At 44.4% G+C, this 72,089-nt stretch overlaps 2 protein-coding genes across 2 annotated transcripts; one reads left to right on the top strand and one right to left on the bottom strand.

Moving 5' to 3' along the window:
- Positions 1 to 31,207: 31,207 nt before the first annotated feature.
- LOC120018907 (F-box only protein 40) lies at positions 31,208 to 63,340 on the top strand. Its single transcript, XM_038962127.1, has 7 exons — positions 31,208 to 31,530; positions 31,634 to 31,698; positions 35,822 to 35,958; positions 36,070 to 37,572; positions 47,740 to 47,926; positions 50,373 to 50,596; positions 63,125 to 63,340. The coding sequence occupies exons 1-7, from the start codon at positions 31,208 to 31,210 to the stop codon at positions 63,338 to 63,340; spliced, it is 2,655 nt and encodes an 884-aa protein (XP_038818055.1).
- Positions 63,341 to 63,896: 556 nt separating this feature from the next.
- ttc36 (tetratricopeptide repeat domain 36) lies at positions 63,897 to 69,096 on the bottom strand. Its single transcript, XM_038961913.1, has 3 exons — positions 68,941 to 69,096; positions 66,686 to 66,874; positions 63,897 to 64,288 (listed from the first exon to the last, which is right to left on the bottom strand). Exons 1-3 carry the CDS (start codon positions 69,044 to 69,046, stop codon positions 64,020 to 64,022), a joined length of 564 nt encoding a protein of 187 aa, XP_038817841.1. The 5' UTR covers positions 69,047 to 69,096; the 3' UTR covers positions 63,897 to 64,019.
- Between the last annotated feature and the right edge of the window lie 2,993 nt (positions 69,097 to 72,089).

Here is a 72,089-nt window from a genome sequence, read left to right as displayed (position 1 = left end):
GTGCTGCAAGTCCTGCCTCTCCCATCTCCTCATTGGTTTATAGAAGACGTCCCATCTCCTCATTGGTTTATAAAAGACGTCCCATCTCCTCATTGGTTTATAGAAGACGTCCCATCTCCTCATTGGTTTATAGAAGCAGATACACACGTGCCATCTCCTAATTTTTTTATACCCACGTGGGTGATTGAAAGATGAACTGAGTTCGGTCGGTGTAGTAATACTATGAAAGTGTAGATGCCAATCACTATATAAACTCCAAGGAAGAAAAAGCCTGGAAGGAGGAGAGATGACTAGAAACGATTCGGTTGACCGTTTTATGTGTGGATTAATTGTCAGAGTAGAGGACCTTGTGCATTTCAGGTGAAATAACAACTCAACATTTATATCCCAGGACAAATTAGCTAGCAACAGCATGCTAGCTAAATAGGACAAATTAGCGAGCAACTGCAAGCTAGCTAAATAGCTAAATGGCTAAATTGCCATAAATGTTTAATGCTTTTCGACCATTTTCCAAATTAAAATAAATTGGTTCAGAGCTTGTTTTGAAATTTCAACCTGCATGTTGTGATGGCGTTTGGTGCGGGGGGACAAAATCAATTTGCGCACGATGGCGCGTGCCCAGTCTGGATACCGTGTCAGGTGGCAGGGCAGGTGGTTAGAGTGTTGGGCCAGGAACCGAAAAGTTGCTAGATCAATTCCCCAAGCTGATGTAACAGTATAACTGTAGTCCGTCCCCTCGCCCCGATCCAGGCGAGAACCAGGGACCCTCTGCACACAACCACTACTTCAAGGTCTCAAAGCGAGTTACTTCACCGATTGAAACGCTATTAGCGCGCACCACCGCAAACTAGCTAGACATTTCACATCGGTTACACAAGGTAATTGAGGTAGATACACTATATATACAAGGCAAAAATCTGTCATTCTGCCCCTGAACAAGGCAGTTAACCCACTGTTCCTAGACTGTCATTGAAAATAAGAATTTGTTCTTAACTGACTTGCCTAGTTAAATAAAGGTTAAATAAAAAACATAGGTGGCTTTCAAACACTCTCTTTCCACTCCTTGCCTCTTTTGGCCTAACCGTTTCCCAGTTCCCTCCCACTCACAATGCAGGGAATAGGTTTGACCTGTTTTTCTACTAATCTCACTGTAACCCCCCTCCAGGTCTCTGTTCTCCTACTAATCTCACTGTAACCCTCATCCAGGTCTCTGTTCTCCTACTAATCTCACTGTAACCCCCTCCAGGTCTCTGTTCTCCTACTAATCTCACTGTAACCCCTCCAGGTCTCGTTCTCTACTAATCTCACTGTAACCCCCTTCAGGTCTCTGTTCTCCTACTATATCACTGTAACCCTCCTCCAGGTCTCTGTTTTCCTACAATCTCACTGTAAACCCTCCAGGTCTCTGTTCTCCTACTAATCTCACTGTAACCCCCCTCCAGGTCTCTGTTCTCCTAATAATCTCACTGAACCTCCCTCCAGGTCTCTGTTCTCCTACTAATCTCACTGTAACCCCTCCAGGTCTCTGTTTCTACTAATCTCTCACTGTAACCCCCTCCAGGGCCTGTTCTCCTACTATCTCACTGTAACCCCTCCAGTCTCTGTTCTCCTACTAATCTCACTGTAACCCCCCTCCAGGTCTCTGTTCTCCTACTAATCTCACTGTAACCCCCTCCAGGTCTCGTTCTCCTACTAATCTCACTGTAACCCCCTCCAGGTCTCTGTTCTCCTACTAATCTCACTGTAACCCCCCTCCAGGTCTCTGTTCTCTACTAATCTCACTGTAACCCCTCCAGGTCTCTGTTCTCCTACTAATCTCACTGAACCCCCTCCAGTCTCTGTCTCTACTAATCTCACTGTAACCCCCTCCAGGTCTCTGTTCTCCTACTATCTCACTGTAACCTCCTCCAGGTCTCTGTTCTCTACTAATCTCACTGTAACCCTCCAGGTCCTCGTTCTCCACTAATCTCACTGAACCCCCTCAGGTCTCTGTTCTCCTACTAATCTCACTGTAACCCTCCTCCAGGTCTCTGTTCTCCTACTAATCTCACTGTAACCCTCCAGGTCTCTGTTCTGCTACTAATCTCACTTTAACCCCCTCCAGGTCTCTGTTCTCCTATTAATCTCTCAGTAACCCCATCTAGGTCTCTGTTCTCCTACTAATCTCACTGTAACCCCCTTCCAGGTCTCTGTTCTCCTACTAATCTCACTTTAACCCCCTCCAGGTCTCTGTTCTCCTACTAATCTCACTGTAACCCCCTCCAGGTCTCTGTTCTCCTACTAATCTCCTGTAACCCCCTCCAGGTCTCTGTTCTCCTACTAATCTCACTGTAACCCCCTCCAGGTCTCTGTTCTTCCTACTAATCTCACTGTAACCCCCTCCAGGTCTCTGTTCTCCTACTAATCTCACTGTAATCACCCCTCCAGGTCTCGTCTCTACTAATCTCACTGTAACCCCCCTCCAGGTCTCTGTTCTCCTACTATCTCACTGTAACCCCCTCCAGGTCTCTGTTCTCCTACTAATCTCACTGTAACCCCCAATCAACATCACATGGTTTACCACACTATAGAATAGCAATAACATGAATCAACATCACATGGTTTACCACACTATAGAATAGCAATAACATGAATCAACACCACATGGTTTACCACACTATAGAATAGCAATAACATGAATCAACACCACATGGTTTACCACACTATAGAATAGCAATAACATGAATCAACATCACATGGTTTACCACACTATAGAATAGCAATAACATGAATCAACACCACATGGTTTACCACACTATAGAATAGCAATAACATGAATCAACACCACATGGTTTACCACACTATAGAATAGCAATAACATGAATCAACATCACATGGTTTACCACACTATAGAATAGCAATAACATGAATCAACACCACATGGTTTACCACACTATAGAATAGCAATAACATGAATCAACATCACATGGTTTACCACACTATAGAATAGCAATAACATGAATCAACACCACATGGTTTACCACACTATAGAATAGCAATAACATGAATCAACACCACATGGTTTACCACACTATAGAATAGCAATAACATGAATCAACACCACATGGTTTACCACACTATAGAATAGCAATAACATGAATCAACACCACATGGTTTACCACACTATAGAATAGCAATAACATGAATCAACACCACATGGTTTACCACACTATAGAATAGCAATAACATGAATCAACACCACATGGTTTACCACACTATAGAATAGCAATAACATGAATCAACACCACATGGTTTACCACACTATAGAATAGCAATAACATGAATCAACACCACATGGTTTACCACACTATAGAATAGCAATAACATGAATCAACACCACATGGTTTACCACACTATAGAATAGCAATAACATGAATCAACACCACATGGTTTACCACACTATAGAATAGCAATAACATGAATCAACACCACATGGTTTACCACACTATAGAATAGCAATAACATGAATCAACACCACATGGTTTACCACACTATAGAATAGCAATAACATGAATCAACATCACATGGTTTACCACACTATAGAATAGCAATAACATGAATCAACACCACATGGTTTACCACACTATAGAATAGCAATAACATGAATCAACACCACATGGTTCGCCTGGTTCACTAACTACTTCTCAGACAGGCTTCAGTGTGTCAAATCGGAGGGCCTGTTGTCCGGACCTCAGGGTTCAAGGGCCACAGGGTTCAATTCTCGGGCCAACTCTCTTCTCTATATATATCAGTGATGTTGCTCTTGCTGCGGGTGATTCTCTGATCCACCTATACACAGACGACACCATTCTGTATGCTTCTGGCCCTTCTTTGGACACTGTGTTAAATAACCTCCAGACCTGCTTCAATGCCATACAACTCTCCTTCCGTGGCCTTCAACTGCTCTTAAACGCAAGAAAAACTAAATGCATGCTCTTCAACCGATCGCTGCCCACACCTGCCCGCCAGTCTAGCATCACTACTCTGGACAGTTCTGACTTAGAATATGTGGACAACTACAAATACCTAGGTGTCTGGTTAGACTGTAAACTCTCCTTCCAGACTCACACTAAGCATCTCCAATCCAAAATGTTATCTTGAATCGGCTCCCTATTTCGCAACAAAGCATCCTTCACTCATGCTGCCAAACATACCCTCGTAAAACTGACTATCCTACCGATCCTGGACTTCGGCGATGTCATTTACAAAATAGCCTCCAATACTCTACTCAGCAAATTGGATGCAGTCTATCACAGTGCCATCCGTTTTGTCACCAAAGCCCCATATACTACCCACCACTGCGACCTGTATGCCCTCGGTGGCTGGCCCTCGAATAATATTCGTCCCCAGACCTACTGGCTCCAGGTCATCTATAAGACTTTGCTAGGTAAAGCCCCGCCTTATCTCAGCTCACTGGTCACCATAGCAGCACCCACCCGCAGCACGTGCTCCAGCAGGTATATCTCACTGGTCGTCCCCAAAGCCAACACCTCCTTTGGCCGCCTTTCCTTCCAGTTCTCTACTGCCAATGACTGGAACGAACCGCAAAAATCACTGAAGCTGGAGACTCATATCTCCCTGACTAACTTTAAGCACCAGCTGTCAGAGCAGCTCACAGATCACTGCATCTGTACATTGCCCATCTGTAAATAGCCCATCCAAGCTACCTCATCCCCATACTGTTATTTATTTATTTTGCTCCTTTACACCCCAGTATCTCTACTTGCACATTCATCTTCTGCACATCTATCACTCCAGTGTTGAATTGGTATATTGTAATTATTTCGCCACTATGGCCTATTTATTGTCTTATCTTACCTCATTTGCACACACTGTATATAGATTTTTTCTTTTGTATTATTGACTGTATGTTTGTTTTCCTCCATGTGTAACTCTGTGTTGTTGTCTGTGTCGCACTGCTTTGCTTTATCTTGGCCAGGTCGCAGTTGTAAATGAGAACTTGTTCTCAACTAGCCTACCTGGTTAAATAAGAATAAATAAATAAATTGTTTACCACACTATAGAATAGCTATAACATTAATCATATAATGTTTTACTACACTGTAGAATAGCTATAATATTAATCATATAATGTTGTACTACACTGTAGAATAGCTATAATATTAATCATATAATGTTGTACTACACTGTATAATAGCTATAATATTAATCATATAATGTTGTACTACACTGTAGAATAGCTATAATATTAATCATATAATGTTGTACTACACTGTAGAATAGCTATAATATTAATCATATAATGTTGTACTACACTGTAGAATAGCTATAATATTAATCATATAATGTTGTACTACACTGTAGAATAGCTATAATATTAATCATATAATGTTGTACTACACTGTAGAATAGCTATAATATTAATCATATAATGTTGTACTACACTGTATGTCACGTTCGACCTTAGTTTCTTTCTATGTCTTTGTGTTAGGTTGGTCAGGGCGTGAGTTGGGGTGGGTAGTCTATGTTCTGTTTTCTATGTTGTATTTCTATGTCTGGCCTGATATGGTTCTCAATCAGAGGCAGCTGTCGATCGTTGTCTCTGATTGAGAATCATATTTAGGTAGCCTGTTTTTCCCCATTTCTGTTGTTGTTGGTTGTTTCCTGGGTTTGTGTTTGTGTTTCGGTTTTTCGTTTTCATTCACTTTGTTATTTTTGTATTTTGTAGTGTTCAGTTTATTATTAAAATATGACGAACACTTACCACGCTGCATATTGGTCCGATCCTTGCTACTCCTCCTCAGACGAAGAGGAAATCCGTTACACTGTAGAATAGATATAATATTAATCATATAATGGCATACCACAACACTACATGGTTTAACATATACACATGTAAAATAAGTTATATAAAATAAGAGATAAGTAATGTGCCCCTAATCATAACCTATTCTCTATATAGTGCTCTACTTTTGACCAGGGCCCACTATAGGGTAGGGTTATTTAACTCCGAAGCTGGTTTTCTGTTTTACTTGATAATGCCATTTGAGACACAGCCATATAAAAGAAGGGAAGATGTCTAGACATTTGTCCTTCTGGGATTTGGTCCTCCAACCACCAAGTAGACTGTTGAAGAGCACTGGAAGAGCATTTGCTGCCCACAGTATAATGACCTCCATCCTCCATCAATAACCCTGATGGTCAAACAGACATTTATGTTACACTTACTGGGATGATGGATGAGGAGCATTTGACAGAGGACACTCTAACTATAGCATGTTTACCATATGGTATGCTTAGATATGTTTAGGATTTTACAGTCATTAAAATATTTACTGTTTACACATTCATTTTAAGAATCATTATAAAATCATTATAAAAATCATATTAGAATTTATAGGAATATTAATTGTATTATAAAAAATGTTATTTATATTCTTACCACTGAGCTTTCAATAACTTTGTTTGAATAAAATATGGTGTTTAAAAATGTGCTGTTCAGAGAGAGAGAGAGCTAGCTGTTCTGAATCAGAGAGGCTTCAAACACCTTTTAATGGGTCTGTTGCGTTCAAGTTCTCTACAGAGTATTATCTAGTGCTTTCATTACGTTTTATTCTGGTGAGAACATTGTGCTCTGAACATCTTTCAAGTTCTCTACAAACAATAATTTACTGGTTTCATTACATTGTTTTCTGGTTAGGACATCATGCTCTTTCATGCCATTTTATTCTGGTTAGGACATTGTGCTCCGAACATCTTTCAAGATCTCTACAGAGAATAATTTACCGGTTTCATGCCATTTAATTCTGGTTTGGACATTGTGCTCTGAATATATTTTCTTTGTGTAAACTTAGGGTGCTTCCTGCCTGCATCCCAAATGGCACCCTATTCTCTAGGTAGTGCACTATAAAGGGAATAGGGTGCCATTTGAGACACAACTGTAATGCTTGTTGTTGAGGATCCAGGAGACTAATAAAAAATCATTCTAGACACTTGTTTTCCTAGATTTATAAGATTGTGGCGTTAGAAAAACACAGGTAAATATTAAAGTAGTTGAAACAAAGTAATTAACCAGTCAGAGGTTCACATTATATCAAAATATAGTATTCTGCTGGGTATAGATTTAACATTATTTTAACAGTCAATATTTAGGTTATTCCTTCCCACGTAGGACAAATGTCTGGCCCACATCTGGCTTGATTCTGATCTAAAACTGCTGGTCCTGGCAGCCGGATCCGTCCCGAGTCTGAAAATAATGGCCCAGACTAGGCCAGAGTCATTCGTATCATGACACTAGGCGAGACCCAAATGCAGACACAGGAGGCAGATGGTTGGAGTTTAAGATGTTTAATAATCCAAAGGGAATAGGCAAGAGAATGGTTGTGGACAGGCAAAAGGTCAAAACCAGATCAGAGTTCAGGAGGTACAGAGGGGCAGGCAGGCTCGAGGTCAGGGCAGGCAGGATGGTCAGGCAGGCGGGTACAGAGTCCAGAAACAGGCAAGGGTCAAAACCAGGAGGACTAGAAAAAGGAGAAAAGGCAAAGCAGGAAAACGCTGGTAGTCTTGGACATACAAGACAAACTGGCCCAGAGAGACAGGAAACACAGGGATGAATACACTGGTACAGAAAGACAGGAAACACAGGGATAAATACACTGGCCCAGAGAGACAGGAAACACAGGGATAAATACACTGGCACAGAGAGACAGGAAACACAGGGATAAATACACTGGCACAGAGAGACAGGAAACACAGGGATAAATACACTGGTACAGAGAGACAGGAAACACAGGGATAAATACACTGGTACAGAGAGACAGGAAACACAGGGATAAATACACTTATACAGAGAGACAGGAAACACAGGGATAAATACACTGGTACAGAGAGACAGGAAACACAGGGATATATACACTGGTACAGAGAGACAGGAAACACAGGGATAAATACACTGGGAAGGAGAGACAGGGATAAATACACTGGGACAGAGAGACAGGAAACACAGGTATAAATACACTGGGACAGAGAGACAGGAAACACAGGGATAAATACACTGGGAAGGAGAGACAGGGATAAATACACTGGTACAGAGAGACAGGAAACACAGGGATAAATACACTGGGACAGAGAGACAGGAAACACAGGGATAAATACACTGGTACAGAGAGACAGGAAACACAGGGATAAATACACTGGTACAGAGAGACAGGGATAAATACACTGGGACAGAGAGACAGGAAACACAGGGATAAATACACTGGTACAGAGAGACAGGAAACACAGGGATAAATACACTGGGACAGAGAGACAGGAAACACAGGGATAAATACACTGGTACAGAGAGACAGGAAACACAGGGATAAATACACTGGTACAGAGAAACAGGAAACACAGGGATAAATAGACTGGTACAGAGAGACAGTTTAAAACACAGGGATAAATACACTGGTACAGAGAGACAGGAAACACAGGGACAAATATACTGGTACAGAGAGACAGGAAACACTGGGATAAATACACTGGGACAGAGAGACAGGAAACACAGGGATAAATACACTGGTACAGAGAGACAGGAAACACAGGGATAAATACACTGGCATAGAGAGACAGGAAACACAGGGATAAATACACTGGTACAGAGAGACAGGAAACACAGGGATAAATACACTGGCCCAGAGAGACAGGAAACACAGGGATAAATACACTGGTACAGAGAGACAGGAAACACAGGGATAAATACACTGGTACAGAGAGACAGGAAACACAGGGATAAATACACTGGTACAGAGAGACAGGAAACACAGGGATAAATACACTGGCACAGAGAGACAGGAAACATAGGGATAAATACACTGGTACAGAGAGACAGGAAACACAGGGATAAATACACTGGTACAGAGAGACAGGAAACACAGGGATAAATACACTGGCAGAGAGAGACAGGAAACACAGGGATAAATACACTGGCAGAGAGAGACAGGAAACACAGGGATAAATACACTGGCACAGAGAGACAGGGAACACAGGGATAAATACACTGGCACAGAGAGACAGGAAACACAGGGATAAATACACTGGCACAGAGAGACAGGAAACACAGGGATAAATACACTGGTACAGAGAGACAGGAAACACAGGGATAAATACACTGGGACAGAGAGACAGGAAACACAGGGATAAATACACTGGTACAGAGAGACAGGAAACACAGGGATAAATACACTGGTACAGAGAGACAGGAAACACAGGGATAAATACACTGGTACAGAGAGACAGGAAACACAGGGATAAATACACTGGTACAGAGAGACAGGAAACACAGGGATAAATACACTGGTACAGAGAGACAGGAAACACAGGGATAAATACACTGGTACAGAGAGACAGGAAACACAGGGATAAATACACTGGTACAGAGAGACAGGAAACACAGGGATAAATACACTGGTACAGAGAGACAGGAAACACAGGGATAAATAGACTGGTACAGAGAGACAGTTTAAACACAGGGATAAATACACTGGTACAGAGAGACAGGAAACACAGGGATAATTACACTGGTATAGAGAGACAGGAAACACAGGGATAAATACACTGGTACAGAGAGACAGGGATAAATACACAGGGACAGAGAGACAGGAAACACAGGGACAAATATACTGGTACAGAGAGACAGGAAACACTGGGATAAATACACTGGGACAGAGAGACAGGAAACACAGGGATAAATACACTGGTACAGAGAGACAGGAAACACAGGGATAAATACACTGGCATAGAGAGACAGGAAACACAGGGATAAATACACTGGTACAGAGAGACAGGAAACACAGGGATAAATACACTGGCCCAGAGAGACAGGAAACACAGGGATAAATACACTGGCACAGAGAGACAGGAAACACAGGGATAAATACACTGGTACAGAGAGACAGGAAACACAGGGATAAATACACTGGTACAGAGAGACAGGAAACACAGGGATAAATACACTGGTACAGAGAGACAGGAAACACAGGGGTAAATACACTGGGACTGATCGGTTGAGTGCTGCCGAGATGGTTGTCCTTCTGGAAGGTTCTCCCATCTCCACAGAGGAACTCTGGAGCTGTGTCAGAGTGACCATCGGGTTCTTGGTCACATTCCAGACCAAGGCCCTTCACCCCTGATTGCTCAGTTTGGCCAGCTCTAGGAAGAGTATTGGTGGTTCCAAACTTCTTCCATTTAAGAATGATGGAGGCCACTGTGTTCTTGGGGACCTTCAAATGCTGCAGACATTTTTTGGTACACTTCCCAAGATCTGTGCCTTGACACAATCCTGTCTCAGAGCTATTCTGACAATTCCTTTGACCTCATGTCTTGGTTTTTGCTCTGACATGTACTGTCAAATGTAGGAAGTTATATAGACAGGTGTGTGCATTTTCAAATCATGTCCAACCAATTGAATTTACCACACGTGGCTTCAATCAAGTTGTAGAAACATCTCAAGTATTATCAATGGAAACAGGTTGCAGGATTTCTAAAAACCTGTTTTTGATTTATCATTATGGGATATTGTGTGTTGATTGATGAGGGGGAAAAAATGAATGTTATCCATTTTAAAATTCGGCTGTAACATAACAGAATGTGGAAAAAGTCAAGAGGTCTGAATAGTTTCTGAATGCACTGTATATTTACAAAAACATATATATGGGTGATTGGAAATGATGCAGACAATTAAATTGATGGAAGCCACAATCTATCCGCAGCATTAAATCTGATCTACCCCCTCCACCCCAAAAAATCTACCATAAACATTATGCTCTGATACACAACTATTCCAAACTAGCTGGAACAGTGTGGAAGGGTTCCAGAGGTCAGAGTTAAAGATGTGAGACCAGGCGGTCAACCAGCTCCAGCCCAAAGGCCAGCCAGAGCCAGACTACATCTGGTTGAGGAGGAGGATGGCTGGGCTGCTCCTACTCAAGTTGATGGATGTCATGGAGCTCAGTTCCTCACACTGCCTTTCACACCTGCTGCCCGGAGGCTTGGCTTATTGAGCTTATAAATCAATTTAATGAGAGGAGAACGGGTTCAGGACTTCAATAAACACCCCACCGTGTTTTGCCCGCAACAGCGCCAAGCCCCCAAAATACAGGCCTCATAAATGAGGGTTGAGACGGGCAAATTAGATAACCTCTGCTTTGGTTCAACTCTATTGCTATGTGGTTGCTATGTGGTTGTTTTTATATAATGAGAGAGTCAGCAAAGAACATGTCATTTAGAGTAATTTAATGAGAGTCATTTAAATATGTATTTGTTCATCTGTATTATGGGGCAAAATAAGCATGCTGAAAACATACCAGGCTAGCCAATAAGTAACCTGCCCGTGTGCTACTATGTTGATAACATGCTAGGCTAGCCAATAAGTAACCTGCCCGTGTGCTACTATGTTGATAACATGCTAGGCTAGCCAATAAGTAACCTGCCCGTGTGCTACTATGTTGATAACATGCTAGGCTAGCCAACCATTAACCTGCCCATGTGCTACTATGTTGATAACATGCTAGGCTAGCCAACCATTAACCTGCCCATGTGCTACTATGTTGATAACATGCTAGGCTAGCCAACTGTTAACCTGCCTATGTGCTACTATGTTGATAACATGCTAGGCTAGCCAACTATTAACCTGCCTATGTGCTACTATGTTGATAACATGCTAGGCTAGCCAACTATTAACCTGCCTATGTGCTACTATATTGATAACATGCTAGGCTAGCCAACCATTAACCTGCCCATGTGCTACTGCATGCTGACTGCTTGTCAGCTTTGTGTGTGTGTGTGTGTGTGTGTGTGTGTGTGTGTGTGTGTGTGTGTGTGTGTGTGTGTGTGTGTGTGTGTGTGTGTGTGTGTGTGTGTGTGTGTGTGCGTGCGTGTGAAAAAGAGAAGGACAGAGAGAGAGAGAGAAAGAGAGAGAGAGACAGAGAAAGGGAAGGAAGGAGGGATATAAAGAATGAAAGTGAGTGGTCTGGTCTTCCATTGGTAATCAATACTGCAGCAGTGACCTGAGTGTCTGCTCTCTGATTCAACCCATTTGGAAGACCAGACCCTGCTGTCTGATGGAGAGTCAACAGCATGATTTCCCACAGGACTCACAAAGTGAGCATCCCAAATGGCACCCTATTTAGTGCACTACTTCTGGTCAAAAGTAGTGCACTATATAGGGAATAGGGTGCGATATGAGACACGGGCACAGTGATCCGCAGGGTTTTACTGTACTGGGCTCTTCCTCCCCCACTCTCTCCACATCTAAATGGACATTGATATCATAGTTAACAAATCAAATCAAATTATATTTGTCACATGTGCCAAATACAACAGGTGTAGACCTGACAGTGAAATGCTTACTTACAAGCTTAACCAACAATGCAGTTTTAAGAAAATACCAACAAAAAAAAAGTAAGAGATAAGAAAAACAAATAATTATAGAGCAGCAGTAAATAACAATAGCGGGGCTATATATATATGGGGTACCGGTACAGAGTCAATGTGTCAATGTCCTGGGGCACCGGTGTCGAGGTAATTGAGGTAAATATTTACATGTAGGTAGAGTTATTATAGTGACTATGAATAGATAACAGAGAGTAGCAGCAGCATAGAAGAGGGGGGGGGGTGGGCAATGCAAATAGTCTGGGTAGCCATTTGATTAGATGTTCAGGAGTCTTATGGCTTGGGGGTAGAAGCTGTTTAGAAGCCTCTTGGACCTAGACTTGGTGCTCCGGTACCGCTTGCCGTGCGGTAGCAGAGAGAAAAGTCTATGACTAGGGTGGCTGGAGTCGTTGACAATTTTTTAGGGCCTTCCTCTGACACCGCCTGGTATAGAGGTCCTGGAGGGCAGGAAGCTTGGCCATGGTGATGTACTGGGCCGTTCGCACTACCCTCTGCAGTGTCTTGCAGTCGGAAGCCGAGCAGCTGCCATATCAGGCAGTGAGGCAACCCGTCAGGATGCTCTCGATGTTGCAGCTGTAGAACCTTTTGAGGATCTGAGGACCCATGCCAAATCTTTTCAGCCTTCTGAGGGGGAATACGTTTTGTCGTGCCCTCTTCACGATTGTCTTGGTGTGCTTTGACCATGTTAGTTTGTTGTAATGTGGACGCCAAGGCACTTGAAGCTCTCAACCTGCTCCACTACAGCCCCATCATTGAGAATGGGGGCGTGCTCGGTCCTCCTTTTCCTGTAGTCCACAATCATCTCCATTGTCTTGATCACATTGAGGGAGAGGTTGTTGTCCTGGCACCACACGGCCAGGTCTCTGACCTCCTGCCAATAGGCTGTCTCGCTGTTGTTGGTGATCAGGCCTACCACTGTTGTGTCATTAGCAAACTTAATGATGGTGTTGGAGTCATGCTTGGCCATGCAGTCATGAGTGAAGAGGGAGTACAAAAGGGGACTGACCACATAGTCCTGAGGGGCCACTGTGTTGAGGATCAGCGTGGCAAGTATGGTGTTACCTACCTTTACCACTTGGGGGCGACCAGTCAGGAAGTCCAGGATCCAGTTGCAGAGGGAGGTGTTTAGTCCCAGGGTCCTTAGTTTAGTGATGAGCTTTGAGAGCACTATGGTGTTGAACGCTGAGCTGTAGTCAATGAATAGCATTCTCACATAGGTGTTCCTTAACACCAGCCAGCCTCCTGCTGATATCATAGTTAACACCAGCCAGCCTCCTGGCTGCAAAAGGATTGTCTGAGTGCACCTGAGTGGCGCAGCGGTCTAAGGCACTGCATCTCAGTGCTAGAGGCGTCACTACAGACACCCTGGTTCGATTACAGGCTATATCACAACCGGCCGTGAAGTCCCATAGGGCGGCGCACAATTGGCCCAGTGTTTTCCGGGTTTAGCCAGTGTAGGCTGTCATAGTGGGGTGGCAGGGTCGCCTAGTCGTTAGAGCATTGGACTAGTAACCAAAAGGTTGCAAGTTCAAATCCCCGAGCTGACAAAGTACAAATCTGTTGTTCTGCCCCTGAACAAGGCAGTTAACCCACTGTTCCCAGGCCGTCATTGAAAATAAGAATTTGTTCTTAACTGACTTGCCTAGTTAAATAAATAAAAAATAAATTGTAAATAAGAATTTGTTCTTAACTGACTTGCCTAGTTAAATAAAATATAAAGAATGTATTGAAGTCTAATGACTGTACATTTAAGTCATTTAGCAGACGCTCTTATCCAGAGCGACTTACAAGTACATACATTCATACTTTTTTTTTTTTTTTTTTGTACTGGCCCCCCGTGGGAATCGAACCCACAACCCTGGCGTTGCAAGCGCCATGCGCTACCAACTGAGCCACACGGGGCCTGTAGCATTTTACATTACTCTCGACACGACACATCAGCTGTCTTTCTATTGAGCTCTACGGTTTCATAATCATCTACTTATTCATCACCTAGCACATCATTTCTTCCAACGTTTTTCAGCTGAAGGAGTTTTCTAATTTCTCTTTGAATCGAGCATCTGACCAAATTACTCAAGATTTAATTTTGGGTTAACGGAGATTAAGGGGTGACTAGCTAGAACAACTACAGTTTAGGTCCTTGAGAACAATGATAGCTACGTTATTCAGACATCTGATACAGAAACAACTGTTACAGTGGTTAGCTAGCTAGGACAATGTTTTTTATGCAAGTAAAGTCATACCGTGCGACAGCTGTGATGGAAACCGGAAGTTTCGGTACAGTTGTGTAAATGCCAATAGATCATTTGTTCATTCGACATGGTGGGCTCTTTTTGTTTTGGTAAAATTAATTATGCAAGCAATGGCAGTGGAAACGCCTTTATGCGCAAATATTGATTTAATAACCATCATATCAGCGTAAACTTGAGGTCATGCCATATGTAGTATGGACCTCCCACTACGACTCAATGCAGTTTATTAGGCTACAGATTAAATATATTATGATGAACTTCACAGGGTGGTGAAAGTGCAACGTGATCTTGATGCTCCTTTACAATAAATATTGAGGCTCTTATTCTGGTGATATGATGGTCGATGATTGACTGCTGTTTGACAAATACAAATATTCTCGCTCTTATCCATAATAATCTCACTGCTGTTGGCTAGAGCACACGTACTAAGACTAGAGTGGGCTCATTAGCTATTTTTTTACTCAACAGTTTTTGTGACAAAACTATCGGTAGAGTTCAAAATGCAATGGAAACACATTGACACACTTTTAACACACTTTCGATTTTCATTCGATACATAAAAAACTGAAGTGGTCTTTTGACCAATCAGATAAGCTCTGACAAAATGTCTGATGTGAGAAGATATGATGTGATTGCTGAAAAGATCAATTAGTAGACAACAGATCAGAATTGGGCTGCTTGTCTGAATGTGGCCTTAGTCAATCCCAGACAACAGATCAGAATTGGGCTGCTTGTCTGAATGTGGCCTTAGTCAATCCCAGACAACAGATCAGAATTGGGCTGCTTGTCTAAATGTGGCCTTAGTCAATCCCAGACAACAGATCAGAATTGGGCTGCTTGTCTGAATGCTGCCTTAGTCAATCCCAGACAACAGATCAGAATTGGGCTGCTTGTCTGAATGCTGCCTTAGTCAATCCCAGACAACAGATCAGAATTGGGCTGCTTGTCTGAATGCTGCCTTAGTCAATCCCAGACAACAGATCAGAATTGGGCTGCTTGTCTAAATGTGGCCTTAGTCAATCCCAGACAAAAGATCAGAATTGGGCTGCTTGTCTGAATGTGGCCTTAGTCAATCCCAGACAACAGATCAGAATTGGGCTGCTTGTCTGAATGTGGCCTTAGTCAATCCCAGACAAAAGATCAGAATTGGGCTGCTTGTCTAAATGTGGCCTTAGTCAATCCCAGACAAAAGATCAGAATTGGGCTGCTTGTCTAAATGTGGCCTTAGTCAATCCCAGACAACAGATCAGAATTGGGCTGCTTGTCTGAATGCTGCCTTAGTCAATCCCAGACAACAGATCAGAATTGGGCTGCTTGTCTAAATGTGGCCTTAGTCAATCCCAGACAAAAGATCAGAATTGGGCTGCTTGTCTGAATGTGGCCTTAGTCAATCCCAGACAACAGATCAGAATTGGGCTGCTTGTCTGAATGTGGCCTTAGTCAATCCCAGACAAAAGATCAGAATTGGGCTGCTTGTCTAAATGTGGCCTTAGTCAATCCCAGACAACAGAAGAAAGAATAACAGAGGAGCTTCACTGCAGTTTTAGAATCATAAATGAGTGTCTCACGTCATATGAACGACTACTTGAACATTTGGGACACTCTTATGAACAAAAGAACATTGATAGATATGCTTATTTGGGAGAGTTGAATTCTGTACATGACAATACAAATAATAAAATATTTCAAAAACAAGTGTCTCAAGCCAAATGAAAAGAAACTTGAAAAATGCTCAGCATGCAAATTTGCACCTAGATGTTTATTAGAGTTAACCAGACAGGACAGGAGGAGATTGTAATGGCTAGTGATTTCAACTAAAGTATTATAAACCAGACAGGACGGGAGGAGATTGTATTGGCTAGTGATTTCAACTAGTGTATTATAAACCAGACAGGACAGACAGGAGGAGATTGTATTGGCTAATGATTTCAACTAGTGTATTATAAACCAGACAGGACAGACAGGAGGAGATTGTATTGGCTAATGATTTCAACTAAAATATTATAAACCAGACAGGACAGGAGGAGATTGTAATGGCTAGTGATTTCAACTAAAGTATTATAAACCAGACAGGACAGGAGGAGATTGTAATGGCTAGTGATTTCAACTAAAGTATTATAAACCAGACAGGACAGGAGGAGATTGTAATGGCTAGTGATTTCAACTAGTGTATTATAAACCAGACAGGACAGGAGGAGATTGTAATGCTAGTGATTTCAACTAGTGTATTATAAACCAGACAGGACAGGAGGAGATTGTAATGGCTAGTGATTTCAACTAAAGTATTATAAACCAGACAGGACGGGAGGAGATTGTAATGGCTAGTGATTTCAACTAGTGTATTATAAACCAGACAGGACAGGAGGAGATTGTAATGGCTAGTGATTTCAACCAGTGTATTATAAACCAGACAGGACAGACAGGAGGAGATTGTATTGGCTAATGATTTCAACTAGTGTATTATAAACCAGACAGGACAGACAAGAGGAGATTGTATTGGCTAGTGATTTCAAAGATAGGGACAATTTTCACTGAATACACATATTGTGTTTTCTGCCGTGGTGCTATCAATTACTGTTTGATTGTGGAAATGCGTTTTTGAACCCTCGTAAGCCAGCAAAACACCAGACAATACACTATGACATGCAAGTTCACATGATTCAGCATCTAGACTTTCAATGTTTGTCCTGATATGACGCGTAACACAATGCTGACACATAATCTTCCTGTGGCTCGACAGGCCTTTCAGCTACATTAGCCACTGTAAAAACAAGTTCAGTCAAATGCCAATATTCACAATATTCCAGATTCTGTCCCGCTTCAGTGTATTTCTGTATCAATGTGGCAGAATTAGACAAAGTTCTCTGCCTCAGAGAAAACCTATAAACCCCCCATACTAATTAAGTTGTAATAGCTGTAAGGCATCAGTACAAGGTGGTTTTAATTAGCTGTTTAAATTAAAATGCTGAAGAAATGTAGATTACGTGCAGAGCGGTTGCCAGGTAAACACACAAGTCCATAAACCTCTGCATGTTGCCAGGTAAACACACAAGTCCATAAACCTCTGCATGTTGCCAGGTAAACACACAAGTCCATAAACCTCTGCATGTTGCCAGGTAAACACACAAGTCCATAAACCTCTGCATGTTGCCAGGTAAACACACAATGTTGCCTGATAAAATGAAGACGTCCATTAACATGTTGCCTGGTAAATGAAGACGTCCATTAACATGTTGCCTGATAAATGAAGACGTCCATTAACATGTTGCCTGATAAATGAAGACGTCCATTAACATGTTGCCTGATAAATGAAGACGTCCATTAACATGTTGCCTGATAAATGAAGACGTCCATTAACATGTTGCCTGATAAATGAAGACGTCCATTAACATGTTGCCTGATAAATGAAGACGTCCATTAACATGTTGCCTGATAAATGAAGACGTCCATTAACATGTTGCCTGATAAATGAAGACGTCCATTAACATGTTGCCTGATAAATGAAGATGTCCATTAACATGTTGCCTGATAAATGAAGACGTCCATTAACATCTGCATGTTGCCTGATAAATGAAGACGTCCATTAACATGTTGCCTGATAAATGAAGACGTCCATTAACATGTTGCCTGATAAATGAAGACGTCCATTAACATGTTGCCTGATAAATGAAGACGTCCATTAACATGTTGCCTGATAAATGAAGACGTCCATTAACATCTGCATGTTGCCTGATAAATGAAGACGTCCATTAACATGTTGCCTGATAAATGAAGACGTCCATTAACATGTTGCCTGATAAATGAAGACGTCCATTAACATGTTGCCTGATAAATGAAGACGTCCATTAACATCTGCATGTTGCCTGATAAATGAAGACGTCCATTAACATGTTGCCTGATAAATGAAGACGTCCATTAACATGTTGCCTGATAAATGAAGATGTCCATTAACATGTTGCCTGATAAATGAAGACGTCCATTAACATGTTGCCTGATAAATGAAGACGTCCATTAACATGTTGCCTGATAAATGAAGACGTCCATTAACATCTGCATGTTGCCTGATAAATGAAGACGTCCATTAACATGTTGCCTGATAAATGAAGACGTCCATTAACATGTTGCCTGATAAATGAAGACGTCCATTAACATGTTGCCTGATAAATGAAGACGTCCATTAACATGTTGCCTGATAAATGAAGACGTCCATTAACATGTTGCCTGATAAATGAAGACGTCCATTAACATCTGCATGCAGGCAACAGCATATTTTCTCCCTCATCAGCTCCATTTTAACAAGCCGTTACAGGATTTCTCTGTAGAGGTGAGAGGGACATGGAGCCTAGTGGGAAGGTGTGTGCTGCAGATTATATGCTTCCTACTGTGACTGACTGGACCTACCAGAAGCATATAGACAGTCATCTCTATGGCTCTCTGGACTGTAATACAAACCATCCAACCAAAACATTTGATCATTGTAATTCTCTATTCAATATACCTGCTCACCCAAAACCTTTGCAACATAAAACCATGGTCATATCATGTACTAATTCAACCATGGGTTTGCTGCTATTAACGTTTTAGTTTACCAGGTGCAGGGTTGGCTCTGTCAGGTGCAGGGTTGGCTCTGTCAGGTGCAGGGTTGGCTCTGTCAGGTGCAGGGTTGGCTCTGTCAGGTGCAGCTGGAGGGTTTACCAGGGCTGCTACAATAATCACAAACTGAAGAGCATTGTTTTTTGTGTGTGTACTTTTACCTCTTTTTCTCCCCAATTGGTAGTTACAGTCTTGTCCCAATGCCGCAACTCCTGTACGAACTCAGGAGAGGCGAAGATGGAGAGCACTAATGTGTCGGAGGAAACACTGTACAACTACAGCTACTGAAGTCAGCGTGCGCCCAGCTGCCACAAGGAGTCGCTAGAGTGAGATGGGACAAGGGCATGACAGCCAAACCCTCCCCTAACTCTGACGACGCTGGGCCAATTGTGCGCCGCCTCATGGTTCTCCCGGTCACGGACGGCTGCGACACAGCCCGGGATCGAACCTGGGTCTGTAGTGACGCCTCTAGCACTGCGGTGTAGTGACGCCTCTAGCACTGCGATGCTGTGCCTTAGACCACTGTGCCACTCAGGAGGCCTAGAGCATCCTTATAAACTCATACAACCCTAGTATACTGGAGTGGTGAACACGTTTCCAGCAGCCACTGGACAGGTCAAGGATGTAGGATATAGAGGGACAGTTTCAACATGGACATGGAAAAGGTTCCATTTGAACAATCAGCTATAGATGATGGTGTCCTGTAACTGTCTAGACTCTAGTCTAGAGCAACATCCAGTATGAATGGACAAAGAGATGCACTGTAGCTATGAATGAACGTCTTTCTCAGCTGCCAGGTCTTTCTCAGCTGTCAGGTTTTCCTCAGCTGCCAGGTCTTTCTCAGCTGCCAGGTCTTTCTCAGCTGCCAGGTCTTTCTCAGCTGCCAGGTCTTTCTCAGCTGCCAGGTCTTTCTCAGCTGCCAGGTCTTCCTCAGCTGTCAGGTCTTCCTCAGGTGTCAGGTCTTTCTCAGCTGCCAGGTCTTTCTCAGCTGCCAGGTCTTTCTCAGCTGCCAGGTCTTTCTCAGCTGCCAGGTCTTCCTCAGCTGCCAGGTCTTTCTCAGCTGCCAGGTTGAACATGTGTTCTAACACTGGTGAAAGACATAATTGATCATTAAACAATTGAGGATTATGTTTTCCAATGCAAAAATCCAGTCTGTTCATATTGAGAAAATACCTATTCCCAGTTCAAATGGACTCTGATCATCCCACTCATTACCTAGGATACTACTAGTAAATATTGAGAGGCAATTTGTGCCAGACCTCGGTTCAAGTACTATTTGAAATAATTTAAAATAAGTTAGCTGGGCTTGATTAAGCATTCTTGGCACAATGAAACCAATTGAATAGTCAGTCAGTAAAGTGCAACCCACACCAGTCTGGAACTTGAGGATAGAGCAAACGCTTAAAGTATTTGAAAGATTTCAAATAGTATTTGAACCAAGGTCTTGTTGACGCTCTATTCAAACACAAAACAACAACATCTCTGAATGAATAGATGAATATACGGCTCTAGACAGAAATTATTGCATTTTAATCTGTACGACTAATATCCACAAAAATATGTTTTAATTCACATAGTCTCAGTTGTTCAATTGTTGTGAAGATAATGGCCTATTTGGAGATATAAGTGAGATTATCTTCCATTACAAATTACTCTCATTATGATGGGTGGGTCTGTAGTAACTCACCCAGCAGCCTCTGGTGTGTGTCTAATGTACTAGTGAAGTCTATAGTAACTCACCCTGCAGCCTCTGGTGTGGGTCTAATGTACTAGTGAAGTCTATAGTAACTCACCCTGCAGCCTCTGGTGTGGGTCCAATGTACTAGTGAAGTCTATAGTAACTCACCCTGCAGCCTCTGGTGTGGGTCTAATGTACTAGTGAAGTCTATAGTAACTCACCCAGCAGCCTCTGGTGTGGGTCTAATGTACTAGTGAAGTCTATAGTAACTCACCCTGCAGCCTCTGGTGTGGGTCTAATGTACTAGTGAAGTCTATAGTAACTCACCCTGCAGCCTCTGGTGTGGGTCTAATGTACTAGTGAAGTCTATAGTAACTCACCCTGCAGCCTCTGGTGTGGGTCTAATGTACTAGTGAAGTCTATAGTAACTCACCCTGCAGCCTCTGGTGTGGGTCCAATGTACTAGTGAAGTCTATAGTAACTCACCCTGCAGCCTCTGGTGTGGGTCTAATGTACTAGTGAAGTCTATAGTAACTCACCCAGCAGCCTCTGGTGTGGGTCTAATGTACTAGTGAAGTCTATAGTAACTCACCCAGCAGCCTCTGGTGTGGGTCTAATGTACTAGTGAAGTCTATAGTAACTCACCCAGCAGCCTCTGGTGTGGGTCTAATGTACTAGTGAAGTCTATAGTAACTCACCCTGCAGCCTCTGGTGTGGGTCTAATGTACTAGTGAAGTCTATAGTAACTCACCCTGCAGCCTCTGGTGTGGGTCTAATGTACTAGTGAAGTCTATAGTAACTCACCCTGCAGCCTCTGGTGTGGGTCTAATGTACTAGTGAAGTCTATAGTAACTCACCCAGCAGCCTCTGGTGTGGGTCCAATGTACTAGTGAAGTCTATAGTAACTCACCCTGCAGCCTCTGGTGTGGGTCTAATGTACTAGTGAAGTCTATAGTAACTCACCCTGCAGCCTCTGGGGTGGGTCTAATGTACTAGTGAAGTCTATAATAACTCACCCTGCAGCCTCTGGTGTGGGTCTAATGTACTAGTGAAGTCTATAGTAACTCACCCTGCAGCCTCTGGTGTGGGTCTAATGTACTAGTGAAGTCTATAGTAACTCACCCTGCAGCCTCTGGTGTGGGTCTAATGTACTAGTGAAGTCTATAGTAACTCACCCAGCAGCCTCTGGTGTGGGTCTAATGTACTAGTGAAGTCTATAGTAACTCACCCTGCAGCCTCTGGTGTGGGTCTAATGTACTAGTGAAGTCTATAGTAACTCACCCTGCAGCCTCTGGTGTGGGTCTAATGTACTAGTGAAGTCTATAGTAACTCACCCAGCAGCCTCTGGTGTGGGTCCAATGTACTAGTGAAGTCTATAGTAACTCACCCTGCAGCCTCTGGTGTGGGTCTAATGTACTAGTGAAGTCTATAGTAACTCACCCAGCAGCCTCTGGTGTGGGTCTAATGTACTAGTGAAGTCTATAGTAACTCACCCTGCAGCCTCTGGTGTGGGTCTAATGTACTAGTGAAGTCTATAGTAACTCACCCAGCAGCCTCTGGTGTGGGTCTAATGTACTAGTGAAGTCTATAGTAACTCACCCTGCAGCCTCTGGTGTGGGTCTAATGTACTAGTGAAGTCTATAGTAACTCACCCTGCAGCCTCTGGTGTGGGTCTAATGTACTAGTGAAGTCTATAGTAACTCACCCTGCAGCCTCTGGTGTGGGTCTAATGTACTAGTGAAGTCTATAGTAACTCACCCAGCAGCCTCTGGTGTGGGTCTAATGTACTAGTGAAGTCTATAGTAACTCACCCTGCAGCCTCTGGTGTGGGTCTAATGTACTAGTGAAGTCTATAGTAACTCACCCAGCAGCCTCTGGTGTGGGTCTAATGTACTAGTGAAGTCTATAGTAACTCACCCTGCAGCCTCTGGTGTGGGTCTAATGTACTAGTGAAGTCTATAGTAACTCACCCTGCAGCCTCTGGTGTGGGTCTAATGTACTAGTGAAGTCTATAGTAACTCAGCCAGCAGCCTCTGGTGTGGGTCCAATGTACTAGTGAAGTCTATAGTAACTCACCCAGCAGCCTCTGGTGTGGGTCTAATGTACTAGTGAAGTCTATAGTAACTCACCCAGCAGCCTCTGGTGTGGGTCTAATGTACTAGTGAAGTCTATAGTAACTCACCCTGCAGCCTCTGGTGTGGGTCCAATGTACTAGTGAAGTCTATAGTAACTCACCCTGCAGCCTCTGGTGTGGGTCTAATGTACTAGTGAAGTCTATAGTAACTCACCCAGCAGCCTCTGGTGTGGGTCCAATGTACTAGTGAAGTCTATAGTAACTCACCCAGCAGCCTCTGGTGTGGGTCTAATGTACTAGTGAAGTCTATAGTAACTCACCCTGCAGCCTCTGGTGTGGGTCTAATGTACTAGTGAAGTCTATAGTAACTCACCCTGCAGCCTCTGGTGTGGGTCTAATGTACTAGTGAAGTCTATAGTAACTCACCCAGCAGCCTCTGGTGTGGGTCCAATGTACTAGTGAAGTCTATAGTAACTCACCCTGCAGCCTCTGGTGTGGGTCTAATGTACTAGTGAAGTCTATAGTAACTCACCCAGCAGCCTCTGGTGTGGGTCTAATGTACTAGTGAAGTCTATAGTAACTCACCCTGCAGCCTCTGGTGTGGGTCTAATGTACTAGTGAAGTCTATAGTAACTCACCCTGCAGCCTCTGGTGTGGGTCTAATGTACTAGTGAAGTCTATAGTAACTCACCCAGCAGCCTCTGGTGTGGGTCTAATGTACTAGTGAAGTCTATAGTAACTCACCCTGCAGCCTCTGGTGTGGGTCTAATGTACTAGTGAAGTCTATAGTAACTCACCCTGCAGCCTCTGGTGTGGGTCTAATGTACTAGTGAAGTCTATAGTAACTCACCCAGCAGCCTCTGGTGTGGGTCTAATGTACTAGTGAAGTCTATAGTAACTCACCCTGCAGCCTCTGGTGTGGGTCTAATGTACTAGTGAAGTCTATAGTAACTCACCCTGCAGCCTCTGGTGTGGGTCTAATGTACTAGTGAAGTCTATAGTAACTCACCCAGCAGCCTCTGGTGTGGGTCTAATGTACTAGTGAAGTCTATAGTAACTCACCCAGCAGCCTCTGGTGTGGGTCTAATGTACTAGTGAAGTCTATAGTAACTCACCCTGCAGCCTCTGGTGTGGGTCTAATGTACTAGTGAAGTCTATAGTAACTCACCCAGCAGCCTCTGGTGTGGGTCTAATGTACTAGTGAAGTCTATAGTAACTCACCCTGCAGCCTCTGGTGTGGGTCTAATGTACTAGTGAAGTCTATAGTAACTCACCCAGCAGCCTCTGGTGTGGGTCTAATGTACTAGTGAAGTCTATAGTAACTCACCCTGCAGCCTCTGGTGTGGGTCTAATGTACTAGTGAAGTCTATAGTAACTCACCCTGCAGCCTCTGGTGTGGGTCTAATGTACTAGTGAAGTCTATAGTAACTCACCCAGCAGCCTCTGGTGTGGGTCTAATGTACTAGTGAAGTCTATAGTAACTCACCCTGCAGCCTCTGGTGTGGGTCTAATGTACTAGTGAAGTCTATAGTAACTCACCCAGCAGCCTCTGGTGTGGGTCTAATGTACTAGTGAAGTCTATAGTAACTCACCCTGCAGCCTCTGGTGTGGGTCTAATGTACTAGTGAAGTCTATAGTAACTCACCCTGCAGCCTCTGGTGTGGGTCTAATGTACTAGTGAAGTCTATAGTAACTCACCCAGCAGCCTCTGGTGTGGGTCTAATGTACTAGTGAAGTCTATAGTAACTCACCCAGCAGCCTCTGGTGTGGGTCTAATGTACTAGTGAAGTCTATAGTAACTCACCCTGCAGCCTCTGGTGTGGGTCTAATGTACTAGTGAAGTCTATAGTAACTCACCCAGCAGCCTCTGGTGTGGGTCTAATGTACTAGTGAAGTCTATAGTAACTCACCCTGCAGCCTCTGGTGTGGGTCTAATGTACTAGTGAAGTCTATAGTAACTCACCCTGCAGCCTCTGGTGTGGGTCTAATGTACTAGTGAAGTCTATAGTAACTCACCCTGCAGCCTCTGGTGTGGGTCTAATGTACTAGTGAAGTCTATAGTAACTCACCCAGCAGCCTCTGGTGTGGGTCTAATGTACTAGTGAAGTCTATAGTAACTCACCCTGCAGCCTCTGGTGTGGGTCTAATGTACTAGTGAAGTCTATAGTAACTCACCCTGCAGCCTCTGGTGTGGGTCTAATGTACTAGTGAAGTCTATAGTAACTCACCCAGCAGCCTCTGGTGTGGGTCTAATGTACTAGTGAAGTCTATAGTAACTCACCCTGCAGCCTCTGGTGTGGGTCTAATGTACTAGTGAAGTCTATAGTAACTCACCCTGCAGCCTCTGGTGTGGGTCTAATGTACTAGTGAAGTCTATAGTAACTCACCCTGCAGCCTCTGGTGTGGGTCTAATGTACTAGTGAAGTCTATAGTAACTCACCCTGCAGCCTCTGGTGTGGGTCTAATGTACTAGTGAAGTCTATAGTAACTCACCCTGCAGCCTCTGGTGTCGGTCTAATGTACTAGTGAAGTCTATAGTAACTCACCCTGCAGCCTCTGGTGTGGGTCTAATGTACTAGTGAAGTCTATAGTAACTCACCCTGCAGCCTCTGGTGTGGGTCTAATGTACTAGTGAAGTCTATAGTAACTCACCCAGCAGCCTCTGGTGTGGGTCCAATGTACTAGTGAAGTCTATAGTAACTCACCCTGCAGCCTCTGGTGTGGGTCTAATGTACTAGTGAAGTCTATAGTAACTCACCCTGCAGCCTCTGGTGTGGGTCTAATGTACTAGTGAAGTCTATAGTAACTCACCCTGCAGCCTCTGGTGTGGGTCTAATGTACTAGTGAAGTCTATAGTAACTCACCCTGCAGCCTCTGGTGTGGGTCTAATGTACTAGTGAAGTCTATAGTAACTCACCCAGCAGCCTCTGGTGTGGGTCTAATGTACTAGTGAAGTCTATAGTAACTCACCCTGCAGCCTCTGGTGTGGGTCTAATGTACTAGTGAAGTCTATAGTAACTCACCCTGCAGCCTCTGGTGTGGGTCTAATGTACTAGTGAAGTCTATAGTAACTCAGCCAGCAGCCTCTGGTGTGGGTCTAATGTACTAGTGAAGTCTATAGTAACTCACCCTGCAGCCTCTGGTGTGGGTCTAATGTACTAGTGAAGTCTATAGTAACTCACCCTGCAGCCTCTGGTGTGGGTCTAATGTACTAGTGAAGTCTATAGTAACTCACCCTGCAGCCTCTGGTGTGGGTCTAATGTACTAGTGAAATCTATAGTAACTCACCCAGCAGCCTCTGGTGTGGGTCTAATGTACTAGTGAAGTCTATAGTAACTCACCCTGCAGCCTCTGGTGTGGGTCCAATGTACTAGTGAAGTCTATAGTAACTCACCCTGCAGCCTCTGGTGTGTGTCCATTATACCAATACATGATTTGTAATAGGTTGTGATGAATGATTGAATCAGTATATTGGGTGTACAAAACTTTTTGAATACTTTAATAATGACTACCCTACTGATGGTCTATTATTATTATATTAGTGACTACCCTACTGATGGTATATTATTATATTAGTGACTACCCTACTGATGGTATATTATTATATTAGTGACTACCCTACTGATGGTATATTATTATTATATTAGTGACTACCCTACTGATGGTATATTATTATATTAGTGACTACCCTACTGATGGTATATTATTATATTAGTGACTACCCTACTGATGTTGTATTATTATTTGATTAGAGACTACCCTGCTGATGGTATATTATTATATTAGTGACTACCCTACTGATGGTATATTATTATATTAGTGACTACCCTACTGATGGTATATTATTATATTAGTGACTACCCTACTGATGGTATATTATTATATTAGTGACTACCCTACTGATGGTATATTATTATATTTGTGACTACCCTACTGATGGTATATTATTATATTAGTGACTACCCTACTGATGGTATATTATTATATTAGTGACTACCCTACTGATGGTATATTATTATATTAGTGACTACCCTACTGATGGTATATTATTATATTAGTGACTACCCTACTGATGGTATATTATTATATCAGTGACTACCCTACTGATGGTATATTATTATATTAGTGACTACCCTACTGATGGTATATTATTATATAATTGACTACACTACTGATGTTATATTATTATTATATTAGTGACTACCCTACTGATGGTATATTATTATATAAGTAACTACCCTACTGATGGAATATTATTATATTAGTGACTACCCTACTGATGTTATATTATTATTATATTAGTAACTACCCTACTGATTGTATTTTATTATATTAGTAACGACCCTACTGATGGTATATTATTATTATATTAGTAACTACCCTACTGATGGTATTTTATTATATTAGTGACTACCCTACTGATAGTATTTTATTATTATATTATTAACTACCCTACTGATGGTATATTATTATATTAGTAACTACCCTACTGATGGAATATTATTATATTAGTGACTACCCTACTGATGGTATTTTATTAGTATAATAGTAACTACCCTACTGATGGTATTTTATTATATTAGTGACTACCCTACTGATGGTATTTTATTAGTATATTAGTAACTACCCTACTGATGGTATATTATTATATTAGTAACTACCCTACTGATGGTATTTTATTATATTAGTAACTACCCTACTGATGGTATATTATTATATAATTGACTACCCTACTGATAGTATTTTATTATATTAGTAACTACCCTACTGATGGTATATTATTATTTTAGTAACTACCCTACTGATGGTATATTATTATATTAGTGACTACCCTACTGATGGTATATTATTATATAAATGACTACCCTACTGATGGTATATTATTATATTAGTGACTACCCTACTGATGGTATATTATTATATTAGTGACTACCCTACTGTTGGTATATTATTATATAATTGACTACCCTACTGATGTTATATTATTATTATATTAGTGACTACCCTACTGATGGTATATTATTATATAAGTAACTACCCTACTGATGGAATATTATTATATTAGTGACTACCCTACTGATGTTATATTATTATATTAGTAACTACCCTACTGATTGTATTTTATTATATTAGTAACTACCCTACTGATGGTATATTATTATTATATTAGTAACTACCCTACTGATGGTATATTATTATATTAGTAACTACCCTACTGATGGAATATTATTATATTAGTAACTACCCTACTGATGGTATATTATTATTATATTAGTAACTACCCTACTGATGGTATTTTATTATATTAGTGACTACCCTACTGATGGTATTTTATTATTATATTAGTAACTACCCTACTGATGGTATATTATTATATTAGTAACTACCCTACTGATAGTATTTTATTATATTAGTAACTACCTTACTGATGGTATATTATTACATAATTGACTACCCTACTGATAGTATTTGATTATATTAGTAACTACCCTACTGATGGTATATTATTATTTTAGTAACTACCCTACTGATGGTATATTATTATATTAGTGACTACCCTACTGATGGTATATTATTATATAAATGACTACCCTACTGATGGTATATTATTATATTAGTGACTACCCTACTGATGGTATATTATTATATTAGTGACTACCCTACTGATGGTATATTATTATATTAGTGACTACCCTACTGATGGTATTTTATTATATTAGTGACTACCGCTACTGATGGTATGTTTAGTTAGTATAGATAGTAACTACCCTACTGATGGTATTTTTATTATTTAGTGACTACCCTACTGATGGTATATTATTATTATATTAGTGACTACCCTACTGATGGTATATTATTATTATATTAGTGACTACCCTACTGATGGTATATTATTATATTAGTAACTACCCTACTGATTTATATTATTATATTAGTAACTACCCTACTGAAGGTATATTATTATTATATTAGTGACTACCCTACTGATGGTATAGTATTATATTAGTGACTACCCTACTGATGGTATAGTATTATATTAGTGACTACCCTACAGATTTATATTATTATATTAGTAACTACCCTACTGATGGTATATTATTATATTAGTAACTACCCTACTGATGGTATTTTATTAGTATATTAATGACTACCCTACTGATGGTATATTATTATATTAGTAACTACCCTACTGATGGTATAGTATTATATTAGTGACTACCCTACTGATTTATATTATTATATTAGTAACTACCCTACTGATGGTATATTATTATATTAGTGACTACCCTACTGATGGTATATTATTATATTAGTAACTACCCTACTGATGGTATATTATTATATTAGTAACTACCCTACTGATTTATATTATTATATTAGTGACTACCCTACTGACGGTATATTATTATATTAGTGACTAGCCTACTGATGGTATAGTATTATATTAGTGACTACCCTACTGATTTATATTATTATATTAGTGACTACCCTACTGATGGTATAGTATTATTATATTAGTGACTACCCTACTGATGGTATATTATTATATTAGTGACTACCCTACTGATGGTATATTATTATATTAGTGACTACCCTACTGATGGTATATTATTATATTAGTGACTACCCTACTGATGGTATTTTATTAGTATAATAGTAACTACCCTACTGATGGTATATTATTATATTAGTGACTACCCTACTGATGGTATATTATTATATTAGTGACTACCCTACTGATGGTATTTTATTATATTAGTAACTACCCTACTGATGGTATATTATTATATAATTACCTACCCTACTGATGGTATATTATCATATTAGTGACTACCCTACTGATGGTATATTATTATATTAGTAACTACCCTACTGATGGTATATTATTATATTAGTGACTACCCTACTGATGGTATATTATTATATTAGTGACTACCCTACTGATGGTATAGTATTATTATTATCTTTCAATGAATTAAAACCTTATCTTAAAAATACTGTGACAGTATATAATGCAAGGAAGTAATACCGTCCTCATTTAGAGAGGGGCTCATGTTGTCTCCAATTATTGAGATTCTCAATATATATTTAATATATTTCACACGACTTAACACTGATTTGGTAATGACCGCTTTAGTCTGCAGCTGTCATTCTCTTTCTCAGTGTTAAAAAGTCCACGCAAAGACATGATTTTGAAATGCTTTGGTTTGAATCTGACTAGATCTAGTGGATTTTATAGCTTGTTCAAACTAATTCAAACACCACTAGTGACATCTGCTGGTATACTGCTGTAGGAGATGAGTCCATTTAGTAAGTACAGTATAAATACATGTGACCTCAAACAAAAATACATTTTCCACAAAGAAACAAGAACACAATACAAGGCCACTTCAAAGTTGATACAGAGAATGAATGTTATCTGATTTATTGCATTACTGTATTTGATCATTACTTAATCTGAAGTCATCACGGCTTAAAACAGGCCATTCAACAGACTATTGATTATTGATTGACTATTGGTGGATTAACACTCCATAGACACTAGTCTAGTGGTATCGGAGCCAGTAACTTGACCTTGTCTGTCAAAGGCTTAGTACCAGTGCTCTGTCACACTGGCCTGTCAACCCCTCTGTCTGGCTATTTATAACGCATAGACACACTGCAGAAGCTGATCAGAAAGGTAGGACAGTAGTCAGAAGTGCTTACAAACATAACCCCGACTGACAGAGACAGAGGGACACAAAGAGGCACAGAGGGTGAGTAGGGACATTAAGCTTATTTTTCTGTTGAATTTTGATATAAAATATTACCGGGCAATATTTTGGTACTTTGCTGCACTACTATACTAAGAACATGTGTGTTTGTTTCTATGAGCAAGAGTGAGATGAATACTGTTTTAAAGTGGTCAAGTGGTCTCTGTGGTCTCTGCCTTTAGGTTCCACGTATACGTTCCCATTGATCTATTTTCATTGGTTTACTTTTTGAGATGGTGAAATTCTTCTGAACAAATAATATTTGTCGATATGGTGAGTGTATTTGATGAGATCTCGGTGTCAAACTACACAGTTAATCATCAAACTACAAAGTCCACCAACCCCATACGGTAGGATATTCAACATGACAATCAAAAACGCCAAAAAAACAGTATTCCTCTCTCTCCCTCTGTAGGTGAAAGGCAGTATGTCCCCAGAGGGGCTTCATCAGCACTGTGAGAGGTGTTACAGCCTCCACTGCCAAGCCCCCGTGAACACCTCTGTCTCCTGTGTGGTCATTAAGTGTCATCTACATTGTGGCGCTGCCTTCCATAAGTGTAAGGAGGAGGAGCACCAGTTACTATGTCCCAATGAGATGGTCCCCTGCCTCAACGTTGACTACGGCTGTCCCTTCACCATGCACCGCCACAGGCTAGCCAAGCACCTGGAGGTCTGTCCCGCTAGCACTGTCATCTGCTCCCAGCAATGGATCCGCTTCCCAGTGGAAGACACAGACTCTTCCATCTACAGGTATGCTGTGCTGTGGTGTGGTGTGGTATAATCTGCTGTGCTGTGCTGTGCTGTGGTATAATGTGCTGTGGTGTGGTGTGCTGTGGTGTGCTGTGGTGTGCAGTGGTGTGATGTGGAGTGATGTGATGTGGTGTGCTGCTGTGTCTTCCACTGGGAAGACGGATCCCCGTTAGTTCCTGCCAAGGCAGCAGCTACTCTTCCTGGGGTTTATTATGGATCCCCATTAGTTCCTGCCAAGGCAGCAGCTACTCTTCCTGGGGTTTATTATGGATCCCCATTAGTTCCTGTCAAGGCAGCAGCTACTCTTCCTGGGGTTTATTATGGATCCCCATTAGTTCCTGTCAAGGCAGCAGCTACTCTTCCTGGGGTTTATTATGGATCCCCATTAGTTCCTGTCAAGGCAGCAGCTACTCTTCCTGGGGTTTATTATGGATCCCCGTTAGTTCCTTCCAAGGCAGCAGCTACTCTTCCTGGGGTTTATTATGGACCCCCATTAGTTCCTGCCAAGGCAGCAGCTACTCTTCTTGGGGTTTATTATGGATCCCCATTAGTTCCTGTCAAGGCAGCAGCTACTCTTCCTGGGGTTTATTATGGACCCCCATTAGTTCCTGTCAAGGCAGCAGCTACTCTTCCTGGGGTTTATTATGGATCCCTGTTAGTTCCTGCCAAGGCAGCAGCTACTCTTCCTGGGGTTTATTATGGATCCCCGTTAGTTCCTTCCAAGGCAGCAGCTACTCTTCCTGGGGTTTATTATGGATCCCCATTAGTTCCTGTCAAGGCAGCAGCTACTTTTCCTGGGGTTTATCATGGATCCCCATTAGTTCCTGCCAAGGCAGCAGCTACTCTTCCTGGGGTTTATTATGGATCCCCATTAGTTCCTGCCAAGGCAGCAGCTACTCTACCTGGGGTTTATTATGGATACCCATTAGTTCCTGCCAAGGCAGCAGCTACTCTTCCTGGAGTTTATTATGGATCCCCATTAGTTCCTGCCAAGGCAGCAGCTACTCTTCCTGGGGTTTATTATGGATCCCCATTAGTTCCTGTCAAGGCAGCAGCTACTCTTCCTGGGGTTTATTATGGATCCCCATTAGTTCCTGCCAAGGCAGCAGCTACTCTTCCTGGGGTTTATTATGGATCCCCATTAGTTCCTGCCAAGGCAGCAGCTACTCTTCCTGGGGTTTATTTTGGATCCCCATTATTCTTGCCAAGGCAGCAGCTACTCTTCCTGGCGTTTATTATGGATCCCCGTTAGTTCCTGCCAAGGCAGCAGCTACTCTTCCTGTGGTTTATTATGGATCCCCGTTAGTTCCTGCCAAGGCAGCAGCTACACTTCCTCGGGTTTATTATGGATCCCCATTAGTTCCTGCCAAGGCAGCAGCTACTCTTCCTGATGTCCAGCAAAAATAATACAGTTAATACAATTTAAAAACATTACAAAACATTCACAACAGATTTCAAAACACACCACATATCTACAGCACAAAATCCATGTGTACGTGTGTGTATAGTACGTATGTTATCATGTTTGCTGTTCCATATTTGTACTATTTTCTAAATTGTAGAATAATAGTGAAGACATCAAAACAAGGTAAACATATATGGAATCATGTAGGAACCCTAAAAGTGTTAATTAAAACAAATTAACATATATTTTATATTTGAGATTCTTCAAAGTAGCCACCCTTTGCCTTGATTACAGCTTTGCACACTCTTGGCATTATCTCAACCAGCTTCATGAGGTAGTCACCTGGAATGCATCTCAATTAACAGGTGTGCCTTGTTAAAAGTTAATTTGTGGAATTTATTTCCTTCTTAATGTGTTTGAGCTAATCAGCTGTGTTGTGACAAGGAAGGGTTGGTATACAGAAGATAGCCCTATTTGGTAAAAGACCAAGTCCATATTATGACAAGAACAGCTCAAATAAGCAAAGAGAAACAACAGTCCATCATTACTTTAAGACATGAAGGTCAGTCAATACGGAAACGTTTCTTCAAGTGCAGTCACAAAAACCATCAAGCACTATGATGAAACTGGCTTCAATGAGGGCCTCCACAGGAAAGGAAGACCCAGAGTTACCTCTGCTGCAGAGGGTAGTTCATTTGAGTTAACAGCCTCAGATTGCAGCCCAAAGAAATGCTTCACAGAGTTCAAGTAACAGACATCAACATCAACTGTTCAGAGGAGACTGCATTAATCAGGCCTTCATGGTTGCTGCAAAGAAACCACTACCAAAGGACACCAATAAGAAGAAGAGAGTTGTTTGTGCCAAGAAACACGAACAATGGACATTAGACCGGTGGAAATCTTTCCTTTGGTCTGGAGTCCAAATTTGAGATTTAGCCCTTACACATCTCCAGGCTGTGTAAGAGCTATTTGACCAAGAAGGAGAGTGATGGAGCGCTGCATCAAATGACCTGGCCTCCACAATCACCCGACCTCAACCCAATTGAGATGGTTTGGGATGAGGTGGACCGCAGAGTAAAGGAAAATCAGCCAAAAAGTGATCAGCATGTGTGCGAACTCCTTCAAGACTGTTGTAAAAGCATTCCAGGTGAAGCTGGTTGAGAGAATGCCAAGAGTGTGAATGAAGGCTACTTTGAAGATTCTCAAATATAAAAAATATTTTGTTTAACACTTTTTTGGTTACTACATGATTCCATATTTGTTTTCCTTGTTCCGATGTGTTCACTCTTATTCTACAATGTAGAAAATTGTAAAAAGAAAGAAAAACACTTGAATTAGTAGGTGTGTCCAAACTTTTGACTGGTAATGTACTTTATCTATTTTTAAATCACCATTTTCTGCTTGCATGAGTTTCTTGATGTAGAACAGAGTTCCATGTAGTCGTGGCTCTATGTAGTGCTGTGCACCTCCCATAGTCTGTTCTGGACTTGGGGACTATGAAGAGACCTCTGGTGGCATGTCTAGTGGGGTATGGATGGGTGTCTGAGCTGTGTGCCTGTAGTTCAAACAGACAGCTTGGTGCATTCAACATGTCAATACTTCTCACAACTACAAGTAGTGATGAAGTCAACTTCTCCACTTTGAGCCAGGAGAGATTGACATGCATATTATTAATATTAGCTCTCTGTGTACTACCAAGGCCCAGCTATGCTGCCCTGTTCTGAGCCAATTGCAATTTTCCTAAGTCTCTCTTTGTGGCACCTGATCACACGATTGAACAGTAGTCCAGGTGTGACAAAACTAGGGCCTGTAGGACCTGCCTTGATGATAGTACTGTTAAGAAGGTTTATTATAGACAGACTTCTCCCCATCTTAACTACTGTTGTATCAACATGTTTTGATCATGACAGTTTACCATCCAGGGTTAATCCAAGCAGTTTAGTCACCTCATCTTGTTCAATTTACACATTTTTCATTACAAGATTTAATTGAGGTTTAAGGTTTAGGGAATGATTTGTCCCAAATACAATGCTTTTTTAAATATTTAGGACTAATTTATTCCTTGCCGACCACTCTGAAACTAACTGCAGCTCTTTGTTAAGTGTTGCAGTCATTTCAGTTGCTGTAGTAGCTGACGTGTATAGTGCTGAGTCATCTGCATATGTAACCGGTGCTGTACTGCACCGCTGTAACTCTGCGTTGTGTGTGGTTGATTGAGACTATAGACGTGGACTTTGGAGATCAGATAGTTTTAATCAAGCAGAATTCACTCGCTGCATCCTGCATCTGCATCCAAAAGAAAATAAAACATTTGTAGAGCACATATGTTCTGTGAATCGTCGCCTCTTTCTCTCATAGTGCATCAACATGATTTTTGAATACAAAAATTAGTACAGCCTCTCCTTATTATACATAACATATTTTACATAGATAAAACCACATACCTCTATCCAAAAGAAAATAACACATTTGTAGAGCACATATGTTCCGCGAATCGTCGCCTCTTTCTACAACAGATGCACAATACAAGGGACTGGGATCATTCGAGGAGCTAGCAATCGTTCACACATACAATAGCCTGCTAACACCTTAGCTAGCTATTAACCACATGTTGAATTCAGAATGTTGATATCATCCTAAAAAGTACAATTACAAGTGCATCTTAACAATACCATCCACTTATGAGTAACCTCTAAATATACAACGTTATTCATGAACGAAACACTGTGTGTATGACTTTGTGCTTAAAAGAATCAAACTTATCTGAAGCCGACAGAAAAAGCGTGCCTACCTCTCATAGTGCATCACAATGATTTGAGCACGAGCACGCAGGGCATAACATAAGTACACACTCCCCAACTCCCAAATCAACATGACATATTAAAGGAGTTTACTGCTATTGCTACAGGACCACCCTGGTTGACCCTGAGAAGCAGCTGAACGTGTCCATGGCCCTGAGAGACCAGGAGCTCCTCTTCAGATGCCTCAAGATGAAGAACGTCTTCCCTGAGCTGATGGAGAAGGTAATGCGTCCTGCTGTGATATTGTTTTACATATTTCTGTTCATATTTTGTTAATAGCTTAGTAAAGTTTTCTGCATCAAACTGGCTAGCTTTGTTGTCTTCTTTCTGAAGGTGGAAGCAGAATCTGCTCAGAAAGAGATAGATGTAGGGGTCACCAGCTCTGCAGGTGAAGGTTGTAGTTCATTAGACCCCAGTGAAGCAATGGAAGATGGATATAACGGTTATGGAGATGGGATGGAGCTGGAGAAGGAACTGAGTCAGGAAGAAAGGGAGGATGGGATGGAGCTGGAGAAGGAACTGAGTCAGGAAGAAAGGGAGGCCTTGGCCAAGAACAAGGACGTTCTCCAGAACTACAGTTCCTATGAGACCATGTTCAGAAAAGAGATGAAGGGATGCCAACAAACCGTCAAAAACATGGAAAAGAAGTTGAATCCCGGTGATGGTGAAGAAGAGAAAGCATTTAGCTTGTCAAATGGTCATGGAGAGCTGGATGGGGATGGATCATCCAAGGAGTGCCAGGAGAATGGAGCTACTGCACGTGCTGTGGACGTCACCAGGTCTGGCCTTGCACCGTGGCAGGACGGGGTCATGGAAAGACTGCGTAGAGAGGTCACCACTGCAGACTACAACATGTATTTGGTCCACCATGGAGCTATGCTGATCAACTTCGGTCAGCTTGCCGCCTGCACCCCAAGGGACAAGGACTTTGTTTATGGAAAGCTGGAGCCCATAGAGGTTCAAACTGTCAGAACGTTCAACGTTCCCACGAGCTACCGGCCGAAACGGATTCACATGCGCGACCCTTGGTCACCGATGGTCAACAAGAGTGTTGACACGTCAGATCTAGGCGTGTCCGTAGAAGATCTTCCAAAGTGTGATGAAGTCAATGCAACTTTGTTGTGCTTCTTGGAGAAAGAGCTGAAGGGTCACAACATCTCAGAGGGTGGAGGAGCAGACGGCTTCTATGTACACATTGGAACACAGACTTACAACATCCCATCTGCTCCGTTCAAACCTGAAGCCTCTCTGGCAGACATCATCACAGACACACACAAAGGCCTCTATGTCCAGATCCAAGCTGAGGACATAACCAGAAGACACAACTTTACCAACTCTGCCTTTAGTTACCTCTGTGGCCACGTCTTCCGCCGCGATGAGTACCACACTCACTTCAAGAACGTGCACTTGGACATCCAGTCCTGCCTGAACGGCTGGTTCGAGCAGCGCTGTCCTCTAGCGTACCTAGGCTGCAACTACAGTCAGAGCAGGTTCCATCCCGCAGGTCAGAGAGCCACAGTCACCTACCGCCAGGATCTCAGCACCTTCAGCCTCAAACCAGAGGGCCCCTCAATGCTGTCCGACTCTGAGAAAACCATCAGCATCACCTCTGACAGGAAGCATCCCCGTAAACTGGACCTGTTGAGCAGACTTCCCTTTGAGATCCTCCATCACCTGGCAGGGTTCCTGGACAGCTTTAGCCTGTCTCAGCTGTCCCAGGTGTCCCAGTTGATGAGGGAGGTGTGTGTCACACTGCTAGAGGAGAGGGGGATGGTCTATCTGAAATGGGAGAAGAAGACCTCCCATGGGGGGTCTTCATGGAAATGTAGAAAACACGTGAGTACTTTGCTTGAATTTAAAATATATATATATGTTTTTAAGGGATGGAAATCATCCCTTTTAGTGTTATTACATTGTCTTGTCTTATCTGGTATAGAGTCCATGGTTATTGAATGTAAATGAACCACCAACATAGTGTCTTAACAGGGCGTTGGGCCACGAACCAGAACGGCTTCAATGCAGCTTGGCATAGATTCTACAAGTGTCTCTATTGGATACGGGACCATTCGTCCACGAGAAATTCCATAAGTTGGTGTTTTGTTGATGGGGGTGGAAAACCCTGTGTCAGACGCTGTTACAGAATCTTCCATAAATGTTCACACACACACACACCATTTAAATCCACATATTCTCCTTTTAGACCCCTCTTTCAAAGTCACTGAGATCTCTTCTTCTAGCCATGGTAGCCAAAATAATGGGCAACTGAGCATTGTATACATGACCCTAAGCATGATGGGACGTTAATTGCTTATTAATTAACTGAGGAATCACACCTGTGTGGAAGCACCTGCTTTCAATATACTTTGTATCCCTCATTTACTCAAATATTTCCTTTGTGTTGGCAGTTACCTGTATATACTGTATACATACAGTACCAGTCAAAAGATTAGACACACATTTTTACTATTTTCTACATTGTAGAAGACATTGTGAAGACATCAAAACTATGAAATAACACATATGGAATCATGTAAGTAGCCACGCTTTGCCTTGATGACAGCTTTGCACACTCTTGGCATTCTCTCAACCAGCGTCATGACATTCTACAATGTAGAAAATATAAAACATTAAGAAAAACCCTTGAATGAGTAGGTGTGTCCAAACTTTTGACTGGTACTGTATACAGTGGCAGTTGTGGCTTGTATGGCTCCCTGGGCGAACCCACATTCAGTGCCACCCCCGCCACCAAAAAGAAGAACGCACCATTCTGCACTAACTGTCATTTTTATTCAGACATTTGAAACAACACAAAAAAATAATCATAACATTTAAAACCACATAAATATAAAAATATCTACAAAAATAAGACAAAAAAAGTAACAAAGACAAATAGAAACAAATGTGTTGATTTGGCACTCGAGCGTCAATACATTACCCATCCCCCAACACTGTTAACCAAGAGTCGAGACTACATTACCCATCCCCCAACACTGTTAACCAAGAGTCAAGACTACATTACCCATCCCCCCAACACTGTTAACCAAGAGTCGAGACTACTTTACCCATCCCCCAACACTGTCAACCAAGAGTCGAGACTACATTACCCATCCCCCAACACTGTTAACCAAGAGTCGAGACTACATTACCCATCCCCCAACACTGTCAACCAAGAGTCGAGACTACATTACCCATCCCCCAACACTGTTAACCAAGAGTCAAGACTACATTACCCATCCCCCCAACACTGTTAACCAAGAGTCGAGACTACATTACCCATCCCCCAACACTGTTAACCAAGAGTCGAGACTACATTACCCATCCCCCAACACTGTTAACCAAGAGTCAAGACTACATTACCCATCCCCCCAACACTGTTAACCAAGAGTCGAGACTACATTACCCATCCCCCAACACTGTCAACCAGGAGTCAAGACTACATTACCCATCCCCCAACACTGTCAACCAGGAGTCAAGACTACATTACCCATCCCCCAACACTGTCAACCAAGAGTCAAGACTACATTACCCATCCCCCAACACTGTCAACCAGGAGTCAACACTACATTACCCATCCCCCAACACTGTCAACCAAGAGTCGAGACTACATTACCCATCCCCCAAAACTGTCAAACAGGAGACAAGACTACATTACCCATCCCCCAACACTGTTAACCAAGAGTCGAGACTACATTACCCATCCCCCAACACTGTCAACCAAGAGTCGAGACTACATTACCCATCCCCCAACACTGTCAAACAGGAGACAAGACTACATTACCCATCCCCCAACACTGTCAAACAGGAGACAAGACTACATTACCCATCCCCCAACACTGTCAACCAAGGGTCAAGACTACATTACCCATCCCCCAACACTATCAACCAGTAGTCAAGACTACATTACCCATCCCCCAACACTGTCAAACAGGAGACAAGACTACATTACCCATCCCCCAACACTGTCAACCAGGAGTCAAGACTAAATTACCCATCCCCCAACACTGTCAACCAAGAGTCGAGACTACATTACCCATCCCCCAACACTGTTAACCAAGAGTCAAGACTACATTACCCATCCCCCAACACTGTCAACCAGGAGTCAAGACTACATTACCCATCCCCCAACACTGTTAACCAAGAGTCAAGACTACATTACCCATCCCCCAACACTGTTAACCAAGAGTCAAGACTACATGACCCATCCCCCAACACTGTCAACCAGGAGTCAAGACTACATGACCCATCCCCCAACACTGTTAACCAAGAGTCAAGACTACATTACCCATCCCCCAACACTGTCAACCAAGAGTCAAGACTACATTACCCATCCCCCAACACTGTCAACCAGGAGTCAAGACTACATTACCCATCCCCCAACACTGTTAACCAAGAGTCAAGACTACATGACCCATCCCCCAACACTGTCAACCAGGAGTCAAGACTACATTACCCATCCCCCAACACTGTTAACCAAGAGTCAAGACTACATTACCCATCCCCCAACACTGTCAACCAAGAGTCAAGACTACATTACCCATCCCCCAACACTGTCAACCAGGAGTCAAGACTACATGACCCATCCCCCAACACTGTCAACCAAGAGTCAAGACTACATTACCCATCCCCCAACACTGTCAACCAAGAGTCAAGACTACATTACCCATCCCCCAACACTGTTAACCAAGAGTCAAGACTACATTACCCATCCCCCAACACTGTCAACCAGGAGTCAAGACTACATTACCCATCCCCCAACACTGTCAACCAAGGGTCAAGACTACATTACCCATCCCCCAACACTGTCAACCAGGAGTCAAGACTACATTACCCATCCCCCCAACACTGTCAACCAAGAGTCAAGACTACATTACCCATCCCCCAACACTGTCAAACAGGAGTCAAGACTACATTACCCATCCCCCCAACACTGTCAACCAGGAGTCAAGACTACATTACCCATCCCCCAACACTGTCAACCAGGAGTCAAGACTACATTACCCATCCCCCAACACTGTCAACCAAGAGTCAAGACTACATTACCCATCCCCCAACACTGTTAACCAAGAGTCAAGACTACATTACCCATCCCCCAACACTGTCAACCAAGAGTCAAGACTACATGACCCATCCCCCAACACTGTCAACCAAGAGTCGAGACTACATTACCCATCCCCCAACACTGTTAACCAAGAGTCAAGACTACATTACCCATCCCCCAACACTGTCAACCAAGAGTCAAGACTACATTACCCATCCCCCAACACTGTTAACCAAGAGTCGAGACTACATTACCCATCCCCCAACACTATCAACCAAGAGTCGAGACTACATTACCCATCCCCCAACACTGTCAACCAAGAGTCGAGACTACATTACCCATCCCCCAACACTGTCAACCAAGAGTCGAGACTACATTACCCATCCCCCAACACTGTCAACCAAGAGTCGAGACTACATTACCCATCCCCCAACACTGTCAACCAAGAGTCAAGACTACATTACCCATCCCCCAACACTGTCAACCAAGGGTCAAGACTACATTACCCATCCCCCAACACTGTCAAACAGGAGTCAAGACTACATTACCCATCCCCCCAACACTGTCAACCAGGAGTCAAGACTACATTACCCATCCCCCAACACTGTCAACCAGGAGTCAAGACTACATTACCCATCCCCCAACACTGTCAACCAGGAGTCAAGACTACATTACCCATCCCCCAACACTGTCAACCAAGAGTCAAGACTACATTACCCATCCCCCAACACTATCAACCAAGAGTCAAGACTACATTACCCATCCCCCAACACTGTCAACCAGGAGTCAAGACTACATGACCCATCCCCCAACACTGTCAACCAAGAGTCAAGACTACATTACCCATCCCCCAACACTGTCAACCAAGAGTCAAGACTACATTACCCATCCCCCAACACTATCAACCAAGAGTCAAGACTACATTACCCATCCCCCAACACTGTCAACCAAGAGTCGAGACTACATTACCCATCCCCCAACACTGTCAACCAAGAGTCAAGACTACATTACCCATCCCCCAACACTGTCAACCAGGAGTCAAGACAACATTACCCATCCCCCCAAACACTGTCAACCAAGAGTCAAGACTACATTACCCATCCCCCAACACTGTCAACCAGGAGTCAAGACTACATTACCCATCCCCCAACACCATCAACCAGGAGTCAAGACTACATTACCCATCCCCAAACACCGTCGACCAGGAGTCAAGACTACATTACCCATCCCCCCACACTGTCAACCAGGAGTCAAGACTACATTACCCATCCCCCAACACTGTCAACCACGAGTCAAGACTACATTACCCATCCCCCAACACTGTCAACCAGGAGTCAAGACTACATTACCCATCCCCCAACACTGTCAACCAGGAGTCAAGACTACATTACCCATCCCCCAACACTGTCAACCAGGAGTCAAGACAACATTACCCATCCCCCAACACTGTCAACCAAGAGTCAAGACTACATTACCCATCCTCCAACACTGTCAACCAAGAGTCGAGACTACATTACCCATCCCCCAACACTGTCAACCAGGAGTCAAGACTACATTACCCATCCTCCAACACTGTCAACCAAGAGTCGAGACTACATTACCCATCCCCCAACACTGTCAACCAGGAGTCAAGACTACATTACCCATCCCCAACACTGTCAACCAGGAGTCAAGACTACATTACCCATCCCCCCAACACTGTCAACCAGGAGTCAAGACTACATTACCCATCCCCCAACACTGTCAACCAAGAGTCAAGACTACATTACCCATCCCCCAACACTGTCAACCAGGAGTCAAGACTACATTACCCATCCCCCAACACTGTCAACCAAGAGTCAAGACTACATTACCCATCCCCCAACACTGTCAACCAGGAGTCAAGACTACATTACCCATCCCCCAACACTGTCAACCAGGAGTCAAGACTACATTACCCATCCCCCAACACTGTCAACCAGGAGTCAAGACTACATTACCCATCCCCCAACACTGTCAACCAGGAGTCAAGACAACATTACCCATCCCCCAACACTGTCAACCAAGAGTCAAGACTACATTACCCATCCTCCAACACTGTCAACCAAGAGTCGAGACTACATTACCCATCCCCCAACACTGTCAACCAAGAGTCGAGACTACATTACCCATCCCCCAACACTGTCAACCAAGAGTCAAGACTACATTACCCATCCCCAACACTGTCAACCAGGAGTCAAGACTACATTACCCATCCCCAACACTGTCAACCAAGAGTCGAGACTAAACCAATTCACCTTGGTGGTGTGCAGAATGGTTGTATATTATTCTTAACGATTTCGCACAAACCAGAAAAAAATACAACAAAATGTCTGTGAAACTATATATTCACAGTATTATGAATGAATTGTGGTTTATTTGGTAGCATTTCGTAGTGTGACTGATTTTACTAATTGCGTTAGTACTGTACAAAGTTAAAGGTGCACTATTTGATAGATTCCCCCGCTCCCCCTACCTCGGGCTTCCAGAGGGGAGACCTGAGGTCAACCTACCCATGTCGCCTATACCTATATAATCCGCCACTGACTGTCCTATATATATATAAATAATTAAAATACATACATATATACACAACAGCAACCTAAAGACTTTGCTATCTCTATCCCCACCCATCCCCTCCAGAGGCAGGCAGGCCTATAGCCTAAAGTCTATGGTAAGACCAATACTGGTGGATGTAGTCCCATCCCCTCCAGAGGTAGGCAGGCCTATAGCCTAAAGTCTTTGGTAGAACCAATACTGGTGGATGTAGACCCATCCCCTCCAGAGGTAGGCAGGCCTATAGCCTAAAGTCTATGGTAGGACCAATACTGGTGGATGTAGTCCCATCCCCTCCAGAGGTAGGCAGGCCTATAGCCTAAAGTCTATGGTAGAACCAATACTGGTGGATGTAGTCCCATCCCCTCCAGAGGTAGGCAGGCCTATAGCCTAAAGTCTTTGGTAGAACCAATACTGGTGGATGTAGACCCATCCCCTCCAGAGGTAGGCAGGCCTATAGCCTAAAGTCTATGGTAGGACCAATACTGGTGGATGTAGACCCATCCCCTCCAGAGGTAGGCAGGCCTATAGCCTAAAGTCTATGGTAGGACCAATACTGGTGGATGTAGACCCATCCCCTCCAGAGGTAGGCAGGCCTATAGCCTAAAGTCTATGGTAGAACCAATACTGTTGGATGTAGACCCATCCCCTCCAGAGGTAGGCAGGCCTATAGCCTAAAGTCTATGGTAGGACCAATACTGGTGGATGTAGACCCATCCCCTCCAGAGGTAGGCAGGCCTATAGCCTAAAGTCTATGGTAGGACCAATACTGGTGGATGTAGACCCATCCCCTCCAGAGGTAGGCAGGCCTATAGCCTAAAGTCTATGGTAGGACCAATACTGGTGGATGTAGTCCCATCCCTTCCAGAGGTAGGCAGGCCTATAGCCTAAAGTCTATGGTAGGACCAATACTGGTGGATGTAGACCCATCCCCTCCAGAGGTAGGCAGGCCTATAGCCTAAAGTCTATGGTAGGACCAATACTGGTGGATGTAGACCCATCCCCTCCAGAGGTAGGCAGGCCTATAGCCTAAAGTCTATGGTAGGACCAATACTGGTGGATGTAGACCCATCCCCTCCAGAGGTAGGCAGGCCTATAGCCTAAAGTCTATGGTAGAACCAATACTGGTGGATGTAGACCCATCCCCTCCAGAGGTAGGCAGGCCTATAGCCTAAAGTCTATGGTAGGACCAATACTGGTGGATGTAGGCCTATTCGTCCTGCCATCGACTTTCCTTGGAAAGTGAAAGGTAGAATGAACATGTGTTTGGTTGTAAACATGTCACTGGTTCTAAACAAAGCCTAAGGTTGAAACATACTGTTGTTGTTCGGTCATATGATTTAGCTCTGTCTACTGAACCCGCCAGGTGGTCCGTCAGTCACCGTGTGATAGCATAGTTACCAGGTCACCCTAATATGACCGCCCAGACCTATGAATGGCATACAGCCACATTCTCTACATCTCTTCTGGACAGAGAAATGGATCCAGCCTAGTCTGAGGGTTGCTTCCCAATCGGCGCCCTATTCCCTGTAACCTGAACTACTGGACTATGTAAGGTAATAGGTTGCCACTTGGGATACATGCTAAATCTCAGTCTTGTCCCAACAGGAACCCTATTCCCCATATAGAGCTATAGTCCCTGGTCAAAAGTAGTGCACTATGTAGAGAATAGGGTGCCATAGGGCCCTGGTCAAAAGTAGTGCACTATGTAGAGAATAGGGTGCCATAGGGCCCTGGTCAAAAGTAGTGCACTATTTAGGGAATAAGGTGCCATAGGCCCTGGTCAAAAGTAGTGCACTATTTAGGGAATAAGGTGCCATAGGCCCTGGTCAAAAGTAGTGCACTATTTAGAGAATAGGGTGCCATAGGCCCTGGTTAAAAGTAGTGCACTATTTAGAGAATAGGGTGCCATAGGCCCTGGTTAAAAGTAGTGCACTATTTAGGGAATAGGGTGCCATAGGGCCCTGGTCAAAAGTAGTGCACTATTTAGAGAATAGGGTGCCATAGGGCCCTGGTCAAAAGTAGTGCACTATGTAGAGAATAGGGTGCCATAGGGCCCTGGTCAAAAGTAGTGCACTATGTAGAGAATAGGGTGCCATAGGGCCCTGGTCAAAAGTAGTGCACTATGTTAGAGAATAGGAGGCCATTTGGGATGAATTCTAGTCATATGACAGCTGTTGCAATGTAAAGAGCCCCCTGACTACTCCCTGCATTCCTCTCAGACACGATTATGAGTTGAATTACCCATCCCAGTGTTTTGGCACCAACCAATCAGAGAGAGAGAGAGCTAGTCTGTGTGTCCTCGGGACAAAGAGCCAATGATATCAGTGGTCTGGAATGCCACCAAGCCCTTGTTCCCAGTCAGCTCTGCCACACTAACGACTCAGTTATCTCATAACTGGCTCCAGCTCAAATGGTACCCTTGTCCCTTTGTAGTACATTTGTTTTGATCAAGAACTGTAGCACACTATTGGTAGGGAATAGGATGCCAACTGGGATGCACATACAGACAACAGGTTGCTAGGCAGGAAATCCATACACATCAACAATGGGAACAGTATAAACCTGCATACGGAATAAACAGGATTTTGTTACCAATGAAATAGAGCTTCATATCAAGATGTACCATCAGAACTTAGTATACTACAATTATATTTTACTAGGAGTTTTTCCTGACCATGTGTCTCGATGGGTTTCGAGTTGTTCCTGACCATGTGTCTCGATGGGTTTCGAGTTGTTCCTGACCATGTGTCTCGATGGGTTTCGAGTTGTTCCTGACCATGTGTCTCGATGGGTTTCGAGTTGTTCCTGACCATGTGTCTCGATGGGTTTCGAGTTGTTCCTGACCATGTGTCTCGATGGGTTTCGAGTTGTTCCTGACCATGTGTCTCGATGGGTTTCGAGTTGTTCCTGACCATGTGTCTCGATGGGTTTCGAGTTGTTCCTGACCATGTGTCTCGATGGGTTTCGAGTTGTTCCTGACCATGTGTCTCGATGGGTTTCGAGTTGTTCCTGACCATGTGTCTCGATGGGTTTCGAGTTGTTCCTGACCATGTGTCTCGATGGGTTTCGAGTTGTTCCTGACCATGTGTCTCGATGGGTTTCGAGTTGTTCCTGACCATGTGTCTCGATGGGTTTCGAGTTGTTCCTGACCATGTGTCTCGATGGGTTTCGAGTTGTTCCTGACTACGTGTCTCGATGGGTTTCGAGTTGTTCCTGACTACGTGTCTCGATGGGTTTCGAGTTGTTCCTGACCATGTGTCTCGATGGGTTTCGAGTTGTTCCTGACTATGTGTCTCGATGGGTTTCGAGTTGTTCCTGACTACGTGTCTCGATGGGTTTCGAGTTGTTCCTGACCATGTGTCTCGATGGGTTTCGAGTTGTTCCTGACCATGTGTCTCGATGGGTTTCGAGTTGTTCCTGACCATGTGTCTCGATGGGTTTCGAGTTGTTCCTGACTACGTGTCTCGATGGGTTTCGAGTTGTTCCTGACCATGTGTCTCGATGGGTTTCGAGTTGTTCCTGACCATGTGTCTCGATGGGTTTCGAGTTGTTCCTGACCATGTGTCTCGATGGGTTTCGAGTTGTTCCTGACCATGTGTCTCGATGGGTTTCGAGTTGTTCCTGACTACGTGTCTCGATGGGTTTCGAGTTGTTCCTGACTACGTGTCTCGATGGGTTTCGAGTTGTTCCTGACTACGTGTCTCGATGGGTTTCGAGTTGTTCCTGACCATGTGTCTCGATGGGTTTCGAGTTGTTCCTGACCATGTGTCTCGATGGGTTTCGAGTTGTTCCTGACCATGTGTCTCGATGGGTTTCGAGTTGTTCCTGACCATGTGTCTCGATGGGTTTCGAGTTGTTCCTGACCATGTGTCTCGATGGGTTTCGAGTTGTTCCTGACCATGTGTCTCGATGGGTTTCGAGTTGTTCCTGACTACGTGTCTCGATGGGTTTCGAGTTGTTCCTGACCATGTGTCTCGATGGGTTTCGAGTTGTTCCTGACCATGTGTCTCGATGGGTTTCGAGTTGTTCCTGACCATGTGTCTCGATGGGTTTCGAGTTGTTCCTGACTACGTGTCTCGATGGGTTTCGAGTTGTTCCTGACCATGTGTCTCGATGGGTTTCGAGTTGTTCCTGACCATGTGTCTCGATGGGTTTCGAGTTGTTCCTGACTACGTGTCTCGATGGGTTTCGAGTTGTTCCTGACCATGTGTCTCGATGGGTTTCGAGTTGTTCCTGACCATGTGTCTCGATGGGTCATAGAGTTTAGAGTTGTTCCTGGTCAGATCACATCGTCAGGAAAAACTCCTTGACCCACTCTAATACTTTGTGTAATAAAAAACGTTCTCTCTCTCTCTCTCTCTTTCTCTCTGTCGCTTTGGTTTCCTAAGGTATGGAAGTTTAGCAGTCTGTTTTCCAAGGTGGACAGGTGGTGCTTTGACGATGTCCCCTCCATGTCTGAGCACCTGAAGGTCTGCCCTTTCTACCAGAGAGAGGAGCTCAGTAAGCCTGTAAAACTAGCCAGTATGGAGGGGACCAGAGAGAGACCCCAGGGCCTACTGGACCTGCTCCAGGAGTGTGATCTGCCTCTAGCAGACCAATGACATTATAAGGAGTGGGCGGTAGGTAACCCAGCAGCTAAGGAGATGGACCTGTAGCCGAATCCCGGGCCGAGCACTCGATTGATCTGAGGGGTGCTGGCTTTAAATCCTAACAACAATTCCCTACTGATGGGCCTTGGAGCAAGGCATTGCACTGCAGCTTGACCCTGTGCTCCTCTCAACTGTGTACGTGTGATGTATTCTGGGAAAATGAGCAGAAGACTAAGGTCCCTTAATAAACCGTGTAGAAACACTCTGTAAGAGCTCACTTACAATTAATCACTGTTACTAAATGTGTAAATGTCAATAAGCAATCTCTACAAAGTAATTAATGCATTTATAAACACTATTTTGCATGATTTATAAATGATTCATAAACCCTATTTTACATTATTTATAAATTATTTATAAACACTATTTTAATGATTTATAATTATTTATAAACACTATATTACATGATTTATAAATTATTTATAAACACTATTTGATTTATAGGAAAATGAATACGGTTTTTGATCATAGTATGTTAACAATTTGTAAATGATTAATAATGTACCACTAGGGTGCTTATAAAGCAGTTCTGAATTAGTTATTGTCATCTCATAAGATTATTTATAAAGTCTTTGTTATTTATCTAGGCAAGTCAGTTAAGAACAAATTCTTATTTCAAATGACGGCCTAGGAACACTGCCTTGTTCAGGGGTAGAAGATAGATTTTTACCTTGTCAGCTCGGGGATTCGATCGTGCAATCTTTCGGTTACTAGTCCAAAGCTCTAACAACTAGGCTACCTGCCCCCCAAGTTAATGGTTGATTAATGGTTTGACTCACCATTTATACACATATTTACTGTATATGTGTAACGGTTCTCCTCCTCCTCTTCATCCGAAGAGGAGGAGCATGGATTGAACCAAAACGCAGCTTCTGAAGTTGACATATTTATTTACAGAAAAGACGAAAACACGAACTTCACTATAACCTAACAAAACAACAAAACGGAGTAGACAAACCTGGACATGCGAACTTACATACAACGCAGAACTCACGAACAGGAAAATGACTACACAAAAGACCGAACGTACAAACAAACCGAGAACAGTCCCGTGTGGCGTAACATACAAACACTGACACAGGAGACAACCACCCACAACAAACAGTGTGAAAACACCTACCTTAATATGACTCTCAATCAGAGGAAACGACACACACCTGCCTCTAATTGAGAGCCATATTAGGTCACCCTTTAAACCAACATAGAAACAGAAAACATAGACTGCCCACCCAAACTCACGTCCTGACCAACTAACACATACAAAAACTAACAGAAAACAGGTCAGGAACGTGACAATATGTGTCATAAATGGTATATTTATTGATTGTTAATGAGTGCAGTTGTAAATGTAACTATATGCACTTACTAATACCTCAGTTGATAATTAATGTAGAGCCTTATAAACTATGTACTCATTCTTAATGAACTCTTAATCAATTCTTAATTAACTAATAGAATAATTAACTAATTCTTAACTAATTCTTAATTATTTCAATCCCCTAATAACCCTAAAGAGCTTTAAAAAAGAAAGGGATTTCTTTTTCTGAGGAACAGATTCAGAACCATGAACAAATGTGATATATAGTGGTCCGGAACATAAACTTTATTTTGAAAGTATGGGAACCGGTTAATAACATTATGTTACGTTCAATCCCACAATAAAGACAACAAAGCCCACTTTGTCACTCAGATATGTTTTCAAGTCTCTATCTGCCAGCTGAAAATCTTTGCCAGTATGTGTGCGTGTGTTGGCAACCTGCCCGTCTCCTTTGAAGCTTAGGCTACTGTAACCTACTGATGTTACAAGCATGTTTCAGAAATTAGGGAGAAAGATTTTTAACTAGAGAAGAATGGATGAATTTTCTCAATGCTAGTTAGAGATACTATAGTTATCACATTTTATATCAGATTAATAAACTACAAAGAGGTAAGAAATGCTAATTCTGGTACCACTCTGCGCACACAATCTTGTTAACCGCCTAGCTAGCTAGCTCTGGTCCAACGCTAAACCGACTTTTGGAAGTTCCGACATTCAATGTTCCTCCATAGAAGCCAACAGAACAGAGACTGCAAAGTCGACAAAGGCCCAGGCCCAACAAGCTGCAGCTAGTGCCATTTTGAGGACTGATGACAACATCTCTCCAGATACCCAGCAACAAGATTCTGCCACGGAAATGAAAGAGACTGTAATACAAAACTATCAACAATTGTTTTGATAAGCTCTAAACAAAGTTTGAGTCTCTAAAGACAGCACAGGCCGAACTGAAGGGCCGCATGGACACAGCCAATTGGCCATGTTTGATCAAGACACCCTGATAGGAGGCCTGGAAACCATCTGTGCTCAGCTTAAAAAGAAGAATGAGCTCACCAAGCCAAGGTTCTCGATTTAGAAGGCAAGAGTCGCAGGCTGAACATCAAATCCGTGGGGATTTTGGAGGACGAAGAACAAGAGAAACGCACAGAGTTTGTGTCCAAGCTAATTCCCAAGCTCCTGGGTGACGACAACTTCCCAAAGCCCCTCATCATTGACCGTGCACACCGCTCTCTACATGTGAAGCCCTCACCAGGTGTCAAGCCGCGCACCATAATCGCAAGGGTACATCACTTTCAGGATAAGGAGCTCATTCTACGAGCTATGGAATACAAAGGCCAAAAGGTTTTCCCCTTCCCCGACAACACCATGGATGTGATGGAGCAATGTGATGCAGACCATGAGAGAGGTGGAGGTGAAATACAGCCTGCGTTTTCCAGCCAAGCTACATGTTCATCACAATGGCATAACAAGAGTCTTCACCAAGCCCGAAGAGGCTGCAAGCTACGTTTTAAAACTACAGAAAACCCCCTGAAAGGGTGAAATCCCTCGCCACAAATGTCTGGGATATTGACTGAGTAAACAGTGTTTATTCATAAACGGTAACGTATTCATTTGTTATCCAACAATCGCGGAGAGGGCTGTTAGTTAAGTCTGACTATTCTTAGCTTGCTAGTGTAGTATTGGGTCTGTGCTAGCCATTATGCCCGGCAGTCCTCATTTACGTGATATGGGGAGAACAGTGCTTCATTTGGGGAAACAGTGGGGAGGACAGGTTTCTCTGGGGAAACAGTGGGGAGGACAGGTTTCTCTGGGGAAACAGTGGGGAGGACAGGTTTCTCTGGGGAAACAGTGGGGGGAGGACAGGTTTCTCTGGGGAAACAGTGGGAGGACAGGTTTCTCTGGGGAAACAGTGGGAGGACAGGTTTCTCTGGGGAAACAGTGGGGTGGACAGGTTTCTCTGGGGAAACAGTGGGAGGACAGGTTTCTCTGGGGAAACAGTGGGAGGACAGGTTTCTCTGGGGAAACAGTGGGGAGGACAGGTTTCTCTGGGGAAACAGTGGGGAGGACAGGTTTCTCTGGGGAAACAGTGGGGAGGACAGGTTTCTCTGGGGAAACAGTGGGGAGGACAGGTTTCTCTGGGGAAACAGTGGGAGGACAGGTTTCTCTGGGGATACAGTGGGGAGGACAGGTTTCTCTGGGGAAACAGTGGGGAGGACAGGTTTCTCTGGGGAAACAGTGGGGAGGACAGGTTTCTCTGGGGAAACAGTGGGAGGACAGGTTTCTCTGGGGAAACAGTGGGGAAGGCAGGTTTCTCTGGGGAAACAGTGGGGAGGACAGGTTTCTCTGGGGAAACAGTGGGAGGACAGGTTTCTCTGGGGATACAGTGGGGATGGCAGGTTTCTCTGGGGAAACAGTGGGGATGACAGGTTTCTCTGGGGAAACAGTGGGAGGACAGGTTTCTCTGGGGAAACAGTGGGGAGGACAGGTTTCTCTGGGGAAACAGTGGGTGGACAGGTTTCTCTGGGGAAACAGTGGGAGGACAGGTTTCTCTGGGGAAACAGTAGGGAGGACAGGTTTCTCTGGGGAAACGGTGGGGAGGACAGGTTTCTCTGGGGATACAGTGGGGATGGCAGGTTTCTCTGGGGATACAGTGGGAGGACAGGTTTCTCTGGGGAAACAGTGGGGAGGACAGGTTTCTCTGGGGAAAGAGTGGGGATGGCAGGTTTCTCTAGGGATACAGTGGGGATGACAGGTTTCTCTGGGGAAACAGTGGGAGGACAGGTTTCTCTGGGGAAACAGTGGGGAGGACAGGTTTCTCTGGGGAAACAGTGGGGAGGACAGGTTTCTCTGGGGAAACAGTGGGGATGACAGGTTTCTCTGGGGAAACAGTGGGAGGACAGGTTTCTCTGGGGAAACAGTGGGGTGGACAGGTTTCTCTGGGGAAACAGTGGGAGGACAGGTTTCTCTGGGGAAACAGTGGGAGGACAGGTTTCTCTGGGGATACAGTGGGGAGGACAGGTTTCTCTGGGGAAACAGTGGGGAAGGCAGGTTTCTCTGGGGAAACAGTGGGGAAGGCAGGTTTCTCTGGGGAAACAGTGGGAAGACAGGTTTCTCTGGGGAAACAGTGGGAGGACAGGTTTCTCTGGGGAAACAGTGGGGAGGACAGGTTTCTCTGGGGAAACAGTGGGGAGGACAGGTTTCTCTGGGGAAACAGTGGGAGGACAGGTTTCTCTGGGGATACAGTGGGGAGGACAGGTTTCTCTGGGGAAACAGTGGGGAGGACAGGTTTCTCTGGGGAAACAGTGGGGAGGACAGGTTTCTCTGGGGAAACAGTGGGAGGACAGGTTTCTCTGGGGAAACAGTGGGGATGGCAGGTTTCTCTGGGGAAACAGTGGGAGGACAGGTTTCTCTGGGGAAACAGTGGGAGGACAGGTTTCTCTGGGGAAACAGTGGGAGGACAGGTTTCTCTGGGGATACAGTGGGGATGGCAGGTTTCTCTGGGGAAACAGTGGGGATGACAGGTTTCTCTGGGGAAACAGTGAGAGGACAGGTTTCTCTGGGGAAACAGTGGGGAGGACAGGTTTCTCTGGGGAAACAGTGGGGTGGACAGGTTTCTCTGGGGAAACAGTGGGAGGACAGGTTTCTCTGGGGAAACAGTAGGGAGGACAGGTTTCTCTGGGGAAACGGTGGGGAGGACAGGTTTCTCTGGGGATACAGTGGGGATGGCAGGTTTCTCTGGGGATACAGTGGGAGGACAGGTTTCTCTGGGGAAACAGTGGGGAGGACAGGTTTCTCTGGGGAAAGAGTGGGGATGGCAGGTTTCTCTAGGGATACAGTGGGGATGACAGGTTTCTCTGGGGAAACAGTGGGAGGACAGGTTTCTCTGGGGAAACAGTGGGGAGGACAGGTTTCTCTGGGGAAACAGTGGGGAGGACAGGTTTCTCTGGGGAAACAGTGGGGATGACAGGTTTCTCTGGGGAAACAGTGGGAGGACAGGTTTCTCTGGGGAAACAGTGGGGTGGACAGGTTTCTCTGGGGAAACAGTGGGAGGACAGGTTTCTCTGGGGAAACAGTGGAGGACAGGTTTCTCTGGGGAAACAGTGGGAGGACAGGTTTCTCTTTGGATACAGTGGGGAGGACAGGTTTCTCTGGGGAAACAGTGGGGAAGGCAGGTTTCTCTGGGGAAACAGTGGGAAGACAGGTTTCTCTGGGGAAACAGTGGGAGGACAGGTTTCTCTGGGGAAACAGTGGGGAGGACAGGTTTCTCTGGGGAAACAGTGGGAAGACAGGTTTCTCTGGGGAAACAGTGGGGAAGGCAGGTTTCTCTGGGGAAACAGTGGGAAGACAGGTTTCTCTGGGGAAACAGTGGGAGGACAGGTTTCTCTGGGGAAACAGTGGGAGGACAGGTTTCTCTGGGGAAACAGTGGGGTGGACAGGTTTCTCTGGGGAAACAGTGGGAGGACAGGTTTCTCTGGGGAAACAGTAGGGAGGAAAGGTTTCTCTGGGGAAACGGTGGGGAGGACAGGTTTCTCTGGGGATACAGTGGGGATGGCAGGTTTCTCTGGGGATACAGTGAGAGGACAGGTTTCTCTGGGGAAACAGTGGGAGGACAGGTTTCTCTGGGGAAAGAGTGGGGATGGCAGGTTTCTCTAGGGATACAGTGGGAATGACAGGTTTCTCTGGGGAAACAGTGGGAGGACAGGTTTCTCTGGGGAAACAGTGGGGAGGACAGGTTTCTCTGGGGAAACAGTGGGGAGGACAGGTTTCTCTGGGGAAACAGTGGGGAGGACAGGTTTCTCTGGGGAAACAGTGGGGAGGACAGGTTTCTCTGGGGAAACAGTGGGGAGGACAGGTTTCTCTGGGGAAACAGTGGGAGGACAGGTTTCTCTGGGGAAACAGTGGGAGGACAGGTTTCTCTGGGGAAACAGTGGGGAGGACAGGTTTCTCTGGGGAAACAGTGGGAGGACAGGTTTCTCTGGGGAAACAGTGGGGAGGACAGGTTTCTCTGGGGAAACAGTGGGAGGACAGGTTTCTCTGGGGAAACAGTGGGAGGACAGGTTTCTCTGGGGATACAGTGGGGATGGCAGGTTTCTCTGGGGAAACAGTGGGGATGACAGGTTTCTCTGGGGAAACAGTGGGAGGACAGGTTTCTCTGGGGAAACAGTGGGGAGGACAGGTTTCTCTGGGGAAACAGTGGGGTGGACAGGTTTCTCTGGGGAAACAGTGGGAGGACAGGTTTCTCTGGGGAAACAGTAGGGAGGACAGGTTTCTCTGGGGAAACGGTGGGGAGGACAGGTTTCTCTGGGGATACAGTGGGGATGGCAGGTTTCTCTGGGGATACAGTGGGAGGACAGGTTTCTCTGGGGAAACAGTGGGGAGGACAGGTTTCTCTGGGGAAAGAGTGGGGATGGCAGGTTTCTCTAGGGATACAGTGGGGATGACAGGTTTCTCTGGGGAAACAGTGGGAGGACAGGTTTCTCTGGGGAAACAGTGGGGAGGACAGGTTTCTCTGGGGAAACAGTGGGGAGGACAGGTTTCTCTGGGGAAACAGTGGGGATGACAGGTTTCTCTGGGGAAACAGTGGGAGGACAGGTTTCTCTGGGGAAACAGTGGGGTGGACAGGTTTCTCTGGGGAAACAGTGGGAGGACAGGTTTCTCTGGGGAAACAGTGGAGGACAGGTTTCTCTGGGGAAACAGTGGGAGGACAGGTTTCTCTGGGGATACAGTGGGGAGGACAGGTTTCTCTGGGGAAACAGTGGGGAAGGCAGGTTTCTCTGGGGAAACAGTGGGAAGACAGGTTTCTCTGGGGAAACAGTGGGAGGACAGGTTTCTCTGGGGAAACAGTGGGGAGGACAGGTTTCTCTGGGGAAACAGTGGGGAGGACAGGTTTCTCTGGGGAAACAGTGGGAGGACAGGTTTCTCTGGGGATACAGTGGGGAGGACAGGTTTCTCTGGGGAAACAGTGGGGAGGACAGGTTTCTCTGGGGAAACAGTGGGGAGGACAGGTTTCTCTGGGGAAACAGTGGGAGGACAGGTTTCTCTGGGGAAACAGTGGGGATGGCAGGTTTCTCTGGGGAAACAGTGGGAGGACAGGTTTCTCTGGGGAAACAGTGGGAGGACAGGTTTCTCTGGGGAAACAGTGGGAGGACAGGTTTCTCTGGGGATACAGTGGGGATGGCAGGTTTCTCTGGGGAAACAGTGGGGATGACAGGTTTCTCTGGGGAAACAGTGAGAGGACAGGTTTCTCTGGGGAAACAGTGGGGAGGACAGGTTTCTCTGGGGAAACAGTGGGGTGGACAGGTTTCTCTGGGGAAACAGTGGGGAGGACAGGTTTCTCTGGGGAAACAGTAGGGAGGACAGGTTTCTCTGGGGAAACGGTGGGGAGGACAGGTTTCTCTGGGGATACAGTGGGGATGGCAGGTTTCTCTGGGGATACAGTGGGAGGACAGGTTTCTCTGGGGAAACAGTGGGGAGGACAGGTTTCTCTGGGGAAAGAGTGGGGATGGCAGGTTTCTCTAGGGATACAGTGGGGATGACAGGTTTCTCTGGGGAAACAGTGGGAGGACAGGTTTCTCTGGGGAAACAGTGGGGAGGACAGGTTTCTCTGGGGAAACAGTGGGGAGGACAGGTTTCTCTGGGGAAACAGTGGGGATGACAGGTTTCTCTGGGGAAACAGTGGGAGGACAGGTTTCTCTGGGGAAACAGTGGGGTGGACAGGTTTCTCTGGGGAAACAGTGGGAGGACAGGTTTCTCTGGGGAAACAGTGGAGGACAGGTTTCTCTGGGGAAACAGTGGGAGGACAGGTTTCTCTGGGGATACAGTGGGGAGGACAGGTTTCTCTGGGGAAACAGTGGGGAAGGCAGGTTTCTCTGGGGAAACAGTGGGAAGACAGGTTTCTCTGGGGAAACAGTGGGAGGACAGGTTTCTCTGGGGAAACAGTGGGGAGGACAGGTTTCTCTGGGGAAACAGTGGGAAGACAGGTTTCTCTGGGGAAACAGTGGGGAAGGCAGGTTTCTCTGGGGAAACAGTGGGAAGACAGGTTTCTCTGGGGAAACAGTGGGAGGACAGGTTTCTCTGGGGAAACAGTGGGGAGGACAGGTTTCTCTGGGGAAACAGTGGGGTGGACAGGTTTCTCTGGGGAAACAGTGGGAGGACAGGTTTCTCTGGGGAAACAGTAGGGAGGAAAGGTTTCTCTGGGGAAACGGTGGGGAGGACAGGTTTCTCTGGGGATACAGTGGGGATGGCAGGTTTCTCTGGGGATACAGTGAGAGGACAGGTTTCTCTGGGGAAACAGTGGGAGGACAGGTTTCTCTGGGGAAAGAGTGGGGATGGCAGGTTTCTCTAGGGATACAGTGGGGATGACAGGTTTCTCTGGGGAAACAGTGGGAGGACAGGTTTCTCTGGGGAAACAGTGGGGAGGACAGGTTTCTCTGGGGAAACAGTGGGGAGGACAGGTTTCTCTGGGGAAACAGTGGGGATGACAGGTTTCTCTGGGGAAACAGTGGGAGGACAGGTTTCTCTGGGGATACAGTGGGGAGGACAGGTTTCTCTGGGGAAACAGTGGGGAAGGCATGTTTCTCTGGGGAAACAGTGAGAAGACAGGTTTCTCTGGGGAAACAGTGGGAGGACAGGTTTCTCTGGGGAAACAGTAGGGAGGACAGGTTTCTCTGGGGAAACGGTGGGGAGGACAGGTTTCTCTGGGGATACAGTGGGGATGGCAGGTTTCTCTGGGGATACAGTGGGAGGACAGGTTTCTCTGGGGAAACAGTGGGAGGACAGGTTTCTCTGGGGAAAGAGTGGGGATGGCAGGTTTCTCTAGGGATACAGTGGGGATGACAGGTTTCTCTGGGGAAACAGTGGGAGGACAGGTTTCTCTGGGGAAACAGTGGGGAGGACAGGTTTCTCTGGGGAAACAGTGGGGAGGACAGGTTTCTCTGGGGAAACAGTGGGGATGACAGGTTTCTCTGGGGAAACAGTGGGAGGACAGGTTTCTCTGGGGATACAGTGGGGAGGACAGGTTTCTCTGGGGAAACAGTGGGGAAGGCATGTTTCTCTGGGGAAACAGTGGGAAGACAGGTTTCTCTGGGGAAACAGTGGGGATGACAGGTTTCTCTGGGGAAACAGTGGGAGGACAGGTTTCTCTGGGGATACAGTGGGGAGGACAGGTTTCTCTGGGGAAACAGTGGGGAAGGCAGGTTTCTCTGGGGAAACGGTGGGGAGGACAGGTTTCTCTGGGGATACAGTGGGGATGGCAGGTTTCTCTGGGGATACAGTGGGGATGGCAGGTTTCTCTGGGGATACAGTGGGAGGACAGGTTTCTCTGGGGAAACAGTGGGAGGACAGGTTTCTCTGGGGAAAGAGTGGGGATGGCAGGTTTCTCTAGGGATCCAGTGGGGATGACAGGTTTCTCTGGGGAAACAGTGGGAGGACAGGTTTCTCTGGGGAAACAGTGGGGAGGACAGGTTTCTCTGGGGAAACAGTGGGGAGGACAGGTTTCTCTGGGGAAACAGTGGGGATGACAGGTTTCTCTGGGGAAACAGTAGGAGGACAGGTTTCTCTGGGGATACAGTGGGGAGGACAGGTTTCTCTGGGGAAACAGTGGGGAGGACAGGTTTCTCTGGGGAAACAGTGGGGAGGACAGGTTTCTCTGGGGAAACAGTTTTGAGGACAGGTTTCTCTGGGGAAACAGTGGGGTGGACAAGTTTCTCTGGGGATACAGTGGGGAGGACAGGTTTCTCTGGGGAAACAGTGGGGAGAGCAGTCCTCCTTTGATTCCATCAGCCTCCTTTGATTCCATCAGCCTGTCTTCTAGTTCTGATGTATCAGCCTCCTTTGATTCTATCAGCCTGTCTTCTAGTTCTGATGTATCAGCCTCCTTTCATTCCATCAGCCTGTCTTCTAGTTCTGATGTTTCAGCAGTTCTGGTGTATCAGCCTCCTTTGATTCCATCAGCCTCCTTTGATTCCATCAACCTGGTTTCTAGTTCTGATGTATCAGCCTCCTTTGATTCCATCAGCCTCCTTTGATTCTATCAGCCTGGCTTCTAGTTCTGATGTATCAGCCTCCTTTGATTCCATCAGCCTGGATGCTAGTTATGATGTATCAACCTCCTTTGATTCTATCAGCCCAGCTTCTAGTTCTGATGTATCAGCCTCCTTTGATTCCATCAGCCTGGATGCTAGTTATGATGTATCAGCCTCCTTTGATTCCATCAGCCTGTCTTCTAGTTCTGATGTATCAGCCTCCTTTCATTCCATCAGCCTGTCTTCTAGTTCTGATGTTTCAGCAGTTCTGGTGTATCAGCCTCCTTTGATTCCATCAGCCTCCTTTGATTCCATCAACCTGGTTTCTAGTTCTGATGTATCAGCCTCCTTTGATTCCATCAGCCTCCTTTGATTCTATCAGCCTGGCTTCTAGTTCTGATGTATCAGCCTCCTTTGATTCCATCAGCCTGGATGCTAGTTATGATGTATCAACCTCCTTTGATTCTATCAGCCCAGCTTCTAGTTCTGATGTATCAGCCTCCTTTGATTCCATCAGCCTGGCATCTAGTTCTGATGTATCAGCCTCCTTTGATTCCATCAGCCTGGATGCTAGTTATGATGTATCAACCTCCTTTGATTCTATCAGCCCAGCTTCTAGTTCTGATGTATCAGCCTCCTTTGATTCCATCAGCCTGGATGCTAGTTATGATGTATCAGCCTCCTTTCATTCCATCAGCCTGTCTTCTAGTTCTGATGTATCATCCTCCTTTGATTCCATCAGCCTGTCTTCTAGTTCTGATGTTTCAGCAGTTCTGGTGTATCAGCCTCCTTTGATTCCATCAGCCTCCTTTGATTCCATCAACCTGGTTTCTAGTTCTGATGTATCAGCCTCCTTTGATTCCATCAGCCTCCTTTGATTCTATCAGCCTGGCTTCTAGTTCTGATGTATCAGCCTCCTTTGATTCCATCAGCCTGGATGCTAGTTATGATGTATCAACCTCCTTTGATTCTATCAGCCCAGCTTCTAGTTCTGATGTATCAGCCTCCTTTGATTCCATCAGCCTGGATGCTAGTTCTGATGTATCAGCCTCCTTTGATTCCATCAGCCTCCTTTGATTCCATCAACCTGGTTTCTAGTTCTGATGTATCAGCCTCCTTTGATTCCATCAGCCTCCTTTGATTCTATCAGCCTGGCTTCTAGTTCTGATGTATCAGCCTCCTTTGATTCCATCAGCCTGGATGCTAGTTATGATGTATCAACCTCCTTTGATTCTATCAGCCCAGCTTCTAGTTCTGATGTATCAGCCTCCTTTGATTCCATCAGCCTGGCATCTAGTTCTGATGTATCAGCCTCCTTTGATTCCATCAGCCTGGATGCTAGTTATGATGTATCAACCTCCTTTGATTCTATCAGCCCAGCTTCTAGTTCTGATGTATCAGCCTCCTTTGATTCCATCAGCCTGGATGCTAGTTATGACGTATCAGCCTCCTTTCATTCCATCAGCCTGTCTTCTAGTTCTGATGTATCATCCTCCTTTGATTCCATCAGCCTGTCTTCTAGTTCTGATGTTTCAGCAGTTCTGGTGTATCAGCCTCCTTTGATTCCATCAGCCTCCTTTGATTCCATCAACCTGGTTTCTAGTTCTGATGTATCAGCCTCCTTTGATTCCATCAGCCTCCTTTGATTCTATCAGCCTGGCTTCTAGTTCTGATGTATCAGCCTCCTTTGATTCCATCAGCCTGGATGCTAGTTATGATGTATCAACCTCCTTTGATTCTATCAGCCCAGCTTCTAGTTCTGATGTATCAGCCTCCTTTGATTCCATCAGCCTGGATGCTAGTTCTGATGTATCAGCCTCCTTTGATTCCATCAGCCTGGATGCTAGTTATGATGTATCAACCTCCTTTGATTCTATCAGCCCAGCTTCTAGTTCTGATGTATCAGCCTCCTTTGATTCCATCAGCCTGGATGCTAGTTATGATGTATCAACCTCCTTTGATTCTATCAGCCCAGCTTCTAGTTCTGATGTATCAGCCTCTTTTGATTCCATCAGCCTGGTTTCTAGTTCTGATGTATCCGCCTCCTTTGATTCTATCAGCCTGGCTTCTAGTTCGTATGTATCAGCCTCCTTTATTCTATCAGCCTGTCTTCTAGTTCTGATGTATCAGCCTCCTTTCATTCCATCAGCCTGTCTTCTAGTTCTGATGTTTCAGCAGTTCTGGTGTATCAGCCTCCTTTGATTCCATCAGCCTCCTTTGATTCCATCAACCTGGTTTCTAGTTCTGATGTATCCGCCTCCTTTGATTCTATCAGCCTGGCTTCTAGTTCGTATGTATCAGCCTCCTTTATTCTATCAGCCTGTCTTCTAGTTCTGATGTATCAGCCTCCTTTCATTCCATCAGCCTGTCTTCTAGTTCTGATGTTTCAGCAGTTCTGGTGTATCAGCCTCCTTTGATTCCATCAGCCTCCTTTGATTCCATCAACCTGGTTTCTAGTTCTGATGTATCAGCCTCCTTTGATTCCATCAGCCTCCTTTGATTCTATCAGCCTGGCTTCTAGTTCTGATGTATCAGCCTCCTTTGATTCCATCAGCCTGGATGCTAGTTATGATGTATCAACCTCCTTTGATTCTATCAGCCCAGCTTCTAGTTCTGATGTATCAGCCTCCTTTGATTCCATCAGCCTGGCATCTAGTTCTGATGTATCAGCCTCCTTTGATTCCATCAGCCTGGATGCTAGTTATGATGTATCAACCTCCTTTGATTCTATCAGCCCAGCTTCTAGTTCTGATGTATCAGCCTCCTTTGATTCCATCAGCCTGGATGCTAGTTATGATGTATCAGCCTCCTTTCATTCCATCAGCCTGTCTTCTAGTTCTGATGTATCATCCTCCTTTGATTCCATCAGCCTGTCTTCTAGTTCTGATGTTTCAGCAGTTCTGGTGTATCAGCCTCCTTTGATTCCATCAGCCTCCTTTGATTCCATCAACCTGGTTTCTAGTTCTGATGTATCAGCCTCCTTTGATTCCATCAGCCTCCTTTGATTCTATCAGCCTGGCTTCTAGTTCTGATGTATCAGCCTCCTTTGATTCCATCAGCCTGGATGCTAGTTATGATGTATCAACCTCCTTTGATTCTATCAGCCCAGCTTCTAGTTCTGATGTATCAGCCTCCTTTGATTCCATCAGCCTGGATGCTAGTTCTGATGTATCAGCCTCCTTTGATTCCATCAGCCTGGATGCTAGTTATGATGTATCAACCTCCTTTGATTCTATCAGCCCAGCTTCTAGTTCTGATGTATCAGCCTCCTTTGATTCCATCAGCCTGGATGCTAGTTATGATGTATCAACCTCCTTTGATTCTATCAGCCCAGCTTCTAGTTCTGATGTATCAGCCTCTTTTGATTCCATCAGCCTGGTTTCTAGTTCTGATGTATCCGCCTCCTTTGATTCTATCAGCCTGGCTTCTAGTTCGTATGTATCAGCCTCCTTTATTCCATCAGCCTCGCTTCTAGTTCTGGTGTATCAGCCTTCTTTGATTCCATCAGCCTGGCGTCTAGTTCTGATGTATCATCCCTCTTTGATTATTCCATCAGCCTGGCTTCTAGTGCTGATGCATCAGCCTTCTTTGATTCCATCAGCCTGCCAAATCTTGATGATAACTACATTTTCTCAACAGAGGAATTAATCAAGGCAATAAAAGTTTTAAGGAAAGTGGCAGCTTAGCCCTAGCCACCTTTAAACATTATTACTGGGCTGCAAATGCCAGGGCATTAACGTACTGGCAACTGGGTTTCCCTGATAAGTTGTACACTGTTGCCTCCCTGTGGCTAAATATGGAAGTCAAGTTTGTAGCAGAGTGCCCAAACAAACTGACAGGCAACAACTTTGTTTTGAGAAATTCTTTAAGAATTTGAAATCAGATTAAGCCTGTTTATAAGTTGTCTGATACCTCTGTATACACCCCGATATGCTTTAGTCACATTCTGTTGGTCTCCAAAGCACACACATCCCTGGGTCGCTCCTCTTTTCAGTTCCCTGCAGCCAGCGACTGGAACGAGCTGCAACAAACACTCAGACTTCACAGTTTTATCTCCATCTCTTCATTCAAAGACTCAATCATGGACACTCTTACTGACAGTTGTGCCCGCTTTGCGTGGTGTACTGTTGTCTCTACCTTCTTTCCCTTTGTTTTTGTCGGTGCCCAATAATGTTTGTACCATGTTGTGTTGCTACCATGTTGGTGTCATGTTGTGTTGCTACCATGTTGTTGTCATGTTGTGTTGCTACCATGTTGTTGTCATGTTGTGTTGCTACCATGTTGTTGTCATGTTGTGTTGCTACCATGTTGTTGTCATGTTGTGCTGCTACCATGTTGTGTTGCTACCATGTTGTTGTCATGTTGTGTTGCTACCATGTTGTTGTCATGTTGTGTTGTTACCATGTTGTTGTCATGTTGTGTTGTTACCATGTTGTTGTCATGTTGTGTTGTTACCATGTTGTTGTCATGTTGTGTTGCTACCATGTTGTTGTCATGTTGTGTTGCTACCATGTTGTTGTCATGTTGTGTTGCTACCATGTTGTTGTCATGTTGTGTTGCTACCATGTTGTTGTCATGTTGTGTTGCTACCATGTTGGTGTCATGTTGTGTTGCTACCATGTTGTTGTCATGTTGTGTTGCTACCATGTTGGTGTCATGTTGGTCTTGCTACCATGCTGTGTTGTCATGTGTTGCCGCCATGCCATGTTGTTGTCTTAGGTCTCTCTTTATGTAGTGTTGTGGTGTCTCTTGTCGTGATGTGTTTTATATTTATATTTTTATAAAGTGCATGAGCTCTCAGAAATGTGTCTACGTAAAGCCTGCCACGCAGCCAGCTACAGAGCCTGCCATGGAGCCTGCCATGGAGCCTGCCTCGGAGCCAGCCACGGAGCCAGCCGCGGAGCCTGCCACGGAGCCTGCCATGGAGCCTGCCTCGGAGCCTGCCACAGAGCCAGCCATGGAGCCAGCCACGCAGCCAGCTACAGAGCCAGCCACGGATTAACCAAGCATCTGCCCTTTCATTCCAGACACTTAGTGGACCACATGGTAATCACATGAGGGATAACAATGCCATGCACTTTCCGTTCCCTTTCCCTTCACAGCCAGGCCAGTTGGAGAAAACATGATTTATCTATCTGGAAAGCATTTTAAACCTCTCCACAGGTCAGTCTACAATACCATAGGGGCCTAACAGTCACTATTACTGCAACAAACATACTCAACAGGTTTTGACTCTCTCTTTCTCTCCACCGCACCTGCTGTGTCGACCTCTGCTCGGCTATGAAAAGCCAACTGACATTTACTCCTGAGGTACTGACCTGGTGCACCCTCTACAACCACTGTGATTATTATTTGACCCTGCTGGTCATCTATGAACGATTGAAAATCTTGAAGAACAATCTGGCCTTAATGTCTCTAGGTTTCTTTCTAGGGAGTTTTTCCTAGTTTTGGGTTCTAGGCTGGGTTTCTGTACAGCACTTTGTGACATCTGCTAACGTAAACAGGGCTTTATAAATACATTTGATTGATTGAATTCCACAGAATGACTCAATAAAATCTTTCACCTTCAATAAAACGTAAACGTTTATTAATTAATTTCTCAAGACAACATTCAATGCATGCACAAGTGATACAAATGTATTTGGTTTGCCAGTGTTGGGGTGGTAAGCCTTGTCTTTTGACTACTGTGTCTCTGACACCTCCGGGTTGCGTAGCTTGTTGATGACCTCCGTCAGCATGCGGTTGCAGAGGGCAGCGTACGGGTTCAGAAGCACTACCTGTTGCCGGGCGAACTCACTGCCCAGGACGGCTGCCCTCTCGAAGTCCTCCCGGGCCTTATCATCCTGGCAGGCCAGCCTCAGCAGCAGGCCTCTCTGGACCAGAGCCTGACACGCTGTACGCCCTACACCCCCACTCAGAGCGATGGCACGCTCCAGGTCCTCTAGGGCTCCTGGAGGAACACAGAACCCACAGATAAAGATAAGCTCCAGGCCCTCTAGGGCTCCAGAACCCACAGATAAAGATAAGCTCCAGGCCCTCTAGGGCTCCAGAACCCACAGATAAAGATAAGCTCCAGGCCCTCTAGGGCTCCAGAACCCACAGATAAAGATAAGCTCCAGGCCCTCTAGGGCTCCAGAACCCACAGATAAAGATAAGCTCCAGGCCCTCTAGGGCTCCAGAACCCACAGATAAAGATAAGCTCCAGGCCCTCTAGGGCTCCAGAACCCACAGATGACGCAAACGGCGAGAACAAGCGTTTTGTATGTAGACTTTAACAGGGTTACTTTCAAGGACATGTGGGTTTAAGATGAAAATGTGGTTGATATCATCACTAAAAATCCCCAAACATTTATATTAGGTGGAACACTGTCACCGCATGTGGTTGATTTCAGAGACATGTTTCATAACGTTCTGAACTGTAAATTATAAACTTATAATAAGTAATAAGTTTATAATAATTATATAGCTTGTAAACCACAAAACTGCATAGTGGGTGAAATGAAAGTATGGGGACTGGCCCTTCTGCAGTATACAATGCCTTGCTAAAGTATTCACCCCCTTGGCGTTTTTCCTATTTGGTTGCATTACAACCTGTAATATAAATAGATTTTTATTTCCCATTTTTATTTGGATTTCATGTAATGGACATACACAAAATATTCCAAATTGGTGAAGTGAAATGAAAAAAAAAATGTGTTAAATTTTTATTTTTTAAACGTAAAGTGGTGCATGCATATGCATTCACCCCTTGAAGCCCCTAAATAAGATCTGGTGCAACCAATTACCTTCAGAAGTCACATTATTAGTTAAATAAAGTCCACCTGTGTGCAATCTACGTGTCACATGATGTCACATGATCTCAGTATATATACACCTGTTCTGAAAGACCCCAGTCTTTCAGAACAGAGTCTGCAACACCACTAAACAAGTGGCACCACCAAGCAAGCGGCACCATGAAGACCAAGGAGCTCTCCAAACAGGTCAGGGACAAAGTTGTGGAGAAGTACAGATCAGGGTTGGGTTATAGAAAAATATCAGAAACTTTGAACATCCCACAGAGCACCATTAAATCCATTAATAAAACATTTAAAGAATATGGCACCACAACAAACCTGCCAAGAGAGGGAGGGCACCACAATAGGGCACCACAATAACCCACCAAAACTCATGGACCAGGCAAGGAGGGCATTAATCAGAGAGGCAAAAAAGAGACCAAAGATAGCCCTGAAGGAGCTGCAAAGCTCCACAGCGTAGATTGGAGTATCTGTCCATAGGACCACTTTAAGCCATACACTCCACAGAGCTGGGCTTTACGGAAGAGTGGCCAGAAGAAAACATGTTTGGTGTTCCCCAAAAGGTATGTGGGAGACTACCCAAACATACGAACAAGACAGTAAACCTACTGTTCCTAGGCCGTCATTGAAAATAAGAATTTGTCTTAACTGACTTGCCTAGTTTAATAAAGGTAAAATAATAAAAAAAAAAAAAAAAAAAAATGTTTAAATGGAAGAAGGTACTCTGGTCAGATGAGACTAAAATACTTTTTTGGGGCCATCAAGGAAAATGCTGTCTGGCGCAACCTAACACCTCTCATCACCCCAGGAACACCATCCACACAGTGAAGCATGGTGGTGGCATCATCATGCTGTGGGGATATCTTTCATCGGCATGCACTGGGAAACTTGTCAGAATTGAAGGAATGATGGATGGTGCTAAATACAGGGAAATTCTTGAGGGAAACCTGTTTCAGTCTTCAAGAGATTTGAGACTGGGACGGAGGTTCACCTTCCAGCAGGACAATGACCCTAAACATACTGCTAAAGCAACACTCAAGTGGTTTAAGGGGAAACATTTACATGTCTTGGAATGGCCTAGTCAAATCCCAGACCTCAATCCAATTGAGAATCTGTGGTATGACTTAAAGATTGCTGTACATCAGCGGAACCCATCCAACTTGAAGGAGCTGGAGCAGTTTTGCCTTGAAGAATGGGCAAAAATCCCAGTGGCCAGATGTGTCAAGCTTATAGAGACATATCCCAAAATAATTGCAGTTGTAATTGCTGCAAAAGTTGGCTCTACGAAGTATTGACTTTGGGGGGGTGAATAGTTTTTCAAGCTCAAGTTTTCTGTTTTTTGTCTGATTTCCTGTTTGTTTCACAAGAAAAAATATTTTGCATTTTCAAAGTGTTAGGCATGTTGTGTAAATCAAATGATACAAACCCCCCAAAAATCAATTTAATTCCAGGTTGTAAGAAAACATAGAAAAAATGCCAAGGGGAGAATACTTTTGCAAGCCACTGTACAGGTGGCCTCAGCAGCCTACTTTGGTGTAGTGGTGTAGATTTACCTTCTGTGTCCTCCTGGAGTCGTCTGGTCTGGGCCCTGTTGTTGTAACCAGAGGCTCTCTGCGGCAGTGTGTCTATGGCCTGGCTGAACCGTTCCAGGGCTGTGGGTAGATCCCCAGCCTCTGCTGCTGTGACCCCCTCCATCTCCAGGTCTTTGACCTGCTGAAGCAGCCCCACCTCAAAGCCACTGTCTGGTGGAGACAGATAAACAGTGTTCAGATGGATTGACAGGTGTTATGGTATAGAAGACTGAACAACAATAACAGGGGTGTCACTAGACATTCATACGCACAGGAATAATCCCGTTTTGAAATGACTTTAAGAGGAATATAAATGCTCTGGAGTCAGAATAAACCACATATGTTACAAAATTATGAACATGAAACAGCACATCACACCAACACACATGACAACCACCAACACACGACAACCACCAACACACGACAACCACCAACACACACGACAACCACCAACACACATGACAACCACCAACACACGACAACCACCAACACACGACAACCACCAACACACACGACAACCACCAACACACTACAGCCACCAACACACGACAACCACCAACACACGACAACCACCAAACACACACGACATCCGCCAACACACTACAACCACCAAACACACACGACATCCGCCAACACACTACAACAACCACCAAACACACACTACAACCACCAACACACACGACATCCGCCAACACACTACAACCGCCAAACACACACGACAACCACCAAACACACACGACATCCGCCAACACACTACAACCACCAACACACATGACAACCACCAACACACACGACAACCACCAACACACACGACAACCACCAACACACACTACAACCGCCAACACACACTACAACCCCCAACACACACTACAACCACCAACACACACGACAACCGCCAACACACACGACAACCACCAACACACACTACAACCACCAACACACACTACAACCACCAACACACACGACAACCACCAACACACACGACAACCACCAACACACACGACAACCACCAACACACACGACAACCACCAACACACACTACAACCGCCAACACACACTACAACCGCCAACACACACTACAACCGCCAACACACACTACAACCGCCAACACACGACAACCACCAACACACACTACAACCGCCAACACACACTACAACCGCCAACACACACTACAACCGCCAACACACACGACAACCACCAACACACACGACAACCACCAACACACACGACAACCACCAACACACACGACAACCACCAACACACACGACAACCGCCAACACACACGACAACCACCAACACACGACAACCACCAACACACACTACAACCGCCAACACACACGACAACCACCAACACACGACAACCACCAACACACGCAATTACCAACACACGACAACCACCAACACACGACAATTACCAACACACGACAATTACCCACACACACAACAGCCACCAACACACACAACAGCCACCAACACACACAACAGCCATCAACACACACAACAACCACCCACACACACAACAGCCACCAACACACACAACAGCCACCAACACACACAACAGCCATCAACACACACAACAACCACCCACACACACAACAGCCACCAACACACACAACAGCCACCAACACACACAACAGCCACCAACACACACAACAACCACCAACACACAAGACATCCACCAACACACATAACTACTAACACACATGATAACTAGTAACACACGATAACTACTAACACACATGATAACTACCAACACACATGATAACTAGTAACACACATGATAACTAGTAACACACACAAGGGCCAGTAGGAGGCACTCTTTCCTCTGGTCTAAAAAATATCCCAATACCCCAGGGCAGTGATTGGGGACACTTCCCTGTGTAGGGTGCCATCTTTCGGATGGGACATTAAACAGGTGGCCTGACTCTCTGAGGTCATTAAAGATCCCATGGCACTTGTCGTAAGAGTAGGGGTGTTAACCCCGGTGTCCTGGCTAAATTCCCAATCTGGCCCTTAAACTATCACGGTCACCTAATAATCCCTAGTTTACAATTGGCTCATTCATCCCCCTCCTCTCCCCTGTAACTATTCCCCAGGTCGTTGCTGTAAATGAGAACGTGTTCTCAGTCAATTTACCAGGTAAAATAACTGAAAAATTTCAAATAGAAAAACACCAACACACATGATAAGCACATGGATAAACAATGGGTCAATCCATTGGAATAAAAGGTCTTTACCATCATCTGTCAATTCCTCCTCTTGGTTTAATCCAGGGACGTCTCCTGACGGGCTGGTGGGGTTGAAGATAGCCTGAAGTACTGCTCTGTCATGAGCTGAAGCCATTGTTACAGATTTGGGGATCCTAAGTAGTGGGAGAGGGGCGTATTTTCTCCTCAAATTCTCAGATTTCTCCTCAACCAATCGGAGCAGGGGGTGGAAACAGGCAGACTTTGAGATCATTGGGCAGAGAGGACATCTGTATTTGGTTAACTCAGACATAAACTCTGCTGTGAGTGTAAACTGTGAAACACTGGACACACGCACACAGAGAAATCCCCACCGTGGACTGCCACATGACATTTAGCAACAATGAATGGACTAAATTGTTTTGGGTATTTTTAAGTTTGTTTTCAGTGTATTAGACTAATAGCCTTGTTGATTTGATGACGTTTATATGTTTAAGTTGAAATGGTGCTGGAATAGAGGAGGCAGTGCTTTTGTTTCTCTCTGTCACACACACACACACACACACACACACACACACACACACACACACACACACACACACACACACACACACACACACACACACACACAGGTTTCTTGTTTGTACAGTACATCTACACTTCTGTGAGTCTTTATTCATGTCTGTAAAAATATGCCACTTTCACAAATATAGAGATGTTAAATGTAAGGAAGTATATTTAATAAGGAGTTTGATACATTAACAGTTTAGTTACAACATTGTCATTGTTATTCCAGACTTCTGACCAGACAGAAAGACAGACCTCTATATATCTGAACAGACAGACCTCTATATATCTGACCAGACAGACCTCTATATATCCGACCAGGCAGACCTCTATATATCTCACCAGACAGACCTCTATATACCTGACCAGGCAGACCTATATATATCTGACCAGACAGACCTATATATATCTGACAAGACAAACCTCTATATACCTGACCAGATAGACCTCGAAATACCTGACCAGGCAGACATCTATATATCTGACCAGACAGACCTCTATATATCTCACCAGACAGACCTCTATATACCTGACCAGGCAGACCTCTATATATCTGACCAGACAGACCTATATATATCTGACCAGACAGAAAGACCGACCTCTATATATCTGACCAGACAGACCTCTATATATCTGACCAGACAGACCTCTATATATCTGACCAGACAGACCTCTATATATCTGACCAGACAGACCTCTATATACCTGACCAGACAGAAAGACAGACCTCTATATATCTGACCAGACAGACCTCTATATATCTGACCAGACAGACCTCTATATATCTGACCAGACAGACCTCTATATACCTGACCAGACAGAAAGACAGACCTCTATATACCTGACCAGACAGACCTCTATATATCTGACCAGACATACCTCTATATATCTGACCAGACAACCTCTATATACCTGACCAGACAGACCTCTATATACCTGACCAGACAGACCTCTATATATCTGACCAGACAGACCTCTATATATCTGACCAGACAGACCTCTATATATCTGACCAGACAGACCTCTATATACCTGACCAGACAGACCTCTATATACCTGACCAGACAGACCTCTATATACCTGACCAGACAGAAAGACAGACCTCTATATATCTGACCAGACAGACCTCTATATATCTGACCAGACAGACCTCTATATATCTGACCAGACAGACCTCTATATATCTGACCAGACAGACCTCTATATACCTGACCAGACAGAAAGACAGACCTCTATATATCTGACCAGACAGACCTCTATATATCTGACCAGACAGACCTCTATATATCTGACCAGACAGACCTCTATATACCTGACCAGACAGAAAGACAGACCTCTATATACCTGACCAGACAGACCTCTATATCTGACCAGACATACCTCTATATATCTGACCAGGCAACCTCTATATACCTGACCAGGCAACCTCTATATACCTGTACAGACATACCTCTATAAACCTGACCAGACAACCTCTGTATACTTGACCAGACAGACCTCTATATATCTGACAAGACAGACCTCTATATACCTGACCAGACAACCTCTGTATACTTGACCAGACAGACCTCTATATACCTGACCAGACAGACCTCTATATACCTGACCAGACAGACCTCTATATATCTGACCAGATAGACCTCTATATACCTGACCAGACAGAAAGACAGACCTCTATATACCTGACCAGACAGACCTCTATATCTGACCAGACATACCTCTATATATCTGACCAGACAGACCTCCATATATCTGACCAGACAGAACTCTATATACATGACCAGATAGACCTCTATATATCTGACCAGACAGAAAGATAGACCTCTATATATCCGACCAGGCAGACCTCTATATATCTGACTAGACAGACCTATATATATCTGACAAGACAAACCTCTATATACCTGACCAGACAGACCTCGAAATACCTGACCAGGCAGACATCTATATATCTGACCAGACAGACCTCTATATACCTGACCAGACAGACCTCTATATCTGACCAGAAATACCTCTATAAACCTGACCAGGCAACCTCTATATACCTGACCAGACATACCTCTATATACCTGACCAGACAGACCTCTATATACCTGACCAGACAGACCTCTATATACCTGACCAGACAGAAAGACAGACCTCTATATATCTGACCAGACAGACCTCTATATATCTGACCAGACAGACCTCTATATACCTGACCAGACAACCTCTATATACCTGACCAGACAGACCTCTATATACCTGACCAGACAGACCTCTATATATCTGACCAGACAGACCTCTATATACCTGACCAGACAGACCTCTATATATCTGACCAGACAGACCTCTATATATCTGACCAGACAGACCTCTATATACCTTACCAGACAGACCTCTATATACCTGACCAGACAGACCTCTATATATCTGACCAGACAGACCTCTATATACCTGACCAGACAGACCTCTATATATCTGACCAGACAGACCTCTATATACCTGACCAGATAGACCTCTATATAAAGCTGACCAGACAGACCTCTATATATCTGACCAGACAGACCTCTATATACCTGACCAGACAGAAAGACAGACCTCTATATACCTGACCAGACAGACCTCTATATCTGACCAGACATACCTCTATA

The sequence above is a fragment of the Salvelinus namaycush genome, chromosome 23 (assembly GCF_016432855.1).
Source record: "Salvelinus namaycush isolate Seneca chromosome 23, SaNama_1.0, whole genome shotgun sequence".
NCBI classification, from domain to species: Eukaryota; Metazoa; Chordata; class Actinopteri; order Salmoniformes; family Salmonidae; genus Salvelinus; species Salvelinus namaycush.
The sequence above is the reverse complement of the archived record's forward strand: the minus strand, read 5'-3'. Positions and strand labels throughout refer to the sequence as shown.

Coding starts and splice junctions, on each gene's coding strand:
- ttc36 (XM_038961913.1), bottom strand. CDS start 69,046: ATGGCTTCAGCTCATGACAGAGCAGTACTTCAGGCTATCTTCAACCCC. Junction 66,875..68,940: donor GGAGGAATTGACAGATGATG/GTAAAGACCTTT, acceptor TGTCTCCACCAG/ACAGTGGCTTTGAGGTGGGG. Junction 64,289..66,685: donor ACTCCAGGAGGACACAGAAG/GTAAATCTACAC, acceptor GTGTTCCTCCAG/GAGCCCTAGAGGACCTGGAG.
- LOC120018907 (XM_038962127.1), top strand. CDS start 31,208: ATGTCCCCAGAGGGGCTTCATCAGCACTGTGAGAGGTGTTACAGCCTC. Junction 31,699..35,821: donor CACTGGGAAGACGGATCCCC/GTTAGTTCCTGC, acceptor GACATATTAAAG/GAGTTTACTGCTATTGCTAC. Junction 37,573..47,739: donor CATGGAAATGTAGAAAACAC/GTGAGTACTTTG, acceptor TGGTTTCCTAAG/GTATGGAAGTTTAGCAGTCT.